The following is a 54257-nucleotide window of genomic DNA, read 5'->3' as shown; positions in this document are numbered from 1 at the left end:
CCCCTGCAGGCCGCTCCGCGCGCAGCCGCCGCCCGGGGAAGGGGCTCCCGGAGCCCAGGAAGGTGAACCCCCCCCCCCCCCCCCCCCCCCCCCCCCCGGCAAGAAGAAGTTCTAGAACTCTGAAGGCAGAGCTGGTGAAGCCTCTTTGGCTTTAAATAATCAGACAGTAACTGTGGCCCCAAGTAGAGAGCAGAGGCCCTTCCCTAACAGGCGGTCTCGGAAATAGGTCCAGGGTTTTAGAAGCAAATTCCGTGAATTTGAATTCCAGGTTTCTGAATTTAGGTTGTTTGGGATTTCAAGTGTGAAATTTCCATTAACCAATATTTCAGATCCTTAGAGATATAAAAACAAAAGCCATTTTCCCCCTTCTTTTTTCTTTTTAAACAAAAGGACTTTCCCAAAGAAAAAGCTAAAAACAAGAGTCCAAATGATTTTTTGTTTTGGTTGTTGTAAAGTCATTGTGGCATATTGTTGACTAATGGGAAGAGGTAGCTGGGCTCAGCCCAGACGCCAGTTAGCTTCCAGAACCCACTTGAGTCATTCTGTCTTCTTTTTAAAGGGATTATCATTAACTGCTTTGTCTGGAGAAAAGTTCAACCCAGCTATGGGCTTGACTCATCTCATCTGAAGAGGATGATAAAGGACTTGTGGTTTGCTTAGACATAAACTGCAATAAAACCTCTGCTCCGTAGAACCCATGCACCTTTTAATTTTGTTAATTTATTTCAAGTATTTTGAATGAAAATGTGGAAAAAGAGATTGGCATTTTCCTCGCATCTCACTTGCCTCACTGTGTTCCTGAATTACATCATTAGCTGTTAGGGAAATGTAAAGCAAAGCCACAGTGAGATACCATTTCACTTGCACTAGAATGGCTGCTATTTAAAAAAATTAGAAGTGTTGGAGAGGATGTGGAGAAATAGGAACACTTGTTCATTGTTAGTGGAAATGTGAAATGTGTAGGCGCTGTGGAAGAGTTTGGTAGTTCCTCAGAGTGTTAAGTATAGAATTGCCTTTGACTTGCCAATCCCTCTTTTAGGTATATACCCCAAAGAATTGAAAGCAGGGACTCCAACAGATATTTGCACACCGATGTTCATAGTGGCATTATTTACTATTGTCTAAAGGGGGAAACAACCCAAGTGTCCATCCGCAGATGAATGGATCAACAGAATATGGCATTTACGTATAACGCGGTATTATTCAGCAGTAAAAAGGATGAAGTCATGATACATGCACCAGCATGGGTGAACTTTGAAGACATTATATTGAGTGAAATAAGCCAGATACAAAATGACAGATATTGTATGATTTCACTGCTGAGGAATAATTAGAATAAACAAATTCATAGTATCAGAATCTAGAATAAAGGTGCCCAGAGGCTGCGGTGGGGGTAAGGAGTGGGGGGGTTAATACATAGTTGGTACAGAATTTGTGTTTGGGGTGATGTAAGTCTTGGTCATGAATGATGATGGTGGGAGCACAGCATTCTAAACGTAATTAACACCGCTGGGTAATGTATCTGAAAGTGGTTAAAGGGGGAATTTTAGGTTGTATTATGTTACTAGAATAAAAAAAAAGCCATAGGACTGTACAACACAAACAGTGAACCCTAGTGGAAACTATCAACTGTAGTTAATAGTGCAATTATAATAATATTCTCATCAACTGTAACAAAGATACCACACTAATGCAAAGTGTTAATAATGGGGAGGGGTGTAATATGGAAACTACTACTTTTTGCGTGATTTTTCTATGAACCTACAGCTTCTTTAATTTAAAAAAAGGGATCAGTTTTAAGAAATTAATTGACTGACAAAGTAACAGACTGTCTCATTGCATGAAGTGCTTAAGGTTTAATACAAATAATATATATATATACATATATATATAAATATTTATGTAATCTCTGTAGCTCAGAGGCCTTTTATACTTTCTTCTGGATTCTCAATTGGGTTCCGAAAAGACAAGTCTGCTTGTTTGGATCAGTGAGCTATGGCTAAAGGACTTCTAGCCATAGATCAAATTTTAATGATCTCAAAACTGCATTTGGATACTTTTCTTCACAGGGCATTTCTTCTTTGTCAAGTATTCTTAGTTAATGAACCAACCAGTTAGTGCTGAATGAGTAGCCCTATTGCATGCAGAATTTAGTACTAATTATGCACATGGGGAGGATTCAGAAGAGGGATGAGGCTTCTTTTCTTCCTTCATGAAATTTATAATTTAATTGGGGATGAGAAGTTACATCATAGGTGACATTTAACAAACTAATCCCTGTTAATCTCATGTCCATTGTCAATCAAAATTCCAGGAGATCCCCAATAATAAAGTAAGATTACATTGTCTTTTATTGAGGACCCAGGATGACGTGGATGTGTTCATAAACTTTAATTTAATTTAATCCTCCCAATAACCCTGTGGCATTTTGTAGATCTGGAAGCTCAAGTTCAAAAACTTGGTGGCTCAGGCTGTGACAGCTAGGGACCGATAGCGCCTCCCAATTAAATGTCCTTTCCTGGTGTCATAGTGCCCTCTATCTTATTTTTGTTAAAAAAAACTTTTGTGAAGTGTAATTCACACACAGAAGCGTGCACCTAAGCTTACAGTTAGATGGGGCTTTCCAAATTGAACACACCCCTTTAACCAGGATCCTCGAGAAGCCCCCCCGCCCCATGTGGACTTCTCCACCCTGTCCATCCCAGTTCCCGCCAAGTGGCACCCAGACCCAACTTCTAACAACTATAGTATCTTTTGCCTGCTCTTGTACTTTATTTCAGTGGAACCACGCAGCCTGTTCTCTTTTCTGTTTGGCTGTGTGAAGGCCGTCCACACCTCTGCGTGTGGCTGCGGATAGTCACTCTCACTTTTCTAAGCCCTCCCGTAAATTACACACAGATTGCACTTTATTCATTTTCCTATTGATGTGCATTTGGGTATTTTTGACTTTTGGCTATTATGAATAGTGTGACTGTGAGCATTCTAGGACATGTCTTTGGCGAACAATGTACACACTTCTGGTTGTGTGATGCACAACCCTTGCAAATGGGGTTGCTGAGCTAGAGATGATGCCAACATTCGGCTTTGGTAGATGCTGCCAAACCTTTCCGAAGTGTTTTTGCCGGTGCCTCTTTATCATTTATTAGTATTGAGTAATTATCATGGACAATGGCTTTTTCAACTGTGCCTCCTGGCACCACCGCTGTCTTTCTTGGAGAGCTGGTGAGGAGCTGACATTGTGCTCTTGTGCCAAGCACCGCACACCTTCTAATCCAGCCTTGGGAAACCTAAGCAGATCTAGAGGTGAGGGTGACCAAGCTTCAGAGACGTGAAGAAACTTGTTGAGGATGGGTGGCTAGTAAAGTGTATGTTAGGATTTAAACCCCGCTGTCTGACCCCAGAGCCCACATATATATATTTTTTATCACTATGCATTCAATTACATTACACAGTTTGTACTTGGCAAATTAAGCCATTGATTTCCAGGGACAGGTTTTCTTCTGCTTATGTTGAAAATGAACTACTATGCCAAATATATGATAAATGAATGTAGGTAAAATTAAACTTAGCTAAATATTTACAGAAGTAAACGTTCTAAGGATGTTTCTTCATGCATTTCTGGTTTGCACTTTTCCTCAGGGGTCATTTGCTATTCACACCAGATTAAGAAAGGTTTCCGTGTTTTACTTTTAGCTCGTTAGCACTTCTAAAACATTCTTAGCCTCAGCCCCACTTCACTGTCACTGAAGATTTAGGAGATGGGTGTTTCCCCGTTCAATGTCCCCTTCCTATCCTTTGCCCTCAATAATATTCCTTGCCTTTGTGAGAGCCTTTGAAGCCAGGAGATCAAAGTGATTTACCAACAGTAAATGACTATTCCTGATCCATGCCTTGAAACTGAAAACTCCAATGGTATTCATCTCTATTAGAGATGAGACAGATAAAGACGTGTCCCTGACACTTCTGGCTGCTTCTGAGAAGTCTTGCTGGACCCACTGTAGTCCCCAGAGAATTCTCTTTCCCCGAATGACAACATTCACAGTGTCTGCCATAAGCTTCTTAAGCTCTTTGTACCTCCGATAGCTCCTGGCAAGGCTGGTAACTAATCAATACACATTTTGATTGATGGAAAAATAATCTCTCAGGCAGGTAACTGTGTGTTTTGGTTGCCTTGATTGTCCCTTGGATCTAACAAGGGTTATCTGCCGACTTAAAAAACTCCTTCAATGTTTCTGAAAGTGTGTCTTGAGAAACAGTGGATCTGTGGGGATGAGAAGTTGCTGTGAAAAAAGGAGTCCCTGTTTAACGATCATCTTGAAAAAGGAGTGTCAAAAAGGTTCTGCAGTACTTTTATGAGGCTTTGATAAGTTTCTTTGTGTTGTGACTCTCCAAGAGAGGGTGCAGTGTTTTGTTTCTTAGATATATATGAACTCTACACCTGCTGGTCACATGTTACCTTGGAGAACTCTTGTTCAGTGGAGTGTGTTTGGGAAAAGCAAACTCACCCTATGAGCTGGGTAGAATTGTGCCTCCTGGAACTTGTGACTGTGACCTTTGGACACAGAGGCATATGGGGAGAACGCCATGTAATGACGGAGGCAGAGACTTGAGTTATGCATCTCAAACCAAGTAATGCCAAAGACTGATGGCAGCCTCCAGAAACTAGAAGAGCCAAGGAAGGGTTCTCTCCTACAGGTGTATGAGGAAGAGTGGCCCTTCTGATGCCTTGATTTAAGACTTCTAGACTCCAGAACTGTGAGAGAATAATTTCTGTTGTTTAAGCCATGCAGCTCGTGTTGATTTGTTATGGCAGCCCTAGGACCTAAGACAACCTGGAAATCAACTTGAGGAGAGCAAAGAGATCCACTGGGTTGCTGCATGGACTCTATTGGCTCAGGATGCAGGAAGCTGGGATCCCAGCATCCAAACTGCTCACACTTTTAGGAGTTCAGGTTCTACTTGTGTCCGAGGGAAGGATGTCACCTCAGTGGCCTGATTCCAGTGGTCTATAGGGCTGAAAGCAGCCCTTTCTATCCTGAGCCAGTCATCATCCGTCTCTCCACATGGAGCCAACCACCACCTCATCATCACCAAAAGGGCACCCAATTGCACCCATCAGTGTCCGATTGTCTGATGTTGGTCACCCCCAAGGTGAAGAGGCACTGTTGCTAGGGGCCCCTCAGTTTGGCATGAGAACAGGAACAATGGAAACAAGGACTTACCTTTGCCAATTCCAGGGCCTCACATTCATTGTGAAATATGTCTCCTGCTTCCAGCAGTCCCAGAAAGGTTACTGAGGGAGGTGGGAAGTATCAAAACAGTAAAACCAGCCCTGTCTCCTGTTTTGGTTTATTAAAGTTCCCAGAATGAAATATATCAAAAATTGGAATGGCTTTTAAAAAGGGAATTTATTAAGTTACAAGTTTACAGTTCTAAGGTCATAAAAAATGTCCAAACTAAGGCATCCAGAGATTCCTTAACTCAGGAAAGGCCTATGTCTGTCACATGGGAAGGTACGTGGCTGGCATCTGCTGTTCTTATTCCTGGTTCTGTTGCTTCCAGTTCTGATGCCAGTGGTTTCCTCTCTAAGCATCTGTGGGCCTTCACTTAGCTCTTCTGGGACGCAGCTCTGGCTTCTGGCTTGCTTAGCATCTCGTGGGAAGGCACATGGAGATGTCTGCTGGGCTCGGAAGCAACTGTTCTTCCAGCATCTGCATCTCTGTCTGTGTCAACTCCGTCAGCTCTGGCTCCAGTCTAGCTTCTGCAGATGCTCAGTTCCTGGTATCTCTTGGGACTTCTGCATTTCCAAACATCTGTGCCTCTGTAGGCTCTGAATTTTCTCCAAAATGTTTCCCCTTTTAAAGGATTCCAGTAAACTAATCAAAACCCACCTTGAATGGGCAGAGTCACATCTCTGTGTAATCAGAAGGCCACACCTGCAATCGGGCATGCCATATCTCCATGGAAGTACTCTAATCAGAAGGTCACACTCACAACTGGTCACACCCACATCTCCATGGAAACAATCCAAACAAAGTTTCCCACCCTAAATAATAGGTTTGGTCCCACAAGATTGGATTAGGATTAACATATGGCTTTACTGGGGGTGCATATAGTTTCAAATGGACACATCTCCTCACATTATAGACTTGTTTTTTCCCATCTAATTATAAACACAGCCCTGGCTCCTTTCCTCGGGCTGTTCAGTGTTTCTATCTTTGATTGGACCTTCCCCAACATGAGTGCCATTGTATGCGGTTGTGCAGGTCCATCATGGCGCAAGGACCTGAAATCGAGCTTGCTCTCCATTCATTTAGCAGTGGGCCTGGTCAGGGCTGTCTGTATGAGGAAGGGTCACCTCTTTCAAATTCATACCAGGTGCCATGTAGACTGACAGTGGCCCTGTCCAATACTCAGTAAAATTTGCAAAAGAAAGAAAAGGCTCATCCTATCACCATTACTACCCCACTATCGTTAACAATTGCTGAAGTCATCCTCCACAGTTCAACATTCTCTTTTGCTAAGATAATGATCCTTATGTTGTTTGGCCAATTAGAAGTAGGTAAGAAATAAGCAGGTTTATGATGCCTTAAGTGCCCTGTGGGGATGGGCTCCAAAGGATTAAGGGGGAGCTGGATGTGCGTGCAGAGCTCTGCAGATGGGCTGGGCTGCTGCAGTGAACATCCTGCCTGCTGGGATGACAAGCTGAGACGTGACCTGGCTCCGTGGCTTTCCTCCTTACCCCCTCCTCTGTCATCCTGCAGTCCCACAGGGCCATTGCTGTCACCATGTCTAGTTCTAGCACTCTGCAGAGAGGACATCTGGATAAAGGGGAGTTTTATGCCTGAGGACCAAAGCTCAGAGGCTGGGGAGTTGCGTGCTATGTGCACTGTGCCCACATCATCAGGCCCTCTGTCCTCTTCATGAAACTGCCATTGATTGCCAAGTTTGATCAGCCTCTGAAGGCAGGTTATGGGAAGCTGGGCTCAGCTGTTTCTCCTGCCCTTACTTTTTTGCTGACTTAGGGGAAAACTGGAACTAAACGGGTTGGGTAATTAGGTCACTGACTTTCCATGGAGAGAGCAGGTTTTCCCATCCTGGGGGAGGTATCAGTGCATCCCTGCCTGCCCGAGAGTCAGCCTGCCTGATCTGGCAAATGGGAGACCTTCCAAATGTCTTTTTTACGGTCATCGAAATTCATGCCAGTGGGAAAATGAGCATCACCAATAGAATTATAAAATGGAGACATTGAGATTTACACTTCTGTTTTTTAGTGATTTTAAGGATGTCAGGCTCAAGAATGGATTTATTTCTTTGAGACAAATTCTGTTGAGCATCCAGTAGGCCTAGCTATTTGACCACTTAACTATGAAACTCCCGAACAGACTATCATTTCTTATCTCTATCTCAACCACAAGGCTGTTAGAAAAATTCTCACCCATTCATTCATTCACTTATTCATTAATTCATTGAAAAAGTATTTATTGGGAAACTGCTAGTATATTAAACCACTGGGCATGGTGCTGGAGATGAGAGACAGGGATGAGACACAGAGGCCATCGTCACGTCCATGGAAAATGAGCAGCTCCACAGGGCTGGGTTGGAATCATTAGAGGATGCACTGGGCCTAGAGAGGGCTCCCAGCTCAGTCTGTAGGATCCTCGAGGATCCAAGCTGACTCTTAAAGGACCACCGGGTGTAAGTAAGGGAGGGAAGAGTACAGGAGGGCAGAGAAGCATGTGGTGAGGACTGGTGGCCGCCTCCAGTGAGCATGAGGGACTCAGGAGAAATGGGCTGTCGTGTGTGAGTGGGCAGGGTGGTGGCTGGGAGCTGAGGTCACGATTGCTGTCAAATTTTAGACTTCTGTCATGACAGACAGCTTCAAGGAGGGGCGACGCAGATGGCGGCCACACTTGGAGTCTTACTGATTTAAAGACCAGCAGAGGCAGGACCAGATTTGCATTTTAAAGGGGGCACCCGTCATCAGAATGGAGGGGGAGACCAGCGAGGAGGCCTGAGTTGCCCACTTGGGGCGGCTGGAGGGGGCCCAGAGTAGCCAGCCTTTGGGATGCGATTCGCTGGTTTGGAGGTGGGGGTGAGGGGCCACAGAGGATTCTATGATGGCTTTTAGTTCTCGGACTGGGGCAACTGAATGGAACTATTTGGGAAATAGGTAGTACAGGATGAGGAGTAGGTCGAGGTTAGTTTTAGTCATTTTGAGTTGAAGATACTCCTGGGACACCCAACGGGAGAGGGCTGGGAGGGACTCGAATGTAAGGATTTCAGGTGAAGGGACTCCAGTTCCTGGAGGCGAGAGCCTAATTAGCTTAGTGTGGAATCCGAAACCATAGCCCCGGGGAGAACCCTGGGGAAGGCCAGGATTTAAGGGGCTGGCAGAGGAAGAGGAGGGGCTCAGAGGGAAGGGGAATCAAAGGGGTGGGGGTGGGGTGTCTTGGAAAGACTGGGGAAAAGTTTTAAGTAAAAGGGAGCGAGTTAAAGTGTCAAACGCTACAGAAAATTCAGTGACCTTACAGGTATTAAACTACAAAAATATAAAATCAGGACAATCCTCCATTTAGTAGGATTTTCTCTGAGTTTACCAGGTACTTCAGCACCTGTAGAGAGATGATGTTTTCATTAAAAAATATGGTCTATAGAGAAGAGTCCATTGAAGATGTTAGTAATCTCAACTTTATTATTTATAAAATGCAATTTTGGGGAAGATTTATGGTAAGCTTATGAAAGAATTAAAAAAAACCTGCTTTCTTCAGAAAAATACTAGTAATCCAAACTTAGAGATCAATATGTCTACACCAATGAACAAATTCTATAGGAATAATTATTATGTTTATGCCACTTTTTAAGGCTCAATGATCAATTTAAGGAACTTTTAAAATTTCAAATGTTGTTTAGTGTGCACAGGTACATGAAATTTTTAAAAGAGGATTTTATTTTTGAAAATAGTGTTTAAATAGAGCTATTTTAAAGATTAACCAATAAAATAAAACTAATTTTGCAAGTCAAGTAAAGATTTCACACACATGCTCATGCATACACAGATATATATTTTAAATTCTTTCACTTTCAGAAGTGTCTTGGTTTTGAGAATTAATTATGTCATTATTCTCTATATAAGAGAATGTAAATAATTTGAATTGCTTTAATTTTTAATTTTTAAGAAAAGAGAGAGGGAAAACCCATGGAATGTGGTGGAATAGCCAAAATACACTAACAACAGCAAAAAAATGCTCAGTTAAAAAAAATATGCTCAACTTATTTGCATTGCTGTGGAAATAAGCCTCCATTTCTCCAGGCCATGGGTAAGCTCTCTGAATGTTGGTCTGAAGCATTTTGTTTTTCCTTGCGTGATCTGCTTGCTTGTTTTGGTTGCTTCTTCAACCCTGGCATCAGGAAAAGGGCTGAGATAAAGGAACAGCCCCAAGACACTGTCTTCGGGACAGGAACTCATTGGGGGTAAAAGATGCTGGAGCCATAAGCAGTGGGACCTGGCAGCCGCCGGCCGCAGGCTTTGCGCCCACCGGCCAGGGGAGGGGATTTATTCAAACCTCGCACAGTTGTGAAGGGGCAGGGAGACCCCGCAGCCCTCAGAGCGCAGGCGCACCCAGTTCCAAGGGCTTCTATGGTTCCCATCCCCTTGAGGAGGAAGAACTGGGTAACGGGGAGTACTGGAACAGGACCTGGCAAGCCAGGTACTAGTCCTAGCTCTTCTCTTGAGAACTGGTGCCACTTTTGGGAAAACCAAACCTCTGCTCTCCGGGCTCTGTCTTCCCTGTGAAACAGCCTCTCGAAGGGTCCTTCCAGGCCTACCATTGAATTCCGACCCGCAAGAAAAGGGATCTTTCAGCTCCTGGCCCACCAGGGGGCGCCGTACCTCACAAGCCAGTGCTGTGTCCCCCCTGGCAATTGTATTATTTTTCCTTTAAGGCACGTGAACTCGGGCTGTCCCTTAGTCCCTCAGCTTCTGCCTTTCTGGTAAACGTCCTTGAAGTGCTTTCTTCCCTTCTCCTCCAAGACACATCACCAGACAACTTTCCCTCTGCCTGATGCTTGAAATGCTGATGTGCCTTGAGGTTTCAGCCTGGGCCCCCCTCTTCTCCCAGAGACCATCCCCTGGCCTCAGGGACAAGCTCTCTGTTGACCACGCTCAAGTCTTTATCTTCTAGGTGTCTCTTCTGAGGTCCCACCAGCAGATCCAGTCTCCCAGTGGACACGCCCACACGAGTATCTCACAGACAGCCCAAATGCAGGGACCCCAACTGAATTCATCTTCTCTCCTACAAACCTGCCCCTCTTCCCGGAGCCCTTAATTTGCATATGAACCCCTCACCCCCACCCGAGGCTGTCCAAACTAGACTCATCATCCCCGGCAGTAGTTACATACTGATTTCTCTAAAACCCATCCTCTCTTCTGCTGCTTCTCTTCTGACCCCGACTCCAGGACCGTTCTTCTGGAAATGGAAATAGAAATGGGCTCCTAAGTTGTCTGACATACTGCTTTCTCTCCACCTGTTCTCCACATTGCAGCCAATGTATACATAAAGAAATACATATAAAGAAATGCCTATGTGTGTGTATATGTGTATATGTGAGTGTGTGTGTACTCCCTACCCTTGTCTGTTTTTGCTGTCTGTTGTATCTCCAGTATTGAGATCAGTGCCTGAAACATGGTAAATGCTGGATAAGTATTTAGTTGAATGAATGAATGAATTTACTGCTGACTCAATCACTGTGGCCAGAGGGATGCTGTACATTGGTTGGCTTAGATTGCAGTCATATGTGCTACTTGGAGGACTGGGGGTGGAACCCTGAGTAGTATACATGAACTGAGCATTGGGCAGATGAGGAATTCAAAATTAAAATACGGTCCATTGTCAGGAGAGAGAGAGAGAGAGAGAGGTTAGAAAAACAAGCCACAAATGTTTGTTACGTTCGTTTAGTCTAATTAAATTCAGTTCAACAAATATTTGAGTTCACAGTGTCTTGTTTGTTTTCTTAAATTAAGAAAGTCTTTGAAAAAATATATTTGTTGGACATCTGTTAAATGCAAGGGATTGCTCTAAGCACCTGGAGTTTAGCAAAGAACAAAATAGGCTGAGACAACCTCTTGAAGTCGATGCATAATGTTGGGTCAGGACTAGCACCAGAGTTCTAATCAGATTTTGTGTACTGCAGCCTCAATTCAAACGCTGCTACTTCTACCTGCATATCAAAATTTCACAAAAAGCAAGAATCTCTGTGGTTCTTAATCTTTAGGAGGCCACTGACCCCTTTCAGAATCAGAGGAAATGCTATGGATCTTCAACTAAAAAAAAATACACATTGTACATCACAAAAGTTTGGTGACACTTTCAGGGGCTTCAAAGACTCCATCGAACACCAGACTAAGGACCTGTGTCCTAAGGAAGTCCTGGCATTCAACCATTCAACGTATATTTATTGAGTGCCTACTATATACCAAGCCATTTACTAGGTGCTGAGGACACAGTGATGAGAAAAATAGACATGATATGCCGTCTAGGAGCATCAGGTCAAGGGAACAGACAGAAAATAAACATGTAAATGCATAATTACACACAATAGTGACACTGAAAAGTAGAGAGTCTTCTGAGTGACATCATCCAATATCAATTTGTACTCCCCTTATTTTGATAATAAATCTGAAGTCTGTTCTCTTTGATGACAAAGGATCCAGCACATTTGCGGGTGACACTGTTTGTGAGGGAGTTAGGTGATTACCTCGCTCAGGCGTGATCCAACTGGGCAGCGCCCTCAAACCAGCACTCAAAATCTTTCTGCTTCAAATCTCTTTCCTGGCACGTTGCCTTCAGTTTCAATAACTGTGCCACTGCTTATACACTACTGCATTTTTTCTCACCACGAAACCCCTATCAGGTAGGGACTGGTACCTTGAGTCTCCCTTTGTTTCCTGGACTTTAACGAATTATTCTCACCTTTCTCCTCAACCCCACACCTACCGTCTCTTTCAGCCCAACACAGGAATCAACTGCCTTCCTAGCTTTTTCCCCCAGATTCCAGTTTGGTGCATTATCTCAGCTGACTGATGAAAGTAATGGACATCTGTTATGTGATGGGACTTGGTCTTCTTGGTGGAACCCAGTGCGGAAAGCTGAATGTTGGTAGCCTTGTCTTATTTCACTTGCTCTCTTGAGATGCATTCCACCATGAAGTGTGGGGCAGCCGAGGACCCTCCCCGGGTGAGCAGTGGTGACAAGCACGGCTCCCTCCCGGCCCTGGAGGGTGGCAAGGAGGATTTATTAGGCAGGATAAAGGTGGGGTGGAGGCTATTTCTGGCAGAAGAAAGCAAGATGAGTGAAAGGGCGAGGCTTGTTTCTGGGGCAAAGAAGAGGCCCTGGTGGCTGAAGTGTTCGTGGGGGGTGGGGGAAGGTGGGAAATGAGCTGCAGATGGGGTTGGCACCCGGCTATGAAGGGCCCCGGTGGCCCCACCCAGGAGATGGAGGTTTAGCTGGCTGGGATGTGAGCGGGTTTGCATCTGCAAATGAACATGCTGAGGACAACGAGAGGGGAATAGGGGGAGCCATCAAGACAGAGAAGCTGATAAGAGACTTTGGAAATAGTACAGGATAAAGACAATGAAGACTTAAACCAGAACGAAGGTAGAAGGATGAGAAAACAGTGAGGAGAATGTAGAGAAGTTTGCAAGGTGGAAGCAAAAAATCTTGATGCCCATTTGAAAGTAGGGGTGGGTAAAACATAAGGAGGAATCGACAACACCTTCAAGATTTCAAGCTTAAGTGAATGAACAGAGGTGGGGCCATTCTATACGACAAGATATCCAGGAAGAAAACCAGTTGAGAGGAAAGAGTAAATTTGTTTTAGATGCACTGAGGTTGGTGTATTGACGGTTTTCTACTGGCCCAAACATTGGTGCTCAATATAAAATTATATATTGGGATATCCTTTCATCAGAGTAAAGGAGTGTAGTAGGACTGTATAAACTAGTGGAGTGCTGTGTGGGCATATGCACTTGTGTGTGTATTTTAATGTGTGTGCATGCATTTGTGTGTGGGTACGATGTGTGGTAATTTGGAGTGGAAGGAGGAGTACAAATCAATGAAAACAGAATTATGTCAGTGAAAACATAGAGTCGTTTATCATTTAAAACTTATGGCTTGTTCATCAGTGTTGGACACAAAAGGAGGTTATTATTATTTTTAATCTAGTCAAATTAAGTGACTCTGTTATCTGTCATCTTAATTACTGCATGAATACTTTTCTTTCTTTCTTTGGGAGCTCCCTCCCATGATAATTTTGAAACTTGCAGGATGTTTACTTGCTCCCAGGAGTCTTGATGACTGTATTATTGAAAGAAAATGGAAAAACCATCTCAGTCTGCCGAGGATTTCCATTCTGTTGCCAAGGTGGAGACACAGAGGTGGGTCACCTGCTCAGCATCCCGGGTGCCATTGCTTCATCTTCTATCGCATGATCTGAGTGACCTGGGCACGTGAAGCACCAACCCTGGTTCTCCCACATCCGGGAAGGTCATCACTGTTCACTGAAGCAAAACTCTTTGGTGACCTAAGGCTGAAGCTAGCATTGCTGGCCCAGGGGCAGTGTTCTGGGAACACGCGGAAGAGGTCTTTGCCCCTGTTAGTATTTCCAGTTGTCTGATGACCGTCACAGGTCTGGACTCTCGGAGTCACCCTGCTTTTTTTGTGGTGATGGTTTGTGTAGACACACTCACGGCCATTTTTTTCGGAAGGGATGCTACAGACGGCTAGTTCTGGAGCTACCCTTCCCCCCAGGGATCCATGTCCCAGCCTCTGAAGCAGAAGACTCTCCTTCTCTTGGATTCAGGGCTTGTTTCCTGGAATGAACAATATTTCTTTATTTGACTTGTTAGACTCAATCAAAACAATATTGATGAAAGTCAGGAAAGGTTTCACCCGGTTCCTGTTAAGCTACATCTTACCTTCAGGGAGTTGTCCTCAATGCTTGGCATCAAGTTGCATCAACATCATCAGTTAGTAAGTACTTATCAAGTTCCACATATTGCGTAACACACGGCACTCACAAACCAGGTCCTCCCTTAAGGATTTATAGGTGGCAAGTGTATAATTACAAACGAATAGGGCCACAGAAGGACAATAATTCAAACACTCTCTTTAAGTGGGAGGGATAGGTTAGAGAGGAGGGAGAAGAAATTGGGAAAGCCTTATGGAGGTCATGGACTTTGAAACTCAGAGTCATATTTAATGAACATTTACTGATGAGCTACTAAGTGCTCATCAGCCAGGTCTAGGCACTTCCACAGGCAATATTTTTGCTTTAAGAAATGGAATTCATTCTTAGGTACATGCTGTATGGTAAGGAGAAACAATTCTGTAACCTCATTAGGATTCAACCAGGCACTCTAGACTTAAACCTTTAATCTCACAATAGTAACTTGGAGGACACTATCTTTGCCCAAACGTACAGGGTCTGCCAAGGGTGGTGGCAGGAATTGCCCAAACCCCAAATACTTTGGAAACTTCCATTAGTGGTTGCTGATAATTGTGAATCTACGCACACAAATATTTTAAGAGCTTTCCTTTAGGTCCTTACATTTTCCCTCTCTTTACTGGTCTTGAGATCTTCAAGCCTGAATTGCTGATGCCTTTCCTAAATTCTAGTCACAGTATAGGTTAGTGTTTTAGGCAGGCTTTATGGGAAGGCAGGAGAAATTGCCAAAAAATATAGGCTCAGTCTGGTGGTGCTCCTACTTGTTCAGGAATGGACCATCATTCATTTTTTACTATTAAACTCAAATAACGTACTTATTGGATGCAAAATGCAGCCATATAGGGTTTTTTTATATGTAAATATTAAGAGCTTTATTATAGGAATTGACTCACATGATTGTGGAGATTGGTAAGTCCGAATTCCACAGGGCAGGCTGTATGTTGGAAACTCAATGAAGGTGATGTTGAGTTCTTCAGGAGAAGCTGGTTGGTGGAAAAGAGATGGAAATTGTCCTTTCTGACTGCTCAAATGATCAGTTCCCCCTTCAAGGTCTTCATCTGATTGGATGATACCTCTCATTGCTAAAGGCAATCTCCTTTGTTGAATATAGATGTAATTAGCCACAGATGCAATCAAGTGAATGATGATTTAAATCCATGAAATACCCTGACAGTAACAGCCAGGTTGATACTTGCTTGGACAGACAACTAGATACTGTAACCTAGCCAAGTTGACACGAAAGTAAGCATCAAAAAAGTCTATATTCCAATTTGTTTTCACTGTTTTTTCCATATTTTTTCTTTTAACTTTTTCAATTTTGAAATATAACATACATACAAAAAAGCAGCACTTTTCCAAGTACATTTTAACAAGTAGTTATAGAACAGATTTTATGCAGAGCATGGCAGAGTCCTGGGCCTGGTGCCCATAGGAGGTGTGGGGATTTGGGAGGTGGAGATGAAAGCTGAGGGCAAAGTTTGCCTACTCTCCAGTTTTGTCTTTTACCGCACCCTGTACTTATCCTCAAGTCCAGAGCGGTTTAGGATTAAAGAGATTGTCTCCATGGTAAATGCACAGGTTCTTAGAACCTGTGTGGAGGAGGTTGCTAAAGGGTTGCTGTTATTTTGAACACTACTGTGCTACCTCTAGGGTGTGTCTATAAATTAGGATGTACAAATTCTGGCTTCTGGGTGATGTTTGAAAACATCAAGATGCCTTCCTGAACCTGAAAAAGCTGACCTTGGAAGTAAAAGAAACTTACATTTTTATGTTAGACCTTATAACTTAAATCCTTAGTGTCTAGTGAGTGCTCAGTAGATGTATATTGACTGACTGAACCAAAAGTTAAGCTCTTGTGGCTGGGGGGTGTGTAAGAAGGTTGAATCATGAACATGGCTTTTAAAGAAATCTTAAACTTGACATCTTGATATGATCACCAGCCAATCCAGTTGTCCTCTCATCTATTCTCACGTGAGCAAACACGGCACACCATTATCTCCCAAACTGAGCCTGAAATTAAAGGATGTCAGAGGTGACAGGAAACTTAGAGTTCCCTTTATCTTCACTTCAATTTTACAGCTAATGAAACAGAGGCATAGATTTAATCCTTTTGAAGCATGTTAGTCCGGATTCCTTCACGGCTGTAATGGAAAAATGCTGATCTTTATTACAGACCTGAGCTGGGGTTTTGGAGATTAGTTTGCATAACTCCAAGTACAGTATTTGTAACTTCAGCACCTCTTCATTCAGCTCCTCTGCCCCCTTCCAACTCTTGAATTCTCATGGCCAAAGGATTATTTCTACAAGAGTAGAATTACAGAAATCTACATAGACTTGTGGAAATATATATATTTGGAGGAAGGCAGATGTTTTTCTCCCTAGCATTTTTCTAGGTCTAAATTTTTCTGGTCTTTCAAAATTTTGGGTCTCTGCTCTAGGTATTGGTAAGGAGAAGACAGTAAACAAGAATAGTTCGAGTCCTTTGACAATTACAAACTGTGCAGTGAGGTGGTCTCATACACAATTTGGAATCACGTTGTCACAGGCTATTACTTTCACAGTTTCGCTTGTTGTAGACTTGACCCTGTCTTTGAAAGCTTATACTGCATGATTTTTTTTAGTTGATCATCTGATTACTAAACTCCTATGACTTGTTGAAAAATTGTTCACCAGGATTTTCAGATTAATGTGTCTCCAGTGATACTCTCAGTATTTAAATAAGGAACAAAACCTAATATAGTAGCTTCGTTATGTTTTCAAGCTGTAAGGTTAAAAACTGGGGGTTTATCTTAGCCAATAAATCAGTCATTTATTATTTTAGTACATTTAAGTGTGCTCTTTGAAGATGTCATTTGATTAAATGACCATGCCAGCCTCTTTTATGACCCCCAAGTGGATTTGGAGAAATCCAGCCTAGCAGAATTCCCAGTAATTTGAACTCATTTGTTTTCTAACAGTCTGTTTCTGGTACTTTGGTCATCTGTGTGTGTCTTTCGAGCTGCTTTTCCAGGAGTGGCAATGCTTTGCAACAGCACTTTTTTGTTGACCTCTCCTGGTAAATGACGCGGCAGCTAGGAAGGTGTGTGCATGTGACCAAACTTATTTGGAAATTGAAACTGTGAACCTGAACTCACGTGCTCTGCATTGCGGCCAACACACAAGGGCGGAGGTGAGACACACATTCACATGGGACAGCCTTAGGTTTTCAGTGAGCGGAGCCATTGTCTCAAAAAAAAATGGCAATCTTTTTCTTAAAAGAATTTGGATGGGAATTTGAAAGCAAAATATAAGTAAGCTACTCTCAGCCAGGGTTTTCTAATGCTTTATTGATTTTGGTTTAGAATACCAACTAATAAATTTAAATGGAATGCTGATTAGGAAAATCACTCTTTTGTAACAGTTACAGTAATAATTGGTTCAAGTGAGAACCACTAATGGATATTATAATTTGAGAATGTTTGATGAGAATGAAGATATTTACATAGGCTCAAAATATCTCACCCCCACAAAGGAACGTAGTGAATTTACAGTGGAGAAATGACCATCCAACCAAATGATCATCAAAATTAAATTCATTAATAATGGGACAAAGCTACTAGCTGCCTCTTGAAGAGATGCCCTGAGAAGGACACAGTACCTCTTATGCATTGTTTTTGCCAATGATGCACAACTTGAATTTAATTATGAGGAAACAAACAAGCAAAAAAACAACTCACACTGGAGGACATTTTACAAAACAAGTGGCCTGCAGTCTTCAAAATGTTGACTCCATGAAAATCAAAGAAAGGCATAATAACTGTTTCAGATTAAAAGAGACATGACAACTCAATGCAACATGTAAACCTGGATTGGAAAAAAATTGCTATAAAGGATATTTTTGGGGAAAATTGGTGAAGTTGGAACATAAACTGTAGATTAAGTATTGAATCAATGTCACAGTTCCAGATTTCAATAATTGTCTGTGGTTATGTAACAGAATGTCATTTTTCTTAGGAAATCACAATAAATATTTAGGGATAAAGGGACAGCAGGATGTATGCAACTTACTCACTAATAGTTCTGAATAGATAGCTAGAAATAAAGCAAATGAGACAAAATGTTAAAGACTAGTAAATCTGAGTAAAGAGAATATAATAGTTCTTTGTACTATTGCAACTTTTCTGTAAGTTTGAAATTAGTTTCAAATAAAAGCCAAATAAAAAATAAAAAGAAGAAATAGTTCGCCCAAAAAAGTTATAAAGAAAAAGATAGATTTGATTTAATAAAGATTAAAACTGTCTATACTTTGAAAGAAATAAGAATATTTTAAGGTCAAATAACAGAATTGGGAAAACATTTGCAATGAATAAACAGCATCTATAAATCACTAAGAAAATACAAATTATTCAATTTTAAAGAGTGCATAGTGGATACAAAGACACATTTCATGAAAATAAATAAAATATAAGTGTCTTATTTTAAGACCAGTAGCAACCAGGCGCCTTTCGGAAGTACAATTTTGTGTTCCCCAAGTGTCTTTGTTTGACTACCTTCATGGCCTGTTGCTGTCCCCGCCTGCCTCTCCTAGTCCCATCTGGGCTGATGACACCACCACCCACCCCCTCCTCCAAACCAGAAACCTGTGACACAGGCACTGCATGCTGCATTGCTTCTCCTCATCTCCTCCTCAAATGGCTCTCTGCATCTTCTTTGTTCTACCCCCACGTTTTTAAAAAAATTAAGCTTTTCTCTGCAGTCTCCTTGGGACTTCCTCAGTTTAAGCCTTCCATGCCTCACCTTGGCTAGAAATGGCCACCTGATACCCTTCCCTAACGAGTCATTATGGTCATGTTGAAATGCTTTGGGTTATTCTCATGCTCAATCAAATCCTTTAATGGTTCATCAGCTCCCAGCTCCTGAGCACGGCATCTCAGGCCCTTCAAGCTCACCCTGCCCCATTCCAGTTTTCCCAGCCTACCTGCAGTTCTTTGAAAGTGCCCCGTTGAATGAGGCTCCTATTCTTGAGCCTCTATGCCTAGGCACTTGGAGTGTCTTTTGGTCTCACTCTTTCTTCCTTGTCTGCCCTGCTGTACTTATCCTTGGAGACCCAGCTTAAATGTCCTAAACATTAAGAGGCTTCCTCACCAAACTCCTCCAAGCAGAGCTAGGAGCTGCCCACCGGCCCCGTGTCCGGAGACATGATCGCCTTTCTCCAGAACTCTGAACACGCTGTGCTGTAGTTGTTGTGATAGAATAACTTTCTGGTGTATTTATTTGTTTTTAGTGGAATCCCTCCTTTCTCCACCCCCCACCCCCACCCCTACCCCTAGACACACTGCAAGCAATTGTCAGGCTTTGGGCTCCCTTGGACTGGAAGGTCCTCCCTGAATTTTACTTTATGTGAGAATAATACCTGAACATCTTAAAACCTGTGTGTGATCTTTGCAAGGGGAGCTCATGGGATTTACACTGGTTTAAAGAAAATGAAGATTTGCAACATTTATTACACCCCAGATTTATGTTGGCTCCATCTGGACACCTCAGGCGGGACTGTTGGGAACCCTCAGCCAGCATGCAGGGGCACCATGCCACTTATGAAGGATTTGGAGACAATACTCAGGACCCTGCTTATGAGCCGGAGTGCAGAAAGGATTTGCAGGTTGACACCCAGTATACTCTGTGCTTTTCTCACTGAACCACAGGTTCCTCCAGGGTGGGCCTGCTTTCTGCTCCCCTGTGACCTCAGTGTCCGGTGCTGCACACGGACCATCATGTGCATTCTGGTCTCTGTTTTCACAGACTGTGGAAACGAGAGAATGATACTCGGGTGTGGCCAAAGGAGAATAATAGAAAGGCACAACAGGCATGCCTCTATCTCAAGAGGTCTGGTGACTGATGACATACCGTGGATAATGACAGAGCTGGAACAGTTTAATGCTAACAGATAATTTGATTGACTGAGTTCTACACCCATATTTCTAAATTCCCTAAGCATGTGAATGAATTGTATGAATAGTCTTTTGTGCCCAATAAATGTTATTAGAAGTCTAAAACAAATCAGAGAAAATCCACATTTTCCAGGAAGGTGACCACAAACAATCAGATACAACGTTTTCTGAACAAAATTTTATCATATGAAAACCTCCCTTGTGCATGGTTAAAAAAGTAACCATGAAGATGTACCACATTTATTAATTTGCATTTAGGGACTAATCTTTGGAAATATTTTACTACTATTATTTAAAAGCATAATTAACTCTTTGCACTTACGGCGGAGGCTTACAGCATAAGGGAGCATCTTTGGATGAGTAGGAAGGGAACCAGAGCAGGTGCTGTGATGAGACGGGAGGCTTTTCTAATATACAGTGGAAATTCCACCAGAGGGGAAATTGGGTCTGTCTTGTTCATTTCTGAAAGCATCTCTGTAAGTGTGCAATAGGTGCTCAGTGATTATTTCTTGAATGATAAGTAAGTACACAACTAACATGGAAACAAGCTATGAAAGAGAAGGAATTATACTTTTGCTGTCTATTTGCCTAAAGCCTTTGGAGAAATGTTTATTGAAATCCTTTGTCCAGTTTTCAAATAGGTTATTTGTCCTTTTTTTTTTGGCTTGGGCAGGCACCAGGAAATGAACCTGGGTCTCCGGCATGGCAGGTGAGAATTCTGCCACTGAGCCACTGTGGCCTGCCTGGTTATATGTCTTTTATTGTTGAGTTGTAAGAGTTCTTTACATATTCTGAACACAAGCCCTTAATGAGATATATGATTTGCATTTATCTTCTCCCATTTTGTGGATTGTCCTTTCACTTTTCTTATGGTGTCCTTTGTGAGCATGAAAGTTTTAAATTTTAATGAAGCTCAATTTACTTTTCCTTTCATTACTGTATTTTGGGTGTCATATTGAAAAAGCATTGCCTAACCCAAGGTCAAAAAGATTACTCCAGTGTTTTCTTCTAAGTGCTTTTTTAACTTTCGCTCTTACATTTAGGTTTTTAATCCATTTTGAGTTAATTTTTGTATATGGCATCTAACCAGCACTATGGGAATCAAAGGAATGCAAGGACACATGACCTTGTCATGTTAGAGTTCTAAGGGGAGGAATGCAGGGACTTCTGGAGTATGTATCATACATTCCATAGTACATTAAAGAAATGAAAAACTGTATTATGCTATGTTCTGAGACATCAAAAGGGACTATGGCTCAAGAGGGCTAAAACTGAAATTCTAAACCCATAATCAGGAATTCTGGTGAACAGAAAACAGCACACAATATTTAAAAGAACATGTGCAGCTACAGAAGGGCTTGTTGATGGGCTTAGATATTTTTTTAAGTAAAAAATATAAAATGGTATTCTTATCATAAAATATACAAACAGGAATGGAAACATGCAATAAAGATAAAGGTAGTAGTAGTTAAGGTATTTGAAGAATTTTCAAACTACTTGATGTTGTACAGTACTTTTTAAATTAAAAATGAAACAAACGCTCTTGTACCTTCTGAAGTTTCCTTTTTTTCTTTTTTTTAAGCCACAGGCCTACATTCTTTATTTAAAAGAATAACCTTAATTGAGATTTATAAATAAGGATAAGCTATAAAGCTGCACAAACTGGATCCTAGATGCTCTTTCCCCAGAGGATTGATCAGCTTGGATTTTTTTTTTGAATCAAAAGCTTTTTATTTCATAAGAAAATAACAGAACAGGTGTCCAAAATGTATATATACAGTGTTCATGTAGTTTTTTTTCTTTTTTTGAGTCCAAAGTTAGTTCCAAAGTTTTACATATTAATTTTTTTTTTAACTTTTTTTATTGTATAGTATAACATATATACAAAGCAAAGAAATAAAAATCCAATAGTTTTCAAAGCGCTCTTCAACAAATAGTTACAGGACAGATCGCAGAGTTTGTCATGGGCTACCATACAATCCTGTCATATTTTTCCTTCTAGCTGCTCCAGAATGTAGGAGGCTAGAGGCTTAAATACTTTTTTTATCATAACAATTGACTTTTTTTCCTTCTTTTTTTGTGAACAATAACATATATACAAAAAAAGCTGTTAATTTCAAAGCACAGCACCACAATTAGTTGTAGAACATATTTTAGACTTTGACATGGGTTACAATTTCACAATTTTAGGATTTTATTTCTAGCTGCTCTAAAATACTGGAGACTAAAAGAGATATCAATTTAATGATTCAGCATTCATATTCATTGGTTAAATCCAATCTTCTATGTATAATTCCACCATCACCTTGATCTTTCCATACCACTTTTTGGGTTTTTTTTTTTTGGCTATGGCAGTTCTAAATTTTTGATATTGGAAGGTTCTGTCACTAATATGGGGTAGGGAGATGAAACTATCTGATGTTCTGGAGAGGCTGGGCTAGGTTTCAGGATTTATCTGAACCAGGGACCCATCTGGAGGTTGTAGGTTTCTGGAAAGTTACTCTTGTGCTTGGAACCCTTGTAAAATCTTATATATTGTCCTAGGTGTTCTTTAGGATTGGCTGGAATGGTCCTGATTAGGGATTGGCAGGTTATAATAGGTAGGAAGGTCTACCTGAAGTTTGCATAAGAGCAACGTCCAGAGTAGCCTCTTGGCCCTATTTGAACCCTTTTTGCCACTGTTACTTTATTAATTACACTTCTTTTCCCCCTTTTGGTCAGGATGGAATTGTTGATCCCATGGTGCCAGGTCTGGACTCATCCCTGGGAGTCATCTCCCACGTCGCCAGGGAGACTTTCACCCCTGGATGTCATCTTCCACATAGTGGAGAAGGCAATGATTTCACTTGTAGAGTTGGTCTTAGAGAGACTGAGGCCACATCAGAGCAACAACAGGGGTCCTCCAGAAGTAACTCTTAAGCATGCCTATAGGTAATCTAAGCTTCTTCGTTACCTACATAAGCTTCACAAGAGTAAGCCTCATGATGGAAGGCATGACCTATTGATTTGGGTATCCCTAACATTTGACACTTTTAGGATTCCCTGATGGTAAAGTTTAATAGTTTCATAATCTTTCTCTCCTCCCTCAGGGGACTTTTCCAATATTTTTTGATTATCTGCTTAATATACTCTAGGATGTGTCCAGGCAGTACAATAATCTATACAGGATTAAAGGACCTCTTTCTTATTCTGTGCTTTCTATGTTTCAGTTATTCAAATGAGATATACAGACAGGTTGAATTAGATTATGCACTACAGAAAATTTCAGTTCCAGATCAAATAAACCTTTCTTCCATGGGTCTCAAAGAGTATGTGTGGTTCTAAAATATAGACACTGTCTTCCTTATTCCTATGTTCTGAATTACTATACCCAATCTGTTTGGCTTTGTTCTTATTTCTAAATATCAGGTTATATACATATAAAATAGCCTCTCAAAATCCAGAAATAATAATCACTGCTCCGGACTTAATGTGTCTGCTCTAAAAGTTTACAACCTAAGCCCTTGTTTTTTTAGTAGCATTTTCTGAAAATGACCATACCATTGTTGTTTTTTGTTTCTGGCTTATTTTGTCTCACCAAATGTCTCACATGTTCATTCACATCGTTGCATGCCTTACAACATCGTTCCTTTTCTTAGCAGCACAATCTTCGTTCATAAGTATACACCATGGTTCGCCAATCTACTTCTCCGTCTGTGCATCCTTCAGCCACCTGCATTCCTCAGGCATCGTGTAGAGGGCCCAAATCCACAGTCCATCAACAGTCTTAATTTTAGATACTTTCATTGTTCTCAAGAGACAGAAAACCAATAAACACTTCCTCGCCAAATCGGAAATCTAAACCTCCTCTTAACTCCTGTTCCTCACCCCATTATTTTCCTCTCCTATTGCTGTGGTAGTGCTGATGGTTTCCTTTTGAACATAGCTCATAGCATGCAATAGCAGTTTTCCCCCTGTACCGTGGACTTAAACACTCTTTATACAAGAATCATATCTTTGAAGTAACTTTTATGAGAACTCATTCATATTTCTATTGTTGAGTCAGTGGGACATGTAGGTCTATTCACCCCCTTTCAATCTTGTTCATCTTCAATATGGTAATATTACTTTAGACCCACTAGAGAATCACCTTCACTCCTACCTATTCCCTTACATTGGAGTTCAACTTCATTAGATAATGGTTCACCCATCTCTAGCTTCTATGTATCTCTAAGTGCCTTATCTTCTGTATTATAAGCCTCTGATTATATCTTTATGATGGCTGTTGATGGGCATTTGGTTTGTTTCCATCTTTTGGTGATTGTGAATAATGCTGCTATGAACATCGATGTGCAAACGTCTGTTTGTGTCATTGCTTTCAGCTCTGCTGTGTATATACCAAGTAGTGCTATTGCTGGGCCATAGGGCAACTCGATATATAGTTTCTTGAGGAACCGCCAAACAGTCTTCCATAGTGGCTGTGCCATTATACATTCCTACCAGCAGTGCATAAGTGTCCAAGTTTCTCCTCATCCTCTCCAACATTTATAGTTTCCTGTTTGTTTAATAGCAGCCACTCTTATAGGTATGAGGTGGTATCTCATTGTAGTCTTGATCTGCATTTCCCTTATAGCCAGTGAAAATAAGCTTCTCTTCATGCACTTTTGAGCCATCTGTATTTGCTCTACAGAAAAATGCCTATTCGTATCTTTAGCCCATTTTATAATTGAATTGTTTGTTTTTTTGTTGAGTTGTATGGTTTCTTTGCATATACAGGAAATCAAACCTTTGTCTGATATGTGATTTCCAAATATTTTCTACCATTGAGTTGGCTGCCTCTTCACTTTTTTGACAAATTCTTTTGAGGTGCAGAAGCATTTGATTTTGAGGAGTTCCATTTATCTTTGTTTTCTTTTGTTGCTTGTGCTTTGGGTGTAAAGTTTAAGAAGCTACCTCCTATTACTAGGTCTTGAAGATGTTTCCCTACATTTTCTTCTAGAAGCTTTATGGTGCTCATTCTTATATTTAGGTGTTTGATCCACCTTGAGTTAATTTTTGTATAAGGTGTAAGATGGGGTCCTCTTTCATTCTCTTGGCTATTGATATCCAGTTCTTCCATGCCCAAATATTGAAAAGACTGTTTTGTCCCAGTTTCGAGGATTTGGGGGCCTTGTCAAAAATCAGTTGACCATAGATTTGGTGGTCTATTTCTGCACTCTCAATTTGATTCCATTGGTCAATGCATCTGTCTTTGTGCCGGTACCATGCTGTTTTGATCATTGTGGCTTTATAGGTTTTAAAGTCAGGGAGTGTTAATCCTCCCAGTTCATTCTTCTTTTTCTAGGATGCTTTTAGCTATTCGGGGTCTCTTTCTCTTCCAGATGAATTTGATAGTTAGCTTTTCCAAATCTTCAAAGTAGGTTGTTGGACTTTTGATTGTTACTGTTGGATCTGTAGATCAATCTGGGTAGAACTGACATCTTAACTATATTTAGCCTTCGTATCCATGAGCAGGGAATGTCTTTCCACCTATTTATATCTCCTTTGATTTCTTTTAGCAATGTTACATAGTTTTCTGTGTACAAGTCCTTTATGTCTCTAGTTAAGGTCATTCCTAAGTATTTGATTTTTTAGTCGCTATTTTGAGTGGATTTTTTCCCTTAACTGACTCCTCAGCTAGATCATTGTCTATATATAGAAATGTTACTGATTTTTGCACATTAAATTTATATCCCATCACCTTGCTGAATTTGTTTATTAGCTCAAGTAACTTTGCTGTAGATTTCTCAGAATCTTCCAAGTATAGTATCATATCATCTGCAAATAATGAGAGTTTTACTTCTTCCTTTCCAATCTGGATGCCTTTTATTTCTTTGTCCTGCCTGATCTAGCTAGAACTTCTAGCACAATGTTAAATAATAGTGGTGACAGTGGGCATCCTTGTCTTGTACTGAACAGCTTAAATTTTAAAATGCTTCATAGTAGACAAAAGGCAGTTTATCTAACCAAAGGTGAATGCACAATTATAATGAAAATTATATGGAAAATTCCAGGAAGCTGAAAGACCAGAATGAAGAAAATCTTGCAAATGAGCTTGATATGCATTCCCAGAAAAAAGTACAGAAAGTTTATAAGGTATTCTGTACCCTTTAGGAGGGGAACTGGCAGGTTCCCAAACTAAGAGGTTATTAAGAACAAGTCATGCCAAACAAATGTAATTACTTTTTGTGATTATATTGCTTGGCTCATTGAGAGAGGATAAAATGCATCTTGGCCTCAATCAAGGCAGTTGGTACAGGTTCTTATTATATCACGACAGACAAGGCAGAGTGAGTGATTTGGCCTTCTCTGACTTTTTGTCAACAACTTTGACTCACAGCCCTTTTCTTTGCCCCTCTAAATTCTACCGTTAGTCCCCTTTTCTCCGGGAACACCAGAATTTGGAGTTGAGATGAAACTACTTTGTACATTTCTTTTAATTTCCGGTGTTACTTATGAAGAAACTGAGGCCCAGTAAGTTTTAATAACTAGGTTAATATCACAGATTTAATAAATCTGACAGATTTTTTTCTGCAAATATCTTGATGCCTCTCATAGGTTTCAGCATGATTCTTAGACTGAACTAACACTACACATTTATATATATATTAAGTTCTTGGGATTTTATGCATAATCATTGTACCTTAAATTTATCGAAAATTGTCAGTGGGCCTCGGACTATCTGCAATCAGGGCATTCACTTGAGATAAATCAAATGAGGCAGATCCCTTAATTAACACATAATCCCTCTAGTTTTTCCTCAAAAGTCCAAAGAACTGGATAAAATTTCATAAGAATGAATTTCCCTCACAACTTCCCCCTTTCTTTCTGACCACTATTTGAATGGCTGTCCATCTGGGATGGCTGAGATCTCAGACGTTCTCGCTAAGAGAAAAAGAGAACAAAGTTACCTCATTTGCTTGGGTAGTTTCCTGACATTGCTCCCTCTTGGTGACCCTGGCTTTTCTCATGGGCTCTAGTAACTGTCATCAGTAGCTACAGGCAACTTCCTTCCAAAGGCTCAGTCACAGCAGATGAGGTATGAAGAAAGAAGGTTTGCAAGAAAGTGCTAGGAAGCCCTGCACATCTCAATGTTTTCATTGCCATCGTCTCCAGAAGTATGGAGGCAGGGGTTCTAGGATATGGGAGAAGAAAGAATGGCAGGAAGGGATGAGGGAGGGTGCCAAAGACTTTGTTATTTTGCTTGGGCCTGTGTCCAGAGCTGTTGTCTATCCTCTTAGTCTTCTCCGACTGCTGGTCTAACCCCAACCTCTACTTCCAATAAAACATCAGAGAAACCTTGCCATCCCATTTGAGTGCTCACATTGATGTCTGGCATTGGGATTTTCTAATAACCAGCTGGTCATTAGCTAAAGAACTTGCCACATGGACAACGTCCATGTGCACAACTGTTTGAGTTTCCATTTTGGATGCTAATATCACTAGAAAAAGGAAGTTTTTCAAGCTTGTTTTCTTTGTAGGGTTTGCCATGGAATATTCTTTTCCTCAAAGTGTAAGTCATTGCAGGTGCCACTGGAGAAACTCAATATTTGGACATACAGAATTGCAACAGGGTGAAAGAGTCATAGGGAAAAAATACAAGAAATGTAGGCACCAACTTGCTTTTGGTGTTCCCTTGGGAGGACTCAGAAAATTAGGTGGTCACACCCTGTCCCACACCCACCCCCCGGTGGAGCTTGGAAGGAAGCTCAAGAACTGACTTTAAACAGTTGCAGATCTTGTCTATTGTGTGGAACAGTGAGTGATGTGAGAGGAGTGGTCAAGAATGCTGATCTTTTTCATTCCTCTCCCAGGGACCTTCTTTAGGAGAATCAAGATTGGTTAAAAGCTTTTAGGGGAGAAAAACTGGTTAAAAAACAACATAGGAAAGAAAATGACATAGGGCAGAGGGACCCCCTTCCAAACACTGCTGGTGGGACTCTCTGGAGTGCAATTTGACATGATGTAGTGAGTGTTCAAAATGCGCCTGCATTTTGTCTAGTGATTCAATACTTAGTGATCTATTCTAAGGAAGCCATCTGAGATCCAGATTTAAAAAACGTTAAAAATAAAGATTTTTAAAAAGCATTATCAATTGGAGGCTCCCTAAGTATTCAACTAATAAGGGAATGGAAGAAAATTTATGGCCTGTTTACATGGGTATTAAAAATAATTCTTAGGGTAGAATGCTTGCCCGCCATGTAGGAGACCCTGGCTCAATTCCTGGCCCATTAACTGCCCCCCACCAAAAAAAAAAAAATAATAATAAAAATGATTCATAGGAAGATAATTAAAAATTTTGGGAAATATGTAGGTTGAGGTACTAAATGAAAAAAGCATCACATAAAATCACAAAGGTAGTATGAACTCAGCAATGTAAAAAGAGATTGTATAGGAAAAAAATTACGAATTTTGATGGGCTTATAAATTATCTTCAGTTTTCTTTATATTTTCCAATATTTTCAAATGACATGTATTAATTAAAATTCATTTATACCTACTATCCTAAATTTACTACTGTCTCCCTAATCCAAAGCTTTTATATTTTTACAACTATTTGCTCAGTTATACTATGATCTGGTAGGTTGACTCTGGATCATATGAACCCAGTTTCATATTTGTAAATTATATGCTCCAAGTTCCTTTAGATTTTCTGGTTATGATGTCACTATTGTAATTTGCAATTTTAGCATCCCACAGAACCGTGGAATTTTATCATGTAGTAAAGTGGTGATAAAGGCTTCTTTTTGAATATAATCACAGGGAATATGTGCTTCCCAAATTATGACCCTCACTCAGTCATGGCCCAGGGATGGGTTTCCACAGCAATAGAGTATATTGTCTTGAAATCACATAATGAGGAAGAGACTTTGTTTGGAAATGCAATGGCATAGTCTTGCTCTAAGGCTGCAAAATGAATAAATGGCCTCTAAATATCTTGAAAACCCTACAAGGATGTCCTGTATTCCTTAACAAAATATGTCATGCTTGGAGAAAGAGTCAATGTTGCTCAATGGTGATGGTTGCTACCTGGTGAGTTTTGCTCACCCCTCTAAAAAATCTTTACTGAGATCGAGGGGATGGGAGTGGGGTGTGGGATGGGTCAGAGGGAGGGTAGGGGAAAGGATAGGGAATAGAGGAGTTGAGGAAGACAGAGATGAAGTGAAGGAACCAGGGAGAAGGAGAGAAGGGAAGACCAGAGGAAGATGGAAGAAGACACTTTGTTCATCTGTAAGGTTGTTTCTGAGATGCTAGAAGGAAAGCTTTTAATTGTTGAGGATGCTAGTGGATTATCTTAGACAGTGAAGGAACTGCAGTCACAACTGAGAAGTCAGTAGTGGCAAAAAGAAAATTGAGTCTGAAACTTGACTTCTCTCATACTTGGTTCGGAACCATGCAGTTCTCTCACCACCAAACCCACTCAGCTGGGGGGATTGGGATAGGCTACAAAAAATTCTTCTCGGATTTTACATATTCCCTTTACAAATTATAAACTATTAGGGTTCCCTACTGCTTAAAAGTCTTCTTGCATTGTTTTGGGAGAATAAGAAAGACAGATATGAAAGTTGGGCTTTTCTGGCAGCACGTAGTTCTGCCCTGTGGCTTCCTGGAAGATAGCAGGGAGAAGAGAGAGGCTGTCTTGGTGGAATGCTTTGTTCTAAAGGACTGATACAACAGGCTTAGAGACAATTACTTGAATTTAGAGTTCACTGAGTTAATGATCATAAATGTACGTCTTTTGTTTCCTGCCTTGTAGGTTAATTATTGTGATTCATGGTCATGATTTAAAAGTTACAGAATTACTTGCTCAACACCTCTCCTTACTAGTTGGCCCTGCTGTGGGACAGCCTGTTCCCGGCTCTGCCTGAGACTCAGTTGACTTCACTGGAGCTCAGGACTTAGCTTGGGAAGGTTCTCCCTGGTTTCCAGGTACGTGTGTGTGGGGGGTGAGGGGTGGGGTGGGGAGGGGGTACACGAGTTGCTGGTGATGGAGGCAACTTTGGGGGCTGGTTGTCCTGGACGCACTGCAGATTTTTATTCTGGGTATTGGAGTGCTCAGGGATGTTCTGCCTCTTTCCAGGCATCATGATTTAGCAGGTTAACTTCTCAGAGTCCTGGTTCTCTCATTTTGCTGTGTTGGAATAGCACCGTCTCCCTCCTGGGTCATGGGAGGGACTGAAGGAAATAATGGGTGTGCAAGGGCCTGTCACTAATATATTTGGATGCAGGTAACACCGTCTGCATTGCAAACTCTTACTGCACGTCGTGTCCCGTCATGGGGACGAACATGCTCTGGCTCACATAGGCCCAGCGCCTAACACAGAGCAGGTGCTCCATAAATAGTTGTCCAACAAATGAATGCCTGGACCATTGTTTTACTGCCAAGTTGAAGGGGCTTAGTGTTTTGCCTGGGGTCAAGATCACACAAAAACACACATTTTTAACCTTAGAAACTGCATTTCTAATCAGTGTATCATAACATTTGCTCTATGTAAGGGGAGGTTATATATCTAAGGATATAAAAACTCCATAGGCTCTAAAACTTATGTCATTTCATCATTTAGAGCAGGCATCAGCAAACTTTTTCGGTGAAGACCAGATAATCAATATTTTTGGCTTTGCAGGTCATCTGGTCTCAGTTACAGCTCCCCAACGCTGCATTGTGGAAGGAAAGTGGCCGTAGACAAGAGTCAGTGAACAGGCAGGGCTGCGATCTAGTAAAACTTCACTTATAAAACAGATGGTGGGGGAGCAAGGGTAGTTGGTGGTAGAATCTCGCCTGCTGTGTGGGAGGTTCGGGTTCGATTCCCGGCCCTGCACTTCCTACCCCTCCAAAAAAAAAAAAAAAATTCAACAAATGGTGCTGCAGTAATGGGGTACTTACATGGAAAAAGAATGAAATGTGATCCCCACTATACAGCCTAAGAAAAACCAAAAACAACAACAACAACAAAAAAACAGATGGTAGGCTGGATTTGGTCCTTGGGCTGTATGTAGTTTGTGAACCCTGATTGGAAGGATGAGCAAAAAAGATACATACCCTGATTTACAATTATAGAAGAAACAGATGCAGGTCATGAAGATTTGGCTAAGAAATGTGAAAAAAGGGTCTATACAATCCTAGTTCTATTTATGTATACTATCAGTAGTTTTATAACATATTAAGGTGGAGAGGGCCAGCTGGTTATTTCTATTTTTTTTATAGGTGGGAAATTGCAGTTCATGGGGGGTGGGGGTTGCTCCAGGTCTCATGATAGTGACGTTCCGCGTGGGATCTGGAGCCCAGAGCTTCTGGTTCTAGATGTGCCACGCTTTGTGTGAGGTCGCCTGTGCCATTTCACCGCTTCCCTGTCTGTCCCGTGGGGCAGGCAGCCCCTGGTTTCCCATCCTGGGTGCTTCAGTGTTGAATCTCAGGGACCTGAGGGCATTTATGGTCAGGGTAATTGATGGCTCAAGGGTAATCCGAAATTTCAAACTGAGTTTACTATAGTTTAGTTTTGTTGTTCCTACTTTTTGTCGTTTTAGTGGAAGTTTTTCTCTCTTTTTGGATGTCATATGTTGTGACCCAGGCTTTTGAGTTTTGAAGGTGAAATGAATACCAGACCAACTGCCTACTTTAGATAAATATATGTATTTTTCATTAGATCGAAGGTCTTTATGTTGATATTTTCCCCATTAACATATTTTGCTCAGTATTTACCTGGACTGATAAATCCTTCCAGCATTTCTGAATTTGTAGTTCCTGGCAGAAAAAGTGTAATTACTGAAAAGTTAATTGACTGGCTCATAACCTGTGATGGGTAGTAACACATGTAGGAGGAGTCATCGAACTCTACCCTTCATGAAACAGCCCCTATTTTTACAGTCTGCTGATGCTGAAAAATATTTTCAGCTTGTCTTGAATAGTAGTCAGGATAGTTGACCTCCCAAATTTCCACAAACTCTAGCATAATTCTCTGATGCTTCTAGTTACTGATATTACAGAGACTGACTTTCTTCAGTCACTCAAATGTGATGATGTATGTCAACTCCCTACGGGTCCCTGACATATAGTAAGTGCTCATTTAATTCTTGCCTTCTTGCCACTGACTTATCAAGTTATCCAAATATTTAGCCATACTGAGTGGCTGATTTTACATTAGTGGGTTGAACAATCACATCTCACCAAATTTTTAGGCTTGTAGGGCACAGCTGTTATCAGACCTTTGTTGCATTCTTTGAGAGGATGAACAGATGCAATCTTAGATTAAAGATATCCAAACAAGCTTTGAATCTGTTTAGGCATCTAGAATCTCAGAGTAATGTGACTATCAACAGCCAACAGCAACAAACAGACAACTGCAAATCTAGGGAGTCAGGCAAGGAGTCATCCTGTTCCAAATGTAGATAGTACCCTCTCTGAAAGGCTGTACCTGGGCGACAGCCCATGTCAGTGCTCAGCTGACATGAGGAATTCATTGATTCACGGGTTGACCTTCCCAGCCTCTTGGAGATCCTAACTAGTGTCCAGACTCCGTCTAAAAGTAATGATTTTTAGATTTTTGTGGCAACATTTAGAAAAAAGAACCCACAAGCATTTTCAAATAATTGTGGAGGGAAGAAAATTAATAGCGGGCTTGTTTTCTATGCTAATTATTGAGAACTGATAAACTTTCTGATGCCCAACTATTAATTTCATTTGGTTGATATCTTATCTTATGAAACCGGTTTCTACTTACTTCATGTATATTCTATCTGCCTAAGTAGCTTATATTCCTGCTTTAAAAAGTTTTCCTTTGAATTTCCCTAAGTCTGATATAATTATTTTGGTATTGTTGTCTGACAAGGAGTTAGAAAAGGAGTCGATAAAGGAACCAGACCAAAGAGAAATACTCATTTGTGCCTAAATCATGTCAATTCTCAAAGGTTTTACTATGCTCAACTCCCTCCTGGTTGCTCCATCTTTGCGTCCTGTCCTGACTCCCGCGTTTATGCTCATTCACGGATTGAGGGCTTGGAACGTTAGAATTAAAAAGGAACATTGGAAGTTGTTTGCTCAGTTTTACAACTTGTTTTTTTCATTTGTGTTCTGTTCTAATTCAGTAAATTAGATTGTTCCTGCATCTCTCTCTCTTTCTCTCTCTCTCTCTCTTGCTCTTTCTCTCTCCCTCTCTCTTTGTCTGTCCTTCTTTCTAATTCTCATCTTCTGATTGATGTTCTGTTTTTCTAGTAGATAAACAAATAAAAATCTCTCCAGGGTTACTCTAGGAAAACAACTTTGAAAATAGCTTTAGACACTCTTTGCAAGTTCTGTATAAAAAGTTAAAAAAAGTTTAGCATAATAGAGAAGAATATTCAAGTAGTAAAGATTAACTAGGGTAATGGGTACATAGCAAAATTGATCTCTACTTCTCCATTTATCTAATACAGGATTTGGATCGAAAGGTGTGGGCAAAACATTGGTATGAGGGCTTGATAAAGAAACCCAGTTGGGAAATGTGGGGATAAATTTCAGCATAATAAGTTAAATATTTAATTTAGTTGACTGTGTAGTTGTTATTGAAGTCCTATAAGCGATTAAATACTTTTTGAGTATTTGGCCTGTAAATTAAATCTACCGCTTTTTTTTTTTAAATATGCATATGGCAGGGGTCACATTTCATTCTTTTTCCCTGTGAGTAACCCATTCTTGCAGCACCATTTGTTGAATTTTTTGTTTGTTTGTTCATTTTTTTTGTTTTGCTTGTTTGTTTGTTTTTTGGAAAGTGCATACACTCAGAATCGAACCCGGGTCTCTGGCATGGCAGGTGACAATTCTACCACTGAACTACCCTTGCACCCCAAATCTATTGCTTTTTAAAACAATTTATAAAAAAGTTATAGTGGTAAATTCATGATAATTTGTTTTAAAAAATATCTGCCATACATTTGTTATGTTTTCTTTTATCTTTTTTTTCCCCTCTAATCCATCAATGCCAATTTTACTTTGGCTTCCAAAATGATAGTTGGAATAGTGCCATTGTGGGAGGGGCAGAGTTTATATAATTCCTTTGCTGAAAGGGTGTGGATTGAAACTTATCTGGCCAGCTGCTAGCTGCAACTCTGAAGGCAAGAAGGTAAATGCTTGCATTGCTGAATATCACTTTATACAATGAATATTGCACTTGGAAAATTATTTTAACTAATAGAAACAGAAAGGAAATATGATTGAGATCAAGGGATCTGCTATTTTTATTGTCAGACTTTTTTTAAGTAAAGAGAAATTGTTTTAGGCTTTGAATTTTCTATAGACGTGGCAGTATTGATTAGGAGATATTAATAATACCTGTAATACCTGTAGCCTCTCTCAGCCTTCCAGAACTCAGGGTCTGATGACGGGTGTATCTAATTGATTTTTTGATAAGTGAGTATTTGGATTTCATCATGTAATGGATCATTTCTAAAATATAGAATAGTGTGAAATTTGGAATATCTGTATTTTAAACAATGTGAGTTTAAATTTTTCTTTTGCAGTATGTTAGAAAATCCTTTTGATTGCATTGTTCATAAATATTTCTTTTAGATATTGTTGATCATTTAGGTTGTTATAATCTATTTGACTATTATCTCATGTGAATAACATCTACCTGTGTAAGGCTGGAATTTAATTGTTGAGTTTTTAATAGGTTTTTGTAAATTATGGAAAATATAGGTCATGAAATATTTTTGGAGTATAAACTTTTTCTTTCTACCATATACAGGAAAGAGTAATTTCACTCAGAATAATTTGGGTTGTTAGAACATGTATCTAGTATAAGCATTCACATTTTCACTGAAAAGGAAGCTATATTTTAATACGTGAAATATTTCTAATATAGAAGAAAATTAATCAAAAATTCATCATACAATGTAATATCTTTATTGATAACAGCCATTTGTAGAATATACATATATATAGTGAAAGAGTTACTATGAAATCCTAAATTATCATCAAATATTTCAAATATTAGAATTATCTACAACAGAAAAGGGGGCAGATTATAGCAAATAAATCCTTAAATATTTATTAAGTACTCCTTGTGATCTTTACTGATGAGATACAAAGGTAAGTAAAAGACAAGAAACCTACTACCAAGGGTATTATAGTTCGGAAGAAAAGGTGAAAAAAAAAACCAATTACCCTATAATTTGATGATTGTAATAAGAGAAAGGTGAGCAGTATGTGGATATTGTATACAGTGGCAATTAATTAACCTTTGGGGGAGAAGTTGGGAGAAAGTCTAAGAGGGTTTCAAACTAGAAGTAAAGTTAGAGAGGGAGAAAACAAACAAAGTATATCATGTATTGATGCCTCAAAAACTGTAAAAAGTGGAAAATACCTTTGTTTTGATAAAAGATAGTACTAATTTAAGATAATTAACATGTAGGAATTTATTTTTAGAGCTATCTGCATAAGTTAAAATCTTACAAGGAAGATACACTTTCTTATAAGAAGTTGGAAGCAGATGGAATTTTAAAGTTAAATTTAAAACGTTACCTTCATAGTTGGGATGTGCTCGAAGATATCACAAAAACAGATGTTGACAATTTGAACTAGAGAATAAAAATAATTGTGTGCATATGCAAGTGTAGCTTTCTGAGGCATGAGGCATTATTGAGTTTCCAGACACACCCTGGACAAATGTTACTTGGAAAAAATCCACCTTTTAGGGATGATTGCTCCTGAAAAAAATTCTGATTAAAATATAACCTATGATTGCCAATGAATTACTTTTGAGATACGAAGTATGTCCCCAGTCACACTTCACAGACACAAAGTGATAAATGTGAGTCAGGTACCTATAGGTGTAAGGAGAATAATGGGCTGTAGCTGATTTGTTAAATGTGCCCGTCTCTAGTAGGCAGTGTTGAATCAGCTCATCCTATGCTGAGGGGCAACTCGGTAGAAATAGTAGCGAGAGTAGAAAGATGACTTCACTTGGGCTCCCATCCACATGCAATTTGAATCCCGTCTCTATCGCTATATCTCCCGGACTTCAGTCTCCTCTTTTACCAAAGGCGGGTGATAATATTTACTTTGCAGAATTTTCAGATTAAAGCTAATATATGTACAAGATTTGGCACATGCCCAGCACATTTTTTAAAGAGTTACCTAATGTCATCTTCTCAAAGTAGATTTTATAGGCTAAAGCAGCCTGTATTAAACTGGGAAAATCTTATATCCAATATACACCATTCAAATGAATGCAATAGCAGTGCTTCACAATGCTTCCTGGGTGGCACATGACCGATGCTAAAAAAACACAAATAAGGAGCCTTACATTTCCATCTTGGAAACACACACCATCCATGGGGACAAAAAACGAAAGGAAAACATTTCACTGGAGAGGGCTAGGTCCTGTGAGAGATCTATGTAAGATTCTCTTGACTTTCTTAGGATAGATGGTTAGGGGAGGCAAAGGACTTTGTCCTTGGGGAAGACACTTGATTACTTTGATTATGCACTGTGGAGAGATTTAATAGATAGCTATTAAATCCCAGCATCTTTCAAGATCTATTATTTCTTGAACAATATCAAAGACTGATTAAAGCACCTCATGTCCTGTCGGTTGCAGTATGGAACTAGTCAAAAGGAGATGAGACTGTGATTACAGGACATGGCAATTAGCTGAGCATACCCTTCATGATAGGACAGTGAGGGGAGAGTAGAGTCAAAACTTGGGCAGAACCAAGCATAGTCTGTGATGAAGAACCAGGTAGAATGAAGCTTTTTTGGCTGCTAATATGATTTTGGGGAATCAGCCTCTGGTTTTATTTTTCAATTTCCATCGCAAAATGAAAATAGATCTCTATCTGTGTCAATATCAATATTGATTTCAATATCTAAATATCAGAATGATGATGGCTTTGGTTGTTCAATTTTTAATAAGATGTTGAATAACTGCATAGGATTGTGTCTCAAGTATTTAAAATGAGAACTGTTGGTTTACTGATTTTCTTTCAATAGTCATTTTCACTCTCTTTCTTTCTTTGCTTTAAGCTGGTATCACTTTCACAATGGACTCCCTTATTGCAGCAAACACCAAATTTTGCTTTGATCTTTTCCAAGAGATAAGCAAAGGTGATCGTCATAAAAATATGTTTTTCTGTCCCCTGAGCATCTCGGCTGCCTTTGGCATGGTCCGTCTAGGGGCTAGAAGTGGCAGTGCGCATCAGATCGACAAGGTAAGTGTCTGTTGAGGTGCTTCACAGCCTCCTGAACTCTGGGTCCACACCAAAGTGAAGCACTGAGCCTGTTTTGGCAAGTCTGGGATTGCTCAAAACCCATGTGGGCCTCAGGGCCTTGTCTCTGCTGCCCGCCGCCTCCCCCCACCCCGGGAAGACCTTGCTCTCCTTTGGCTTCACATCCTCCCTTTCTTCACAGTTTAGTTCAATTCCACCTCCTTTCTGATGCACCCCCTGCCACTAGCCTAGCAGCTCTTTCCAATTCATCTTTTCTGTCTCTATCTCTATCTGTCTGCAGGTCTGTCTCTCTATAATTATAGAAGCCAATATTGCAAATATTTTTAAATATGTGTATGTGTTGCCTCTCTCATCCCAATAAATGTCAATTATGAATCCAGTGCTTTAGGTCAAGGATTTAGGCCTCATTCTCAAAAACTCACTCTCTTTCACCTCACATCAAGTTTGTTAGAAAATCCTGTCAACTCTTCTTTGGAAATATATCCAGTGTCCAGCCCCTTCTCCAGTATCCAGCCCCTTTTGTGCTCTGATCACCACCATCTCTGACCTGGATACTGCAGTAACCTCCTGCTGGCTTCCCTGCCACCATTGGCCATGTTCCCAACATGGCCACCCTTGAGTGTTCCCGTCACAGCCATCATGGACAGTGTTCCCAACATGGCTGTCACAGGCAGTGTCCCTTACACAGCTGCCATTGACAGTGTTCATTATATGGCCAACATTGACAGTGCTCCTGACACAGCCGCCATTGACGTATTCATGATACGGCCGCCATTGACAGTGCTCCTCACACAGCCGCCATTGACAGAGTTCCTGACATGGCTGCCATTGTCAGTGTTCCCCACACATCACCACTGAGTGTTCCTGACACAGCCACCATTGAGTGTTCCTGACACAGCCACCATTGAGTGTTCCTGATATAGCCTCCATTGAGTGTTTCCAACATGACCTCCATTGACAATGTTCCCAACACAGCCACCATTGAGTGTTTCTGACAGCCTCCATTGACAGTGTTCCCAACATAGTCATCACTGACAGTGTTTCCGACACAACCTCCATTGACAATGTTCCCAACACAGCCATCAAGGAGATCCTTTTAAAACCTAGGTCAGATCCTGTCTCTCACCTGAGCAAAATCCTTCTGGCACTTTCCATTTTACTAATGTACAAGCTCAAATCCTTGTAATGTTCTGTGAGGCTCTGTGGGTCTGAGTTCTGGATAACCCCAAATTCATCTCTTACTTTCTCAGTTAGGCAAGTCATTCTGGCCTACTGGAGCATCCTTGGATAAGCCATACCATCTCCTCTCGGAACAGTGCTTGGCTTATAGCAGCTGCCCAGTAAATACTTGGAGAATGAATGAATGAAGGTGACTAGTACAGCACCCCAAGTCAACTGGATGCTCCTGTGGCTCTTCTTCTGTTTCTTAGGATATAACACATGGCACAGGTCCATGGACCAATATGGCTGTTGAGCTCTGAATGTGGATGAATCAAATTAATGGATTAAGGCAGACTTTATAGGGGTCCTTATGCTTCATTTATTTGCCTAGATTTGATTTATTTGCCTAGATAGATTAGCAATATTTAGCTTTAAAGTATGGCTCACATCCTCCAGGTCAGTCCTTCCCTGAGTGTCACCTGCCCATAAGCCTGGTCTAAGCAGTGCCTTATGACTTGTGTTTTTCTGTCTTGGCTTCCTTGATTGAGTTGCAGCTCTAGATCAGTGCTGTCCTATGCAAATATAATGAGAACCTTTGTAATTTAAACATTCTTAGTAGCCTGGTTAAAAAGGTAAAAACCTGATGAAGCTTATTTTAATCTCATTTATTTAATCTAATATATACAAAATATTATCATATGACCATGTAATCAACATTAAAATTTTAATGAGATATTTTACATTCCTTTTTCTACTCTGTCTTCAAAACCTGTGTGCATTTTATTCTTGCAGTTCATCTTCATTCACACTAGCCACTTTTTAAGTGCTCAGTAGCCACACGTGGTGGTGGATCTTATGGATCCCATATTGGGCTACAGGGCTTTGGAGCCTTTTGATTTGGCCACATTCAGCTTTTCACATGACTCCAGGGAGCACATAACAACTTCTTACAACCCAAGTTCCAAGAATTGTCCACTTTCCTTTAAGCTGTTTTTTTTTTTGACTATGTGATCATTGCCCTGGTCACATTATAAAAATGTTTCTGAAACTGTTCAGACTTCTTGAAGGATCCCATGCCATTATCATGCAGGTGCTACACTTCAATGAATTTTCCCAGAGTGAAAGCAAAGAACACAGTCCCTGTCTGAAAAGCAACCAACAGAAAGTTGTGGCTGACAGCCATGTGGAAGGGCAGAAAAGGACGACAGACTCTCTGGATCTGCAGGTGAACTGCCATAAACTCCTGCCCATCTTCTTTACGAGGTCATTCTAGCTGCACGTTGGTGATGGCTGCGCTTTCCATAACATGAGATCCTGGTTGTCAACAGTAATGACAGCAGCAACCCATATCACAATTCTTTCTGATATGTGTCTGTTATGTTCTTGGCTATAGGTTTGTTTTCAAAAGAGCAGGGTCTAGTAGCTTTTGCTCATGACAAAGAAACTTAGGACATGGTCCCATTACTCATCTGCTTCCAAGGTCACAGGTCCCCATTCTGGAGCATGTCCACAGCGAAGGGCAGTGAGGGGTACAGAGATCAGCTGTGAGACTCCTCCCCTCTCGTCCACATCTGCCTGTTCGAGTTCATGCTGAAATCTGTACTGACCCACAAGCTTTTGTTGGCCACCTGGTAGCAGCAGCAGGAAAGATATTCTCCAGGTTATGTATCACCTTACCTTAGAGAGTTTAAAAGGAGGGAGGAGGAGGAGACAAGATTGTCTCTAGCTTATATTCTTTTGAATACAGGTGAAAATAGGGCTCACCAATGTAAAACATACTATGTATTCCTGAGTCCCTAGACATAGTTTTCCTGGATGATCTCGATACAATCCAGGCCGTGATCTCCCATTTCTCCTTCTCCACCCCTCTCTTCCTCCCAGCCTGCTCCTTCAGGTGTAACGAAGCAAAAGGGCAGCTCACAGATCTAACTTGCTTCTGTACAGAGCGCCCACACTTTCGTGGTGTTTAACTCTTCTGAGAGCCCCCTTCAGATCACATTTTGCTTCCTCTTTCATTAGGATAACTCTTCAAATGATGAGTATGGCGTGCTCAGCTGCTACTTTGGGCAGCTTCTCTCCAAGCTGGGCAGAATCAGAGCTGACTACACTCTGAGCATTGCCAACCGACTTTATGGAGCTCAGGAATTCCCAGTCTGTCCGGTGAGTCATGGCGGACTGGTGTTCGCAGCCCCTGGATAACACACTGACCTATAGACGAATGAGTGTCTGGGTTGCTCACCTGCCATCTAGAGCAGAAACCTCCTTTACAGGGTGACGTGCCGTGGACTGGTGGGGTGACAAGGACCCACCTCTTTCCTTCCACACCTTCTGTTTCCCTCCTCCCCATTTCCAACATGGATAGCTAACAAGACTGTTGTGAGGGGAATAGAGTGGGTGGAAGAAGTATCTGTTGGTGACCAAAAGACTTTGGAGCATGCGTGGGTTAGATAATGATGCTCTCTCCGTGACTGTCTTTGCCACTCCCTGTGCCTGAGAAAGATACCTTGTAACTCTTGAAGTTGTTAACTATCCCCAAGGCACTTGTCTGAAATCATTTTTGGTAACCCACCCCACTCACCCCCATGAAATTGTGGTTACTCTGCTCTTTAGAAGCAGAGAGGTGCAGCAGAAGGAGAAGGCATTTGCATTTAGTTCTGTAGTTAAACAACTCTGTATCTAGAGCAAGACACGTCATGGATGTGGGCTTGTTTCCTCTCTCCACTATAGGGAGCCACATACTCGGCTAAAAAGGTGAGGGGTGTGGCCAATAGTAACTGCACAACACAGCTGGTTTGGGTAGGACTGGTTAGGAGAGGGAGATAACCTATTTTTGATCACATTAAAAATGTTCCTTTACAATGGAAATGCAATTTTGTGTGGTGGATTTTAATTCTTAGAAAGAGAAACATTTCATAGCTGAATCTCTTAATTGACTTGTGAAGTCTCCACAAATGAGTTGTCCAAGTATACTGGTAGGAAAGACTGTGCCATCCCAATCATGGAGTACTTCACGAGTAAATGTTCTATATCCTAATGGGCAGTGTAATAACTGAAATAAATAAGACTGGGAATAGAGACCAGCATGTCTATTCTTCAGTTAAATGACCTTAGGCTCCTCATGACTGCCTTACCCCTAACTGTTAGCATAACTATATAATTTTATTCTGCTGGTTTTCTATTTATCCCCACTTAACAGGAATATTTAGGTGGTGTGATTCAATTTTACCATACAACGATTGAAAGTGTTGACTTCCGGAAAGACGTTGAAGAGTCCAGACAAGAAATTAACTTCTGGGTTGAATCTCAATCCCAAGGTAGGAAAGAACAAAGTGGATTATAGCTGGTATTCCTTTTGATTTAAAAAAGAACCCATCAGTCCAGCTTTTCAGATTACTGGTCTGCCAAAGACAAGATGCTTGCATTTGTAGACTGCATTCAAAGCTTGCTTTGAAGAGTCAACCAGGTTTAAATGCTTAGATACTATTATTACTTATTATTGCTCTTTTGCTCCATCATAAAGGTGAAATGCCCTACAGCCAAGTACATTGCCAGCACAATGCTAACTCCTATTATTTTCAAAGGATCAGTAAAAAGATAAGATTATGAAGAGATTTTAGTTATTCAAAGGGAAATTGAATAACTAAAGTGAGTGAAGGGGGACTTAGAGATGGAGACAAGTGGTAAGAATTAGAGTTTAAAATAAATGGAAAACATATTTTAATATGAAGTTCCCCTTCCAGCCCATTCAGCCCCCAGCAAAATGGAACTCTCTACATGCAGGAGGAGGCTGTACAAATGTTACCTTGTGTGGCAGAGATAGGGTTCTGTGTCCCAAGTTGCAAGTGGACAATGCCAGGCTATTGGCCAGGACTTCTTCCAGGGCAGGGGCTCCTGGAGTGGCCAGTCCTTCTCAGTCACACTTAAATACCATCTGGTGCCTAACTTGCTCTCTGGAAACCCAGCTTTTCAAACATACTGCCTGACTGACATGCATAAGAACCGTCTGCTATGACCCCCTTCTGGGAATTGATTTCTATCAACCCACTACTTTAGAACTGCCCTCCTTCTTGTGTTCTCTTCTTTGCTTGCTCAATACCTGGCCATTCCAAAAAACATAGAAAGTTTGTAACCTTAGAATAAAGTCCTTCTTTGTGAAATACCTATACCCTGCCTGTGGTTGACTTGGTAGAGATTCCTCACTGCTGTGATTCTTGCATCGAAAATAATACAGAAACTCAATGAAACTGTGGGCCTGAGTGTGACTAAATTAGTGAAATCAATTGGCGATCTCAGTTTCTGCGGTTCTCAGTAGCCACATCTGTAAACTGAGGAAGTAGGAAGAAGAAGGTGTCTTGCCTTTGTGAAATCCCGCAATTCTCAGAAACAGTATTTTCATTAATAAATAGAACTCATAGTCTCATGTTTTATGGTGTTCATTTTCACAAGTTTGGCTTTTGTTTCAATATTTCTAATGATTTCATTATAGGTTAGGGTTTCCTTTTGATGGTATGGATTGATCATTGTCATTTTCGAATCACACTCAATGATTTCATTGCTGAATGTTTCATTTGCTGATAGAAGCAAAACTCACTATCCCTATAAAATATTCACTGCAATTGGCATTGGTCTGCCATATTAGAATATTTAGGACTCTGTTCTTTGGACTTAAAACATCTACCACAAAACAAAATGCACTACATTAAAAAATATTTATTTAATTGAGCTGTAGGGAACTTCAGACCTACAATAATTGTCTAAGTATCTTCTACTTACTTGAATTAATATCTAGATTCATCTTGGCCTAATGAGAACCTATCCAAGTGTAAAAGTTTGCAGTATGCTTTACCTATTGAACTAAGGACAAAGAGAAGCTAGAGAAGGCTTAAAACAGGGGAGTTGGTTTTAAAAGATGGCTCTGATTGTATAATGGAAAACAGAAGGGAAGCAGACAGAAGTGGATATGGATGCAGATGATAATGTTGGGTACCACTGCAAAAGAACGAGAGTTCTTAGTGGTTTGGACCAGTTGGTGAAGGGAGGTGGTGAAAAGTAGATGGATTTGAGAAATATCAGGAAGTACAATCAGAACAACTGGATAGATGGTGGGTGGTTTAATGAAAGTCAGAGAGTGATGAGGAATGACATATAACATTTTTGACTTGAAAATCTTAATTCTGTAAAATGCAGGCAAAGTCCATAAACCTGAATAAAGAAATTACCTTTCCAATGCCCCATTCATCCTCCTTATACATATGCCAAGTATCGTAACGCGATTTTTGAAACATTAAAGATTTTCCTGAATGGAAATATGCCCTAACCATGACATAGGTCCTTAAAAAAGAATTTCTAAAAATGGTAAAACACTCTTGAACAAGATGCTTGCCCCTTGGTTTGCAGTCTGATTTACTGTAATCATTGATATTTAAGGATTGGCTTTTGAGTTCTGAATCAATGAGTGGCCTCAACTTCTTTGTCTTTTCCTTTCTGCTTCTTGTTTACTTGAAGTGGTCTTGTCATTCACTGTTTTGGCTTACTAAAGCTGCTGGCATACAATGTATAAGAAATGGATTGGCTTTTACAAAGGGAATTTATTAAGTTACAAGCTACAATTTTAAGGCCTGAAAATGTCCAAATTAAGGCATCAATAAGAGGATATCTCTTTGGAGGAAAGCAGCTGGCATGTGGGGTTCTTCTGACACATGGGAAGACATGTGGTGACATCGGCTATTCTCTTTGGCTTCTGGTTTCAAATGACTCTGCTCCTGTGGGCCCTTCTTGCTTCTCCCCAGGGTATTTTCTTTCGAAGCTTCTCTCCTAGAAAGGGCTCCAGGAAAGGATTAAGACCCACCTTGAACTGAGTGAGTCATATCTCCATGGAAATAATGAAATCAAAAGGTCACAGTAGGTTTGCCTCTGCAAGAATGGATTAGAAGAACATGGTTTTTCTGGAGTACGAAACAGAATCGAACCACATTCACCATCTAGATTTTTCTGTCACTATCCCCATATTAGAAACCCAAAACTACCCTGAATATATGCTTCCTTGATGGGGGAAAGTGATTGGTGATTCTGTTGGGGACAGGAAGGGAGGAGGTCAACTTTCTTTGGTGGCGCCCCAGGTAGGGCTTTGTGGGTAAGTGGGTTTGAAAAACAGAATAACATCCTTCAGGCCTAAAGGTCAGTGGCTCTCCTAGAGGGTCAGATCAAGTTTTTGCAAATGTGGGGCTGGGGAAGATGTTCATATATAATGAAAACTTTGAAGAGCAGGAGAGAATACAGGTAGTGATGTCATCTCCCACTTTTAGAGTAAGACCATGCCCCAGGGCATTTCCATATGAGTAGAAGGGTCTTCTTATCTTAAAGCCTAGGCATACCTTCCAGAAGCTGGTGATTTGGTATTTTGAGGTGGAAAAGGATGCACTCACAAATGGACTATCATCAGATAGCATGGAATTTTTCAAGTCTGCCTGATGTCCATGGCTATGGAATTGTGGAAGGAGCCACAGAGTTGGGCCAAGAGATGGAAGGCCTCAAAACTGGTCCCAGCCAGCCTTGCTGCTGCTTCCTGCCTGTGTGAGCTAACCTCTTATTGCCTGCATCTTATTCTTCTGTAGAGAAGGGCTGATAGTACCTACCTGTCGTGGTCAATGTGGGATGAAATGAGAGGCAGTGTGTGGAAAATCCTACAGAATGCTTTCTATCATGGCCTAGTTCAGTTATGTGCATTTTGTATGTATGTAAGCATCTATACTATGCTATGATGAGTTCTCAGAAGTATATTTGATAGTTCTTTCTTCTAGGAGATTATAATGTCATCAGGTGGCAGGATCTATACATCGAAAGATAAACCATGGTATAAGATATCTAAGGTCAACTGCCTGACCACAAATGCTATAGAGAATCAAAGGCAATTCGCTCAGTTATAAAGTTCTGAATCGGGACCCCCTTCAGGGGGATTGAGAGGGCAGTCCATCTCCCTCCAGAAATATCATGGTTTAATTTTCTTGGGTCAGCTCTTGAATGAGACACTCTCTAGCCTTGGAGATATTCAGCAGCATTTAAGAAAATCTGTCTGCATGAATACTTTTGATATACTTTATGCTTAGGATATTCTCTGGGACATTTTCTTTAGGTAAAATCAAGGAACTGCTGAGCAAGGATTCTGTTAACCATGAGACTGCGCTGGTTCTGGTGAACGCTGTTTACTTCAAGGCCAAATGGGAAAAGTATTTTGACTGTGAAAACACAGTTGATGCACTCTTCATTCCAAATGAGGTACTGTATTGGAACGCATGGTTTTCCAGCTATTCTACTCACAATTTCCACTAAGGAAAAGGTGAACTGTGCATATTGAAATCTAAAACTTAGGTCTCTGGGTTAGGACATACATTTAGGACAAGAACATTTTGTCCTTAATAAAAATCATTACCTGAAGTTCATTGAGCATTTTTGTGCCAGCTACTGCTCTGAGCATTTTCCCTTCATGGTTTCATTTATTTCTCATTATAATACTCTGAGAAGGGTGCTGTTATTCCCATTTAGGGGCTAAGGGGAAAAGTGCAAAGGTAAAGTAATTTAGCCAAATTCACTCATCAGGATTCACACCTGTGGATGTTGGCCTCAAAAACTCTGAATTCTAAGCCCGTGGGCTATAGAATGGGAGGGAAGGCCAAAGGGCAGATCTCAGCCCCCTACTTATAGGCTGAGATACTGTGGGCAAGTCCTTCGCAAAACCTTTGCCTACGCTGAACTGTACATGAGATCCCTCTTCAACCACAGCTTATTGTGACCTTAGGCGCCTGGATGCCTCCTTTTCTCTTGTGGAAGCTGGTGGAGAGCCTCGCCTTCCTCTGCATTTGGCAGCCCAGAAGCTGCTAGGAAGCATGCATATGTGTGCACTGGCTGCCTGGGCCCTCGGCCACCAAAGGAGCCACTTGGCATTCTCCATTCCCTTCATGCTGCTCAGGACCCTCTCTCCTTAGTGGTCGTGGGAACTCCCAGAGCCCCAAGCCTGTACTAGCCTCTCAAAATAACTCTACTCCCTGCAGGCTCAGAGCCTGGGTATTTACAGGGTTTGAGGACTCCAGGAGGTTCAGCAATTATGGCTCAGGAGAATCTCAGAAAAACTCAGGACTGGGACTCCTAGTAGTAACATTTCAGCGATATTAAAGGTCTATTTGCCCAGACCTGACCATTTACTAACATTGACCAGATATGGAAATGACTTCTAAATGGCAATCAATTAGCAAACAAAATATTGGAACATCACTTTCTTATAACTTGGAGGTGGCCTGCTAAATTCTTTAAGGCATGAGTACAATATTTGCTTATATCGGCACTTTTCAAATTTTCTATGGGAAGGATAAATCTCCCTCCAACACTCATTAAATTTGTGGTGGACATGTCATCTTTTTTTTTTTTTAAAGACACAACATCTTTTAAATAATAAAAATGAATTACTAGAAAAATGAACTAGCCATACAAATTTTTAACAATTCAGTTTTTTATAATTAACTTTGACACATGTCAAATCACTCTGTCCAATTGCTCTAAAAATGCCTCTCAATTTCTACATTTTCCTCTTTATGGACTGGTAAAATAGTTCATTGAACTGGCACACAGTGATGGACCACACTTAGAGGACAGTGACTTAGATGAATTGCTTTTATTTTTGTTTGTTTGTTTGTTTGTCTAATTTCTCCAAAAATTAGAAGTGGAGACCAAGTTGGGAATGTGTTGAGATGCATATCTGGGCCATGCTCTCCTTAGTAATACTGTAACTAGTAGCAACGGTATTTTCATTCTATCTTATTGTAAACTAGGGATCCCAGCCTCAATCAGTAGGAGTTGCATGAATCCAGGTTTCTCAACATTTTCCTTCTTTGAAAATCCCTGGATTCTTGAGAAGTTCTGCTAAGGCAGAGTATTGTTGTAAGTTCTGCCTGTGTCGGTGAGCAGGTGTGATTGTTTAAAATGTGGATGATTATCATCTCACCACTAGTCCCATCGGTGCTGGGGTGGGGTCATCCATGCAAGGTCAGGCGTGAGGCCAAGAGGCTGAGGGAAGGGCAGGAAAGCTGGCCGGGCTTGCTCCTGCTGGCCACACTATGGGCAGATGTCTGGATAGATGATCTACCAGTTGGTAGTCTCAGAAGCTGGAGAACCAATTAAAAACACTGGAAGACGAAGTGTTGGCAAAGTAAAGGCCATATCATCAGTGGGAGAAGGACTCTCTTATGCTAGGTCATTGGCCTGGCTCAGAGCTTCTGGTACAGGCCTTTCTCATCTTAAAGGAACCCTGTTCTCAGGGTATTTGGGGCCCATGAGAATAAGGCTGAGTCTGTGAGCTTATGGCAGTTTTGTGACTTTCCACTTTTCTACCACAGAATGAAAAGAAGAGTGTGAAGATGATGAACCAAATGGGTTTATTTAGAATTGGCTTCATAGAGGAAGTGAAAGCACAGATCCTTGAAATGAGGTATAAAAAGGGGAAACTCAGCATGTTTGTCTTGCTGCCATCTTACTCTTCAGATAATTTGAAGGGTCTGGAAGAGGTAAATCTTTATTTTCATGTCTCTACAAAATATTTCATTATAGATATTTGGAGAACAACATTATCTCCCATCCATGCTATGAGGAAGGATGGTACTTGAATTACCAGACACATAAAAGATGATAGAAGAATCTGAATTAGATGAGATATTTATTCCTCATTTATTGAGACCTAAAGAACAAATTCCAAAAATGTCAGAAAAAGAGTTTCTTCTCTAATCTCATAGCTCTCTGCAATTCTTTTTTCTCCAAACCAAAGAATTAGGATGCTGAATAACTTGAGAATTACTACAAATGAAACAGCATTGCTAACTTCTGGCTTCTTAACTCATACTGTTTTGCTATAGTTCAGTTAAAGGCCCTTTAGCAGAATCCTTTGTTTTTTTTTTTTGAGTCCTTGTGCCTTAATAAAAGTGGAGATACTGATACTGTGACAGATTAGTTGTTAGGAACTAGTGAAGGTTGGGAAAGCTCAGCTTGACCTGAGGATAAGGTAAAGAGGTAAAATTGGAAGAAGGGGAAAAGAAAGAGACGGAAATATTATATAGAAATTAAAATAGCAATAACCACCATTCAAAATTTACTACGTGCCCAACACAACATTAAGCCCTTTAAATGTATTATTTTGTTCAATCCTTGCAGGATTCTAATCTTATTTCTGTTTCACAGAAGAGGAAGCTGAACTTCAGAATGTTAAGGCATGGCCACGCTCGCTCTATTAATTAACTGAGCTTTGCTGAACTTTCATACTAGTCTGTCTGATGCCAAAGCATACAGGAACCCAAACTAGTCCAAAAATTCTCCTAAAGAGGAAAGAGATTTGCTTAGAGAAGTTCTAAATGAAACTAGACTATTAGAAGGCTTAGGGAAAGGTTTAAAAGTTGTTACCACCTGTTGAATTTGACTCAGGCCCTTTGAGCACCATCTGACCCTAAATGTTCTTTTCTTCCCCTTGTAGCTTGAAAAGAAAATTACCTATGAAAAAATATTGGACTGGACCAGCCCAGAAAATATGTCTGAAGAAACAGTAGCTGTCTCCTTTCCTCAGTTCACACTGGAAGACAGCTACGATCTCAGTTCACTTCTACAGGGGATGGGTGTTACGGATATCTTTGATGAAACAAAGGCCAATCTTTCTGGAATTTCTTTAAGCCCTAATTTGTTACTGTCAAAAGCCATCCACAGGGCATTTGTGGAGGTGGATGAAGATGGCACACAGACAGTTGCAGCCAGTGGGGAAAAGCCAGTTGACATGGAAAAGTCAAAGCCATCCTATGTGATATTTAATGCTAACCACCCTTTTGTCTTTCTCATCAGACACAACAAAACCAAAACCATTCTCTTCTATGGCAGGGTCTGCTCTCCTTGAAAGGGGTGCACTGCCTAGTACATACATGGGATCTGGAAGAAATGGCAATACAGTCTTCCCTTGGTGTAACATGGGCATTTGCATTATCACTAATCTATAAAATTGACTGTGTTACCATTGCAGCTCTATGCTCCTTTCCTCCAGGCATCATCGGTGCTTGTCCTGATGTCCTCTCACCCCATAGTTGTCTTTCACACATGTCCTTCAGCATCGAGGTGCCCTTGCTCCCTCCTTAATCTTTTCACATCATCAAATTTTCAAACATACAAATTCACCCTCTGTAAAGGTCAGCACAATTCAGAGTGGTGTTGACTTTGTTTAAGCTACATACCTCCTCAATAAGGAATCTTGAAATTTCCAGTCATTTGACCATTTCTAAGAGATGGCAAAACCCAAAGCCACTTTAATATAAGCAACAAAAGAAAAAGTTTAACTGGAATGTGTTTCAGAAACTCAGCTCTATTTCTATTGGCGTTTGTAATTCTGGTCCATCACTGGGCTAGAAGCCCAGCCTCTTCTTCTCATGTGCCCTTCTACTACATGCAAGATGTTATGCCCCATGAGATACTTCTCATTTGAGAGCAATTAGGGCTTGAGAGTGTGTTTACAGGACAGCTGAAGGATTTAAGAATGACCCAACAATGTTCACTCTGCACAGAGCATGAGAATGTTTGTCTTGTGAATTTGACATTGACCCAAGAGAGTGGCAAATGGAATTTAAAAAGATTGGTTCCAGTTTTCCCTGTTGAGCCTCATAGAGTGTCATCAGCAAGCACTTCCTTGGTTTCTTCTTCACCTCCTCCTGTAGTTCTAAATAATGTGTATGCTGAGGTGGGGCAATGCTCACCTCCTGCCCTCATGTTGACTGACCAGGCTCCCCATTCCCCTGTGTACATCTGGCCACCTGGACCTATTTTTCCTGCCAGAGGCCGCCTGTCTGGCCATGTCCTAGAGCTGTCCTAGGCCTGGGTACGATGCAGGTGGAAACTTTGGTCAGGTAGGCTATTGGCTTCATATGACACTCCAGTCTTGCCATCAGGTCCTGAGATACTATCTCTATTTCTTTTGAAAGCCTGATTCCACTTCTGAAAGTGCAGACTCCTGGGCCTGGGACCCTGCCTCTGATATGGCAGTCTGAGCTCTTGATCTCTGCCTTAGCTGAACCTTCTGGAATGACTGCTGACATGTCTGACTCACGGAATTGGTTAATTTCCTTGCCTTGCCCTGTTACTGTCCTCTCCATTGCCACTGTTTGGGCTAAGTGTGGTTTTGAGCACCACCTGCTCTCATCCTGACCCTTTCTCTCCACCAGGTCTCCCCTGAAAAGGGTCCACTTTCTTCTTGCAGGCTTCTTATTAAAGTTAATTTATGATAAAACAACAACATTACCTTCCCCTTGGTAATGTGAGTTGGATAATCAAATTCTTAGTCTGCCCTGTGGCTCCTTTTGGGGCTGACGTTTTGAGAGCTGATTCTATGCTGATCTTGGTGTCACTGTCATACAGAGTTGGATGACATATGACCTGCAGATCTGACATTGTCTGTAACTTCCCAGGTTCTTAGTCTCTTCCCTGCTGAACACTTTTTCTCCTTTATATTGGGGTTTCCAAGAATTTGAATTATGAGGGAAAATGTATCTATTTAAATAAAGGGAAAGGGTGAGATTCTCCAAACTTTCTGTAAATCAGTAACCTCATATTCTTTATTAACCTTTGATTGATTAAAGTGTTTCTCCTTTGTGAATAATACACCCTTGTCATTGGTTAAAATGTGTACAATATATTGCCAGCTGACTTTTTAGGCTGCCTTTTTTTAAATTTTTGCATGGGCAGGCACTGGGAATCAAACCCGGGTCTCTGGCATGACAGGCGAGAACTCTGCCTGCTGAGCCACCGTGGCCCGCCCACCAGCTGACTTTTAAACATGACAATTAAAAATATTTTCATCCAGAAATATGGAAATACATAAGCTATGAAATTAACAATTTATCCAAGTTATATAGGAAAAATCTATCTTGCTTTTGTCATATTTTCTCCCATCTTTCCATAATAATTACATATGAAGGTATACAAAAAAGATGAAAACTCACAATTCTAAAACCTAAGAGCAATAGCAAGCTGATCATGATAACGTGAAAGAAATTTCTGCTGATTATAATTAAGGGGGGATGGATTAAAAGGGCGTGGTTGAGGGGTGACTTGTATTTTGCCATCTGTCAGTCAATCTGCCTTGTTTCTTCTCACCAGTGTCTTCTGCTTAGTTCGGAAAATGAGATCTCTGCCAACCTAAATTCTCAACATCCATCTCTCCACTTGGTTCTTGCTCCTGTCCTCTGCCTTGCCCTCTGTCTTCTTTATTAGGTTTGTTTTCTTTCTGCAGATATTTGAAGACTGAATGAAACTCCCCTTGGGGAAGGGTGGGAACAAGCATTGGTGTTTTAGACATTTTAGTCATCACAGATAAAGTATTTTTGGTGGGGACAAAGACAGGATGGATCCTAGAAGCTGAAAATTCATGGGCTTATTTCATCCACTCTACTTGTTTAGAGTGTCAGAAAACCTGGCCGTATAGGGAATCAAAGATGCCCCCTTAGCCTGGCAGAACTATGCTAGCCGGAAGGCAATCAGACACTGGGTATTAGGCTCAGGAACTCTTGACTCTTCATTTTTCCTGCTTCAACAAGGCCAATCCTCCCATATGGCAGCCAGAAGCAGAAAAAGCATACAGGGTGGTAGACTTCATTAGTTGCTAGAAAACCTACCAGTTCATGAAAATCGCCAGGAGAATGAGCTGCTCCATTTCTCAGTTCCAGGTTCCCCCAATGTAGCAATGCTGACAGGTAGAACAAATAAGATACATTTATTTATATTGATTTCTTTATGTTGTCTATGAACATTTTGGTAAGAAAACCATGGATGCATGGTACCCAACTGGCTCGCTGGTATTCTCTCGTTCAACAGGCTCTGTATGTTCTGTTTTATGTCAACCGAAGTTCTCCTTCTGATCTCAGACATTGTCTAGACATTGTTTCCACTCAAGCTCCTCCCTTGAGATGAGGCACTTTGGAACATGGGTTGCTTCATCCCTAATTGCTGTTTATTTCTTTTGCATGCATGTTCTCTACATATTTTTTTTTATTACAGTATCATTAACTTGAGATGGAGGCCCTGTTCTGGGGCAAAAAAGAGAGGAAGCCATGCAGATATTTCACTGGATTTCTTTGCTCCATGGTTTTATGCCAATTCCAAATGTGTTTTTCATCCACCGCACTCATTTTGTGTCCTTGTTATCCCAATTGTATTATCTCAGCAAATTTTATTTTTACTCAGTAAACGTAACATGAAAGATATCCCTAAACATGCAAACATTACTTTTTATAAAATTTCTTACTGAAGTAAGGCTGAGGGCAACCCACACAGATTTTGTTCACACACATAAGTTCCAAATGGATCATTCCATGTTCAAGGTTAAGGAAATGGGGGAAATTATAGGGTTATGAAGAAATAGTGCTAAATGAGGAAGGGGCGTATCATGTTGTAGACAGAAAAATAAGACTTCAGAAAATGATCTTTGGCATAAACAAAAGAAAATTTTGGAAAACTTCTGACATAATTAATAGGATATGAGAAGATAAAACATTTATGCAGTTGGAGTAGAAATCTATGAAGAAAAACTGTGATGTGATGTGAAAGAACTGAATGAGATATAAGAAGACTTAGGAAACTAAAAATGCAATAACGGAATTTCAATAAATTTTAGAGGCAATGAAAAAGCAGAATTGACACAATGTACAATTTAATTAGTGATAAATGGGCATATTTGAATGTCTCTTTTGAAATGTATGGAAACAATAAGAACGAAATTGGTAGGTATAAATAGGGAGTAGGAAGTAAACCCAAGAAGTAGGGTGTTTCTGAAGAAAGCAAGTTTATGGACAGGAAATAGTCAAAGAAATATGAAAGAAAACTTTATCTTGGAAAATTACCTGGTGACACTGATTGATTTCCCAGAATGAAATAAGTGAAAATAGCCATCTTAAAAACTAAAACAGGGCAGGCCACAGTGGCTTAGCAGTCAGAGTTTTTGCCTGCCATGCTGGAGACCCGGGTTTGATTCTGGGTGCCTGCCCATGTTAAAAAAAAAAAAATTGGAACAAAAAAGTTGAGGGAAAAAACCTATTAACATTTAGGCAGACAAAAAAAAAAAGGTTTACTTATTAAGAATGAAAAAAGCAGATGGTCCTCAGACATTTGTGCTGCATTAAATTTCTGAAGATGATGAAACTTACTCTGCATGTTTTTTTTAAAATTTTTTTTATTAATTAAAAAAAAGAAAAGAAATTAACACAACATTTAGAAATCATTCCATTCTACATATGCACTCAGTAATTCTTAGTATCATCACATAGATGTATGATCATCATTTCTTAGTACATTTGCATCGATTTAGGAAAAGAACTAGCAAAACAGCAGAAAAAGATATAGAATGTTAATATAGAGAAGAAAATTAAAATAATAATAATAATAAAAAATATATATATATAAAAAAGGAAAAAGAAAAAAACAAAAACAAAAAATACAAACAAACAAACAAAAAAAACTACAGTTCAGGTGCAGCATCATTCAGTGTTTTAACATAGTTACATTACAATTAGGTATTATTGTGCTGTCCATTTTTGAGTTTTTATATCTAGTCCTGTTGCACAGTCTGTATCCCTTCAGTTCCAATTACCCATTATCTTACCCTGTTTCTAACTCCTGCTGGTCTCTGTTACCAATGATATATTCCAAGTTGATTCTCGAATGTCGGTTCATATCAGTGGGACCTTACAGTATTTGTCCTTTAGTTTTTGGCTAGACTCTCTCAGCATAATGTTCTCTAGGTCCATCCATGTTATTACATGCTTCATAAGTTTAGTCTGTCTTAAAGCTGCATAATATTCCATCGTAGGTATACACCACAGTTTGTTTAGCCACTCGTCTGTTGATGGACATTTTGGCTGTTTCCATCTCTTTGCAATTGTA

General features: G+C 40.5%; 1 protein-coding gene across 2 annotated transcripts; it reads left to right on the top strand.

Moving 5' to 3' along the window:
* Nucleotides 1-29745: 29745 nt before the first annotated feature.
* On the top strand, nt 29746-49355 carry SERPINB12 (serpin family B member 12). Of its 2 annotated transcripts, none has more exons than XM_077135298.1 (8): nt 29746-29879; nt 36949-37133; nt 39403-39537; nt 40332-40472; nt 41509-41626; nt 45445-45587; nt 47699-47866; nt 48823-49355. In XM_077135298.1, exons 2-8 carry the CDS (start codon nt 36966-36968, stop codon nt 49231-49233), a joined length of 1284 nt encoding a protein of 427 aa, XP_076991413.1. In that variant the 5' UTR covers nt 29746-29879; nt 36949-36965; the 3' UTR covers nt 49234-49355. The 2 variants fall into 2 exon arrangements, with proteins under 2 accessions (XP_076991413.1, XP_076991414.1); XM_077135299.1 differs by lacking the exon at nt 29746-29879 and adding an exon at nt 33925-34045.
* Nucleotides 49356-54257: the final 4902 nt, after the last annotated feature.

This window comes from Tamandua tetradactyla, chromosome 18 (assembly GCF_023851605.1).
Source record: "Tamandua tetradactyla isolate mTamTet1 chromosome 18, mTamTet1.pri, whole genome shotgun sequence".
NCBI classification, from domain to species: Eukaryota; Metazoa; Chordata; class Mammalia; order Pilosa; family Myrmecophagidae; genus Tamandua; species Tamandua tetradactyla.
The sequence above is the reverse complement of the archived record's forward strand: the minus strand, read 5'-3'. Positions and strand labels throughout refer to the sequence as shown.

Bases quoted from the DNA above. Each gene is read 5' to 3' on its own strand.
- SERPINB12 (XM_077135298.1), top strand. From the start codon at position 36,966: ATGGACTCCCTTATTGCAGCAAACACCAAATTTTGCTTTGATCTTTTC. The intron at 37,134-39,402 runs GTAAGTGTCTGT...ATTATCATGCAG, and splicing joins GTGCGCATCAGATCGACAAG to GTGCTACACTTCAATGAATT. The intron at 47,867-48,822 runs GTAAATCTTTAT...TTCCCCTTGTAG, and splicing joins ATTTGAAGGGTCTGGAAGAG to CTTGAAAAGAAAATTACCTA.